The 72,089-nt window shown below is 33.4% G+C and overlaps 1 protein-coding gene across 1 annotated transcript; it reads right to left on the reverse strand.

Annotated features, from left to right (window-relative positions):
- Positions 1-34,493: 34,493 nt before the first annotated feature.
- On the reverse strand, positions 34,494-39,270 carry SLC25A27 (solute carrier family 25 member 27). Its single transcript, XM_031941914.1, has one exon. The coding sequence runs from the start codon at positions 38,906-38,908 to the stop codon at positions 37,940-37,942; it is 969 nt and encodes a 322-aa protein (XP_031797774.1). The 5' UTR covers positions 38,909-39,270; the 3' UTR covers positions 34,494-37,939.
- Positions 39,271-72,089: the final 32,819 nt, after the last annotated feature.

The following is a 72,089-nucleotide window of genomic DNA, read 5'->3' on the forward strand; positions in this document are numbered from 1 at the left end:
TAAGTCTTTCCAGGTTTTTCTGAAACCAGTCTGCTCATCATTTCTTATAGAACAATAATATTTTATTATATTCATGTACCACAACTTGTTTGGCCATTCTCCAACTGGTGGATAAACACTCTAGTTCCAATTGTTTGCCACCATGAAAAGGGCTGCTACAAATGTTTTGGTATATGTGGATCCTTTTCCCTTTTTTATGATCTCTTGGATCAAAGAGTATGCATAGTTTGATAGTCCCTTGGGTATAATTCCTAATTGTTCTCCAGAATGGTTGGATCAGTGTTGGAATTTTTAGTTGCTTCTTTAGGATTTTCTAAGGATGCCACCTCCAAAGAGTGATAGTTTTGTTTCCTCACTGCCTATTCTAATTCTTTTGATATCTTTTTCTTCTCTTATTGCTATAGCTAACATTTCTAGTACTCTGTTGAATAATAGTGGACATCCTTGTTTCACACTTAATCTTACTGGGAAGGCTTCTAGCAACCCTTGTTGATGGTTTTAGATAGAGACTACTTATAATATTTTAAGGAAAGCTCAATTTATTCCTATATTCTCTAATGTTTTTAATAGGAATGGGTGCTATATTTGTCAAAAGTTTTTCTGCATCTATGGAGATAATCATATAATTTCTATTGGTTTTGTTACATAATATGGTCAATTATGTTAATAGTTTTCCTACTATTGAATTAACTCTACATTCCTGCTACAAATCTCAATTAGTCATAGAGTGATATCCTGGTGATAAATTGCTGTAATCTCTTGATTAATATTTTATTTAAAATTTTTGCTTCAATATTCATTAGAGAAATTGGTCTATAATTTTTGTTTTTAAGTTTTGGTTCTTTCTGATTTGGACATCAGTACCATATTTGGTATTGTTGTGAAAAAAATTTCTTAAGGTCTTTTCTTTGCCTATTTTTCCAAATAATTCAAATGGTATTGGGAATGATTGTTTTTTTAATGTTTGATAGGATTCACTTGTAAATTCTGGCCTTGGAAAATTTTTCTTAAGAGAGTTCATTGATGACTTGTTCAGTTTCTTTTTCTAAAATGAGATTAATTAAATATTTTATTTTCTCTTCTTTTAATCTGGACAATTTATATTTTTGTGCTTATTCATTTCACTTTGATTTTCAAATTTGTTTATGAGTATTTGGGTAAAATAATTCCTAATTATTGTTTTAATTTCTCTTCATTGGTGATGAATTCAATCTTTTAATTTTTGATTTTGGCAATTTGTTTTGAATATATATATATATATATATATAACAAATTAACCAAATATTTTTCTATTTTATTGTTTTTCCTTTTAAAACCAGCTCTTAGCTTTATTTATTAGATCAATAATTTTCTTACTTTCATTTTTATTAATCTCTCTTTTGATTTTAGAATTTCCAATTTGGTATTTAATTGGGGTTAAATATAAATATTTTAAAGAAGTAATATAACTTCAATCTAAAGTTGTATTGTGAAAGTATGAATCATTTAACAACAAGACCTCAAACTCCAACCCAGAGGTTTTGTTTGTTTGATAAAGATCACTTACAAAGCCACAAAAAATATAGTTTCCAAGATGAGAAATAGTTAACTTAAAGAGAATTTAATTAAACTTAAATCTGTTGTAGAACTCACTGGAAAAGAGAAAGCTCTTAAAATGATAATAGTAAATTTACCAGGTGAGGTATACATTTTAGGTTTGAGAAAGCTAAGTCAACTCTTGGCCTCTATGGCCCTTCCAGGAATATCTGAAAAACTGAGAGTTCATAAAATTGCCAGACTTATAAATTCCCTAGCAATGGTACTTTTCCCCAAATTTAATAAAATCGAGTAATTTCTAGATTATAAAAAATCTGCAAAATATTATCAAGGGGCTATAGAAGTAAGAACAAATGTATACATTATTAGCTCAAAATTAGGAAAAAGTTCCAAATTCTCAAAGTACTCTAGAAACAGAAATTACCACTGAACTCATTATTTAGGGTTCATATATTTTTTAAAGTTGGAAGAGACCTAAGAGATAATTTACAGATTGGGGATTTATAGATGGGGAAAATGAATTTCATAGTGATTAAGTAATTTTGCCAACATCTCATAGTTGACAAGTAACAGAGCTAGGATTTGAAATCAGGTCTTCTAACGCTGAACATAGTATTTTATTTACTATCAAGCTTTTTCCCTGAGTAATTGCATATAGTAATTTTAAATGATTATGTTCATTTGAAACTTGAAGGATTAGCTAATATGTATAAATACAAAAAAAGGGCCACTGATAATCTTGTTTGCATAATTCATTGCAAAATAACTTATTTTCCTTTCACATGTAGTCACTTTTCTTTGTAATTACTTGATGGGAGATTTGGAAAAGAGCTCTTTTTGAAAAATATTATCTATGGCCTAGACACTAGTATTTGTGGTTTGTTACAAACTGAAACAATTAGGATGAATTCATTTTCTTTTCATGCCTTTCTTTTAAACAATGATTTATTGCATCCACAAGGTGACTTAAGTAAAAATGTGTGTACAGCCATATTATATTATGCTAGTATTTGTTGTAGAAACCCATGGGACTGACACAAAAAGGAATTATTGAAGTGTGTGTTTAATATATAGGTACATAAGACTTACATTGAAAATTCAAATCATATCCCTTAACTAATTAACTTCAAATATATACACATGGTCATTATTCTTTGTATTCTTTAATGTTGTCAGCTGCGTATTGTTGGAACTCACAAATAGTTTTAGTTTATTTAAATCACAGACTTTTTATTTTTTAAAATTGGCAACTTTTCCAGTTCCCCTCACAATTGACATATTATGTTTGACATTTCAAAGATAAACTTTATTTATTATTTTAAGTGAACAATGTAGTATTTTATTAAAATGGGAAACATTTTTCTGAATCCAAAAGAGACTGAGTTTTTTTCCATCCACATTCTAAAAGTAGTTACCTTTGAGTAAAACATAAAAGTGAATTCTTAGGACTCAACATTTCTGAGAGTTACAAGCATCTGAAAATTGGAATTATATGGAAGCTATTTTATAACCTTGATTCTCATGTTTCAATAGCTGAAACATTTGAGTATTTTTTAATTCTCATATAGTGAAATATGAACTTTCTGTCCGTGGCAAACAGAATTTTTTTGGTTCCCCATCTGTAAAATGATGGGGTTGGAAATAAGGGGGTTGGCCTAGATGATCTCTAAGGAACCTTTCCAGTGTTCTAAGACTTATTTAAAATGTGAAGGAATGAGGGCAGGAATCCTCTTAACTTCTATAATCTTATGATTCTGTAAGAGGCAATCCAATGTCATTCCATATTATAGTCACACACCAAATTTGCATTTAAAGGACAATCAAGGTATCTTCCTTTCAGCCACCAATGTGGTTTTCTTGAAGTGACCATGTCACTATCCCTAATCAGTAAATTCCAGTAGCTCCCTATTGTCTCCAGAATCGCATGCAAAATCCTGTTTGGCTGTCAGAGCCCTTTTAAATCTAGTCCCCTTTCACCTTTCCAGTCTTCTTACACCTTATTTTATTCCTCCTACTCTTGCTTATTAGCTGTTCTAAGTACAAGGTATTTCATATCTCAGCTCCAGGCATTTTCTCTGATTGTCTCCCATGTCTGAAATGCTCTTCTTTCTTGTATCCATCTACTGGTTTCTTTTAAGTCCATTCTAAAACCCTACCTTTTTTTTTTTTTTTTTTTAAGAAACTTTCCCCAACTTCTCTTAATCCTAATTCCATTCTGCTCTCATTTCTTATATATTTTGTATGTAGCTTGTTTGAACCTATTTGTTTGCTTGCTCTTTCTACCATTAGATTGTTAGATTGTTAGCTCTTTGAGATCAGAAAATACATTTGACCTCTTTTTATGTTTGGCATTTTTTTTATTATAGCTTTTTATTGACAAAACATATGCATGGGTAATTTTTCAGCATTGACCCTTGCAAAAACTTCTGTTCCAACTTTTCTCCTCCTTTCCTCCATCCACTCCCTAGATGGCAGGTAGTCCCATACATGTTAAACATGTTAAAGTATATGCTAAATATAATATGTGTATACATATTTATACAGTTGTCTTGCTACACAAGAAAAATCGATTTAGAAAGAAGGTAAAAATAACCTAGGAAGAAAAACAAAAATGCAAGCAAACAACAACAGAAAGAGTGTAAATGCTATGTTGTGGTTCACACTCATTTCTTAATGTTCTTTTGCTGGGTATAGCTTGTTCTGTTCATTGTTGATCAATCGGAATGGATTTGAATCCTCTCATTGGTGAAGAGAGCCACGTCCATCAGAACTGATCCACCTTGTAGTATTGTTGTTGAAGTGTATAATGATCTCCTGGTCCTGTTCATTTCACTCAGCAGCAGTTCATGTAAGTCTCCCCAGGCCTCTCTGTATTCATTCTGCTGGTCATTTCTTACAAAACAATAATATTCTATGACATTTATATACCATAATTTACCCAGCCATTCTCCAAATGATGGGCATCCATCCAATTTCCAGTTTCTAGCCGTTACAAAAAGGACTGCCACAAACATTTTTGTACATACAGGTCCCTTTTCCTCCTTTAAGATATCTTTGGGATATAAGCCCAGTAGTAGTATAAGCCCAGATCCACTGCTGGATCAAAGAGTATGCACAGTTTGACAACTTTTTGAGCACAGTTCCAAATTGCTCTCCAGAATGGATGGATCTGTTCACAACTCCACCAACAATGTATTAGTGTCCCAATTTCCCCACATCTCCAACATTCATCAGTATCTTTTCCTGATCTGAGAGGTGTGGAGTGGTATCTCAGAATTGTCTTAATTTGCATTTCTCTGATCAATAATGATTTGGAACACCTTTTCATATGGGTAGAAATAGTTTCAATTTCATCATCTGAAAATTATCTGTTCATATCCTTTGACCATTTATCAATTGGAGAATGGCTTGATTTCTTATAAATTTGAGTCATTCTCTGTATGTATTGGAAACGAGGCCTTTTATCAGAACCTTTAATTCTAAAGATGTTTTCCCAATTTATTGCTTCCCTTCTAATCTTGTCTGCATTAATTTTCTTTGTACAAAAGCTTTTTAACTTGATATAGTCAAAATTTTCTATTTTCTAGAACAAAAATTTCTATTCTATCAATAATGATCTCTAGTTTTTCTTTGGTCATAAATTGCTTCCTCTTCCACAGGTCTGAGAGGTAAACTATCCTGTGTTCCTCTAATTTATTTATAATCTCATTCTTTATGCCTAGGTCATGAACCCATTTTGACCTAATCTTGGTATACAGTGTAAAATTAAGTGTGGGTCATTGACTACTTACTGCCATACTAATTTCCAATTTTCCCAGCAGTTTTTGTCAAATAGTGCATTCTTATCCCAAAAGTTGGGGTTTTGGTGTTTGTCAAACACTAGATTACCATAGTTATTGATGATTTTGTCCTGTGAACCTAACTTATTCCACTGATCAACTATTCTATTTTTTAGCCAATATCAAATGGTTTTGGTAACCACTGCTTTATAATATAGTTTTAGATCTGGTACAGCTAGGCCCACCTTCATTTGGTTTTTTTTTTTATTAGTTCCCTTCAAAGTCTTGACCTTTTGTTCTTCCAGATGAATTTTGTTATTTTTTCTAGATCATTAAAATAGTTTTTTGGGAGTCTGATTGGTATAGCACTAAATAAATAGATTAATTTAGGGAGTATTGCCATCTTTATTATATTTGCTTGACCTATCCAAGAGCACTTAATATTTTTCCAATTGTTTACATCTGACTTTATTTTTGTGGAAAGTGTTTTGTAGTTTTGCTAATATAGTTTCTGACTTTTCCTTAGCAGATAGATTCTCAAATATTTTATACTATCGACTAAATGGAATTTCTCTTTGTATCTCTTGCTGTTGGATTTTGTTAGTGATGTATGGAAATGCTGATGATTTATGTGAGTTAATTTTGTATCCTGCAACCTTGCTAAACTTATGGATTATTTTTAATAGCTTTTTAGTAGAATCTCTGGGGTTTTCTAAGTATACCATCATATCATCTACAAAGAGTGATAATTTGGTTTTCTCATTACCTACTCTAATTCCTTTAATATTTTTTTTCATCCCTTATTGCCAAAGCTAGCATTTCTAATACAATATTGAATAATAATGGTGATAGTGAGAAACCTTTTTTCACTTCTGATCTTCCTGGGAATGGTTCCAGTTTATCACCATTATATATGATGCTTACTGATGGTTTTAAATAGATGTTACTGACTATTTTAAGGAAAAGTCCATTTATTCCTATACTTTCTAGTGTTTTTTTTTTTAATAGGAATGGGTGTTGGATTTTATCAAATGCTTTTCCTGCATCTATTGAGATGATCCTACGGTTTTTGCTAATTTGGTTATTGATATAGTTAATTATGTTAAGAGTTTTCCTATTATTGAACCAATCCTGAATTCCTGGTATAAATCCTACTTGATCATGGTGTATTATCCTGGGGATGATTTTCTGTAATCTTTTTGCTAAGATTTTATTTAAGATTTTTGCATCAATATTCATTAGGGAGTTTGGTCTATAATATCCTTTTTCTGTTTTCATCCTACCTGATTTAGGTATCTGTATCATAAAATAAATTTGGTAGGATTCCTTCATTCCCTATTTTTTCAAATAGTTTATATAGCATTGGCATTAATTATTCTTTAAATGTTTGGTAGAATCCACATGTAAATCCATCTGGTCCTGGGATTTTTTCTTAGCGAGTTGATTAATAGCTTGTTCTATTTCTTTTTCTAAAATGGGACTATTTAACCAATTTACTTCTTCCTCTATTAATCTGGGCAACCTATATTTTTGAAAGTATTTCATTTAAATTATTCAATTTATTGTCATAAAGTTGGGCAAAGTAACTCCTAATTATTGCTCTAATTTCCTCTTCATTAGTGGCAAGTTCTTCCTTTTCATTTTTAAGACTAACAACTTGTTTTTCCTCTTTCCCTTTTCTAATCAAATTTACCAAGTGTTTGTCTATTTTGTTGGTTTTTTCATAGAATCAACTCAGTTTTATTTATTGATTGAATAGTTTTTTTTACTTTCAATTTTATTAATCTCTCCTTTCATTTTTAGAATTTCAAGTTTAGTTTTTGATTGGGGGTTTTTAATTTGCTCTTTTTTCTAGCTTTTTTAGTTGCAAGCCTAATTCATTGATTTTTCTCTTTCTCTATTAAGTAAGTCTCTAGAGATAAAATTTCCCCTTATTACCGCTTTGGCTGCATCCCACACATTTTGGCATGTCATCTCATTATTGTCATTCTCTTGGGTGAAATTATTGTGTCTATGATTTGCTCATTCTTTAGGATGAGATTATTTAGTTTCCAGTTACTTTTTAGTCTATTTCCCCTGGCTTTTTATTGAATGTAATTTTTATTGCATTGTGATCTGAAAAAAGACGCATTTACTATTTCTGTTTTTCTGCATTTGAATTTGAGGTCTTTATATTCTAATATATGGTTAATTTTTGTATAGGTTCCATGAACTGCCGAGAAGAAAGTGAACTCCTTTCCATCTCCATTCAGTTTTCTCCAAAGATCTATCGTAGCTAACTTTTCTAGTGTTCTATTTACCTCTTTAACTTTTCTTATTTATTTTGTGGTTTGATTTATCTAGTTCTGAGAGTAAAAGGTTGAGATCTCCCACTATTATAGATTTTGCTGTCTATTTTTTCTTGCAGCTCTCTTAACTTCTCCTTTAGGAATTTAGATGCTATACCACTTGGTGCGTATATGTTTAGTATTGATATTGCTTCATTATCTATGCTGCCCTTTAGCAAGATATAGTGCCCTTCCTTATCTCTTTTAATTAGAACAATTTTTGCTTTTGCTTGATCTGAGATCAGGATGGCTACCCCTGCTTTTTTGACTTCACCTGAAGCATAGTAGATTCTGCTCCAGCCTTTTACCTGTATTCTGAATGTATCACCCTACTTCAAGTGTGTTTCCTGTAAACAACATATTGTAGGATTCTGGCTTTTAATTCAGTCTGCTATCCACCTCTGCTTTATGGGAGAGTTTACCCCATTCACATTTATGGTTAAAATTACTAATTCTGTATTTCCTGCCATCATCTTATTAACCCCAAATTATGCTTTTCTCTTTTCTCTCCCCCTTACTTCCCTCCCCAGTATTAAACTTGTAAGCACCACTTGCCTCACTCAGCCCTCCCTCTTTTGGATCCCTCCCCTTTTCTGAAACCTTTCCCTTTCAATTTCTTCTTTTTATCCTACCCCTTCCCTTTGTGCTTTTCCTCTCCCACTTTTCAATGAGGTGGGTGAAGTTTCTCTGTAAACTGAATATGTCTAATATTTTCTCTTTGAGCCAATTCTGATGAGAATAAGATTCACACTATGATCCTCCCCCTTCCTTCTTTCCCTCAGATATAATAGGTTTTCTTTGCCTCTTTGTGAGCTGTGGTTTCCTTCTTTTTCCCTCCACTTTTTCCCTTTTTCTGGGACAATTTTCTTTCCACCTCTAGGTCCTTTTTTATATTATAACAGTAAACCAAATTATGCATGTATTTTTTATGTATACCCATAACAGAAATATAGTTCTCAAGAGTTCTTTTTATCTTTTTATGCTTCTCTTGAGTCCTATATTTGGAGCTCAAACTTTTTGTTTAGCTCTGATTTTTTCATCAGAAATATATGGAATTCACCTATTTCATTGAATGTTCATCTTCTTCCCTAGAAGAAAATACTCAGTTTAGTAGGGTATGGATGCATACCAAGTTCCTTTGCCTTTCAGAATATCAGATTCCAGGCCCTTTGATCCTTTAATGTAGATGCTGCTAGATCTTGAGTGATCCTTATTGTAACTCCTCAGTATTTGAATTATTTCCTTCTGGCTGCTTGTAGTATTTTTCCCTTGGTCTGATAGTTCTGGAATTTAGCCAAAATATTTCTTGGAGTTTTAATTTTGGTATCTCTTTCTGTGGGTGATTGATGAATTCTTTCCATGTCTATTTTGCCTTCTGTTTCTATGGCATCTGGGCAGTTCTCTTTGATGATTTTCTGAAAAATTGTGTCTAGGCTCTTTTTTTCATCATGTATTTCAGGAAGTCCAATAATCCTTAGATTATCTTTTCTAGATCTATTTTACAGGTCAGTTGTTTTCCCCATTAGGTATTTTACATTTTCTATTTTTTCTTTCTTTTTCTTTTTTTTTTTTTTTTTGTTTTGCTTGACTGATTCTTATTGCCTTATTGAGTTTCCATTTGTTCAATTCTGAATTTTAGTGTGTTATTTTCTTCATTTACTTTTTAAATTTCTTTTTATATTTGTCCAATCGAATTTTTGAATGAGTTTTGTTCTATGGATTTTTTTCCATTTCACAAATTTTGTTTTTTAAGAAGTTATTTTCTTTTTTTTTTTTTTTTTCACAAATTCTGTTTTTCTGGGAGTTGTTTTCTTTTTCCAGTTTATCAAATCTATCTTTTTAATGAGTTATATGCTGTTTCCATTTCACTATATCTATTTTGTGTTGCCTTTTCCAGACTCTTGCAAGACTTTCATTTCCTTTCCCGAGTTTTCCTCTAGATCTCTTTTAAAATCCTTTCTAAGTTTCTCTAGTAGAGCCTTGTGTGATGGGGATGAAGTTATTTCACCCCTTGGAGCTTCATCTGGAGACAATCTGCCTTTATTCTTCTCAGGGTTTGAAATCTGTTCTTCTCTTTCACAATAAAAGCTGTCAATTGTTAGAAGCCTCTTCACTTTTTTACTCATTTTTTTAAGTTAAGATCTGCCTTTAGGATGGAAGAGGTTTTCCAAGCAACTGCAGCTGCCCTGAGTCAATGCTGATTCACTCCTGGTGCTGGCTTTGCCATGTGGAGTTGTTAGCAATGCCCCCGGGCTCTGTGTTGTCTGCCTGGTGTTTGTGGTCTGAGTTTGTATGTCTGGCATTTAGCATATTACCTGTCACATAATACGTATTTAATAAGTATTTGTTGACTGACAGTGTTTTAGAAAGTCTACAAATGTTTTAAAAAATGGAAACTTTCAATAAAAAATTGAAACAATTTAAAAAATTGAATCCTTCTTTCATAAACTCCACTGATTCCTTATTATCTCGAGGAGTAAATATAAACTCCTGTAGATAGCATTTCACAGCCATTCACAAACTGGTTTCAATCCCCCTGTCTAGTGCTGTACATTACTCAAACTTCATAAATCTTGTGATACCTCACACACAACAATATATCTGCTATTGCTGTGCCTTTGTCAGTCTTACCAGTCTAAAATGGATAGTCCTCCCCCTTTATCTTCCCTTCAAGAATTATTTACTTTCCTTTAAGATCCAGCTCAAATGAAACCTTTTACATGACACTTCTATTGATTCTCCTAGTTCCTTTTCCCCTTATGCCCCCTCAAAATTATCTTGTACATATTTTGCACAATGTATACACATACATACACACACACACACATCATTGCATATCTATCTATCTATCTATTATCTCTGAAAAGAACATAACCTCAACATCTTTGAGGTCAGGAACCGTTTCACTTTTTCCTTTGGATTTCAGGTGTACTTGTTTGACACACAGTAGTGTAGTCTCTCACACACACATACACACACACACACACACACACACACACAAACACGTTAAAGCTTGATCTTGATATTTTTGTTTATATGATGCTTCCTCCATTAGAATGTAAGCTCCTTGGGGGCAGGCACTACTTTGGGCTTTTTTTTTTTAAACCAATACTTAGCACAGTTTCTGGCACATAATAGGTGCTGAATAAATGTTTATTTATTGAATGAATAAATTTAATAAATACTTGTCCTTGATTGATTTTAGCTCTTAAAGATGACTTTGGGCCTTTGGAAAGACTTTTTTTTTTATTTAATAGCCTTTTATTTACAGGATATATGCATGGGTAACTTTACATCATTAACAATTGCCAAACCTCTTGTTCCAATTTTTCACCTCTTACCCCCCACCCCCTCCCCCAGATGGCAGGATGACCAGTAGATGTTAAGTACATTAAAATATAAATTAGATACACAATAAGTATACATGACCAAAACGTTATTTTGCTGTACAAAAAGAATCAGACTCTGAAATATTGTACAATTAGCTTGTAAAGGAAATAAAAAATGCAGGTGGGCATAAATATAGGGATTGGGAATTCAATGTAATGGTTTTTAGTCATCTCCCAGAGTTCTTTCTCTGGGCGTAGCTGGTTCAGTTCATTACTGTTCCATTGGAAATGATTTGGTTGATCTCGTTGCTGAGGATGGCCAGGTCCATCAGAACTGGTCATCATATAGTATTGTTGTTGAAGTATATAATGATCTCCTGGTCCTGCTCATTTCACTCAGCATCAGTTCGTGTAAGTCTCTCCAGGCCTTTCTGAAATCATCCTGTTGGTCATTTCTTACAGAACAGTAATATTCCATAATATTCATATACCACAATTTATTCAGCCATTTTCCAACTGATGGACATCCATTCAGTTGGAAAGACATTTTTAAAAGACCAATGTTTCATTGATTTTATTACCTGGAAACTTTGGTCATGCATCTCCTACCAATGCACAGGTAATATGTTATAATGCCTGTAGATCCTTTCCCCTCCTTTATGATCTTTTTAGGATGCAAGTCCAGTAGAGACACTGCTGGATCAAAGGGTACACACAGTTTGATAACCCTTTGAGCATAGTTCCAAATTGCTCTCCAAAATGGTTGAGCCCATGATCCTTTATCTCTACACCCACTGACCATTTGCTCCTTTGGTTCCCTAAAGATTTCAGCTGCAGAAATTGTCCCTTTTGTTCTTCTTCCAGGCCTGACTTTTCATTGAAATACACAATCCTTTAGTTTAAATGTGTTAACTCTCTGATTATGAAAGAAATTGATGTAATTCAAATCAACACTTAAGTATCAGACAATCAATAAAAATTTCTTTCTTTAGGGCCTGCTATGTCAGGCTCTGTGTTAAAGTCTTGGGGTACAAAAAGTGATGAAAGATAGTCCCTGCTCTCAAGGGACGTATGCAAATATATAGAAAACTTTTTTTTTTAATTCAGTCATTTCAGTTATGTCTGAGTCTTCATTATTACATTAGGCTTTTCTCAGTGAAGATACTGTAATGCTTTGCCATTTCCTTCTCCAGTTAATTTTACAAATGAGGAAACTGAGGCAAAAATGGTTAAGTGACTTGCCCAAGGTCACACAGCTATTAAGTATCTAAGGCTTGATTGGTACTCATGAAGATGAGTTTTCCTGACTCCAGTGCCCCTATCCATTGTACCATCTAGTTGCCCTCATAGTGCTATCATGTGTATGTCTACATATACATACACATGTCTGCATATACATACACAATACATACATGTGTATGTTATCTGTCTGTCTGTTTGTGTCTGTCTATCTACCTATTTCAAAGAATAAAGAATTAAGAGAAGGAAGCCAGTAGAATTAATAGAGATTGGGAAAGACTTCCTATTGAATATGAGACTATAGTTGATATTTAAAGGAAGCCAGTAGGTGGACAGGAGGAGAAAGAACATTCCAGGAATGGGTGAATAGCCAGAAAAAAATGCCTAGAGTCAAAAGGAGTGTCTTATTCATGGAACATCCTAGAGGCCAATGCCACCATATTAGAGTTCATGATGGGAAGTAAGGTATAGGAAGACTAGAAAATTTAAAGGCGCTAGATTATTAGAAAAGGCTTTGAATGCTAAGGAAAGGATTTCATGTTTGACCCTAGAGGCAATAGGGAGCCACTGAAGCCACTAATTCTTCTCTAAAAAATAGACAAATAGGAAATGTAATTGTCTATTGGATGCAGTATTGTGTTAGCAAGGGACTTTCTCAGTGACCTTTAAATCATACTAGATGATAACAATAATGATAATATTGATGATGATGATGATGATGATGTGATGATAGCTAAAGTTTATGAAACACTTCACAAATGTTGTCTCATTTGATCCTCTCAACAAGGAAAGTATTTTAATTGTAACAACTTTTTAGTTTATAATTTTATAATTTATAATAAAAATATTTTATAATTTTAATTTATAATTTATTTTTATTTTTATTTTTTTGCTGAGGCATTTGGGGTTAAGTGACTTGCCCAGGGTCACAAAGCCCAGAAGTATTAAGTGTCTCTGAATCCAGATTTGAATCCAGGTCCTCCTGACTTCAGGGCTGGTGTGCTAGCCACTATACCAACTAGCTGCCCACAACTAGTTTATAATTCTGAAGACTAATGCAATTAGAAGTTCATTGATTTGCCATAGAGCACACAGCTGGTAAGTATCTGAGACCTACTGAATTCAGGTCTTCCTGACTTCAGTCTCAGTGCTCTAACCACTGCACCACCCTGCTGCTCATAAAAGAAAACCGCCTCAACTTCTAATCCTTTACTAAACCAGACCATTGGCTTTCTGTGGTTAGAAGAGGAAAAAATTGCATTTCATTCTCATGGTGGCTAACTACTGGGGAGCCAGTAAATATTTTGCTAACTAGCAGGTATAAAATCTGAAATTAATCCAGTCTTCTTGAAATAGATATTAAAACTAGCAATGCCAGAAATAATATATGGCCCCTGAAGGAATATTTTATTGTTTCCATTCACATCTGCTAAACTTTTGAATATTCTTGAGTAACCAGAAATGCTATTGTTTAAAATACTGAAAGCAATGATTTCTTGTATGGGAGGCATTCCAGAGCCGCAAGAGCCAAGGTGGACTGATGTGAAAGAGTTTTGGAGACAGGTATTTGAATTCAAACCTTATTTCTGGTATTTGCTTCCTGATATGATTTTGGGTAAGTCACATTGTCTTTTTATGAAGCATGGTGCAAACCCTTCCAGCTCCAAATCTGTGGGAATGAGATAAATACTTCATAGGGAGTATAATTTCATTGTTCCTGAGAAAAAAATCATTAGTTGTTTTTGTGTGATAATTCCACATGTGCTGGTATGTATATATAAAAGCAATTAAATTCAAACAACCAATTGTGCTCTCCTTATGATACTAAATATGATTATAGATTTCAGTATATGATGTGGTTTTGACTGAGTAAATAGGGGATACATTAGTCTGTGATAAATCCTGAACCATGGGGAAGATACAGGGCTAATATATGCCAGAAATTAGGTAATGATTAATCCTTCAGGTGAAAAGAAGGTTTTGTCCAAATACTTGTCTGAGAGAGTGAACAGAAAGCCTAGTACTGAGTCAAGTTTGCATACCCAGTGTACTTAAACCCAGGGTTAGGCAGGCTGCAGTCGGAATTCTCAGAATTGGAAAGAACCTCGGAGATTGTGTAGACTTATTTGGGCAGGAATCTCCAAAACCTGGTCATCTAGTTTTCAATTGGGGAACTCCATTGGTGGGTAATTCAAATTCATAGCAAGTCTAAAATTAGGGAAATCAGTATAGACTAAGAAAAAATGAACTATAACTCTAAACTCTTTTAAGTTTAGGTAGGGGGATGTTAACTCAGGCAGGACACATGGTTTTCTATTACCTTCTTAACTTTCTACAAAGATAAGAGATACCACAATATCTTTGATGATGATGATGAGGAGGAGGAGGAGGAGCAGCAGAGTACATTTTTTATGGCCAGGTGAAATCTCTGGACAAATATTTAATCTAGGTCAATTTTCTCGACTTTTTGTAGACAGAGATCAACTAGTCAGAATTGTTTTCTATACCTTAAAATAAGTTTTATTCTTGATAACCAAAACTTGACAGGATACTTTAATAAAAATCTGACTCATGAAAAAATTCTGATTTTATTTCCTGATTCCATGGAAGAATGAACCTAGATGAGAATGCTGATATGATGTGTAACTGAAGAACATATGCATAATACATGCAGATGTGTGTATATATATACATGCATGTGTATATATACATATGTCCATATATACATATACTCACTATATATACACCCACATCATACATGCACATCATATATACACATACATACATACATGTGTGTACGTATATAAGCCCACTAGAATCAGAGATTAAAACTTGAAGAATTATCTGGGATGTTTCTTACCAGTTCTGCCTCATTACTCTCCCATTATAGTCTTACAAACAAAAACATTAAGAATATCCTCAGGTCTTGTTACTTTGGAATTTCTTGGTTTGAAACTACTGACAGGAGAGCAGTTTCTTTCCAAAGGGGGCTCAGTCTTGTCACCAGTGACTTGGCAATGTAGACTGGTCCTTTGCTCCAATGAAACCACAAGCATTTATTAAGTAACCACAAGCATTTATTCAGTAAACACTATGTGTCAGGAATATATTATATTTTATTATATTTTACACATTCTATTTTTATAAAATTATTTGTTACACATATTTTATAAAATAAATAAATGTTTATTTTTGAGGAGAGGGCACTAGCAGCTGGAAAAAATTAGTAAAGCCATAATAAAGAAGATGGCTTCTTGAGATGATTTTTACAAGGCAATTAATTCCAAGAGCTAGAGGTAAGGAGATAGTATTTGTTTCAGGTATGGGAGACAGTTTATATAAAGACAAAGAAAAAAACCAGATAGACTTACATTTAACCCTAAAGGCATTAAAATGTTTACTGGAGTTTTTAAAATGGGAAACTGGTATGGTCAGATCTGTGCTTTAGGAAATATGACCCCTTGGAAGTTGTGAGGAGGACATCCTCATTCTGAGAATTAACTTGACACTGATATAGATATTGAATAAGCAGAATAGTCTAATGTAAAAAAATAAAAGTAATGAACTAGGAGCTAAAGAGATTAGAGCCACTGTTGCATTAACCTGCATGTTATGCTTCCATTATTATGTGCATTTCTGCTGTAACTTTTTATGAACTATACCTCGGAAGTCAAGCTAAATGTAGGTAAGAGCTACTAAAAATTTTTTTAAATGTTCTTCATTTTAAAATATTTTAAGAACTGAGTAGGGGACTGAGGATTTTCTTTCCCAATTCATTTCCCTTTTTTTGAGAGAAAACCAGCTCTATTCATGGTACCCCACTAGCAGCCACAGATATATGGGAAAGTCAGCTCTTAGCACATTCCCTGACTTCCATTATCTCGAACCCTGCTAAGAGTCAACTTCCCTGGTAAGATGATTTTCTTCTTGATTGAATTGAGGTTCTGAGATCCAAGTCAAAGAGTTTATTTTCTCAAGTACATTGTATTATCTATATAATCTAATCAATTTGTTTGAAAGAGAGAGAGACAGAGACAAAGATAGACACATACACACACACAAAGACACACACACACACGCACACAGAGAGAGAGAGAGAGAGAGAGAGAGAGAGAGAGAGAGAGAGAAAGTGCAAGCACTTTGCGTTTTGATTAAGAGGTTGTGTTCTATTTCTTGACTAAAATATTTAAATTCATTATTGTCTTCATTTATGCTGATATCAGCATTTGTTTTTCTAAATAAGAAAATGGTGAGCTAATTTTAATATATTTTTTGTCACTAACACATTTACTTTTCAGACTTTAACTAGTTGACAGGCATAGTTAGTATTATATTCTAATGAAATAAGATAGTGATAATTCAAACTTGTATATAGGGAGAAGAATTGAATTCAAAGTTTCATTATCATAGGCAACACACAGATGCAATTACCTTCTCTATAATTTATAGTCTTAGAAAGTTGTCTAGAGAAGAGTTGTCAAACAGTTGGTCAGTGTCAACTGCACCCACTAACATACAATGTTCTTGAGGGTGGCAAAGTCAGATTAAAAGGTAACTACTAAACATTTAATAAAATAAATATTCAACAAAACAGATAATACACTTTTAATATACAATATACAGGGATTGTCAATATGCAATAATCTACAGGGATTCTTATGTTTTGATTAGTGACCTCCATTTTTGAGTTTGATAAGACTAGGATAGGGCTCTGAGAAATTAAGTGAAGCCATATGCCAAGGGATGTACTTGAATTTGGGTATTTTTGCTTTGGAAGCCAGGTCTCTATCCAAGAAGCTATACTATTCCTCTTCAACATAGAAAATAAACTATTTTAAAATTACTTTTCAGCTTAATTCTTATTAACCATTCTACTATATGTGAGGCACTATGTTAAGTACTAGAGATGCAAAATCAAAAAAAAATAATCTTCATTCCCCAGGGATTTCATTCTATTGGGTCAGGAAAAGATGAAGCAAAATGTACTCTGATAAATGAATATGTACAAATAAGTAGAAAATAATGTTGAGAAGGAAGTATGAATGACTGTGGGGATTAGGAAAGCCATCTTTTAGGAGAAAGCACTTCAATTAAGCTTTGATGGGAGATAGGGCTTCCAAATATAACCATTAAATTGGTCAAATACTTATTCTAACCAGAATACTAACCCAAATTCTATTCTGGCAATCACAGTTATTATGCAAAGATCCAGAGGAAGGCTTCCACAATGGTGTTTGATTCCACTGTGAAAGATATTCAGAAAGATGTGGTCAAGAAATGCTCAGAAAAGGGTTTAGAGGGATAGCAGTCTGTAACAACAAAAGGAATAATGATATTGAAAAAAATCACAAATCCATTGTGTGGAAATAATTATCTGGAAAGCCTTTTTTGTTAGGTTTTAAGATATCTTATTGAAATAAAGATAACAATGACAAGGATGAGAAATTTCTAAAATTAAGTGTTCAGAAGATCCCACCTTTTTAAAGTTTTCTACTGTGCAAAAGGATGGTTTAGTATAGAATGATGTTTGAAAATAGATCTTCATTAATTAACATTAATCAATGGCTTCCATTTAAAAAAGTTAAAATTTTTATAAAGATGAAAAAATCTTCTGTATATAATTTTCCATTCAATTTAAATTTGTTTTATGTTTTGCTCTGTGGAACTCCGTTTAAGGATTTCTTGGCAAAGATTATGGAGTAGTTTGTTATTCCCTTCTGTAGCTCATTTTGGAAACAGGAATAAGGAAATAGGAAACAGAGGTAAACAGGGTTAAGTGCCTATGCTCTGGGTCACACAACTAGTCAATACTTGAGGCCAAATTTGAACTCAGAAAACTTTCCTGACTCCAGACCTGGCATTCTATCTACTGTGTCAAGTAGAAGCCCTTTAGTTCAAAAACATAAATATAAATTAATATCAGATTCTAAATATAGAAGCAAAAGAGGGAAATGAGCATTATTCATTTCAAGAACCATTATTGTAATGCTGTTAACCATTTTCCCTATAGGTGGGTTGAGAAGGTACCAAGAATTTCATTCCTTTTTCTTTTATCCTCTTCTATTTCCCCTCCTTCTTCCTTTCCCCCTCATCCAATCTCAAACCTCTTACCATTCAAAAATCATGAGATCAAAGAAGAGATGTGCTGGTAAATGTCTAACAACAGACTATGGGGCAAAGGGAGGGTGAGACTTATACTGAACACACTTTTAGATTTAACTTTCATTATTAATATTTTCTCCATCATTTTCTTAATGTGAGATTATATAACAACAAATCATCCTGATTTGTAATATTTGCCAGTTTTCAAAGTGTACATACTAATACTGAAAATTTAATAACTATCTCAAAGAAACTGGATTGCTCTGGCTCTAACATATTTGAGGATCAGGATTCATTTTCAGCCTTGGAAATCAGTGCATTGGAATCAGAGGACCTGGATTCAAATCATATCTCTGATACTATGTGTGTGACCTTGAGCAAGTTACTCTGAGAGCTTTAGATCCTTCTTCTGTAAAAGTAAAAGGACAAGGGAGAAATAATTGCTGTCTAAGTTCTATTCTGGTTTAAAAACTATGAAGCTTAGGGTATTTGAAGAATAACTTTTATCTTATCACTCTCTGTGGAACTGACTTTGTGAATTGGTTTCTAATGCAGAAGGTATGGAAATGCAGTACTTTTCCTATATCTTTCATTTCACAAATGACACTTTGCAAAGGCTCAACACGATAAAGCAAGTCATGTGCAAATTACAAACATATTGTTCTCGCTGAGAAATAGCAAGATGTTTGCTTTCAATTGCCTCATTTAGCAGTAACTTGATGGTCTATTCTCTTGAGATATTGCAATACTAAGCTATCAAGAATTTCCCTTCACCATGTGTAAGCTTCCTAATAGGGAGCCATTTGCCCATTGTCACCCCATTCTGCATCTCATTCTCCTCACTGAGTGTCAATCACAGCTCATGGCCAGATGTCAAACTGAGGAGAGTAGCTTTGCAGGAGAAGATGCTGGGAAAGGGCCACATTCCTCTGAGAGATTTTTTTTGGTTCTTACATCTTTAGAAATATTTAGAAATAGTTGCAATAGAAAATATGCTTTTCTTTGGAGTTAGTTGCTTTGGATTTGCAATGTCTTGTAACTTGCACCCATACCCAGGACACAGCATCCTCCAGTAGTTTTTCTTATATGTTGTATTGAAAGAGAAGCTGAACACTTTATTTCTGTGGCTTCAGATAATTACTCTGCTTGCTCTTCAGTCTCCAAGCAGAGGCCAATGATTCAGCCCCTTGTAGAATAATTAGAAATCATAAACAACTCCTGTTAGTATGCTTGCTAACCTTCAGAGTTCTCAGAAATGATAATAATTCACTTCACAAAATATTTTTAGATTTAGGAAATGCTGCCTTCAGAGAAATTCTAAGGTAGAGACATTGCAAGAATAACTATCACGATTTTATAGATGAAGAAATCATCACAAGATTATGTGATGTTGCCAGAGGACTGATGAAGTTTAATTGCCTATCTCCTGATAGAGAAGTGATGGATTCAAGATACAGAATGAAATGTGCATTTTAGCATGTGGTCATTGGGGGAATTTGTTTTGTTTAACTATGAATATTTGTTACAAGGGTTCTGTTTTATTTTTTAGTGGAGGAAGAATCACAGGAGGTTTGAGGAGAGGTGAAAGATGGAAGAAAAAACTGCCTCATTTTGAGCTACATTGGCAACTACTTTGGTGGCATGGTATCAATGGAGAGCTCACTGAGACTTAAGGAGCCCTAGAGTCAGCTCTTTCTCTGATGTTAATTAACTATGTGACTCTGGACAGGTCACCTAACCTGCCTCTGCTATTTTTCTTTATGTGTTGTAGATAATATACTCTGTGACCTCCAGCATTAACTCTACCACTTCCAGGCCATGTTGATACCTCAGATAACTCCAGTGATATAATTCTAATGTTTATCATGTTGTAAAACCCTTGTTTTCCTTTCTGGGGGCTCTTTTATTTTAAAAAAATTTTTTCAATTATATGTTAAAAACAATTTAGGATTTTATTTTTAATCAATCAATTTTAAATTTAACATTGATATTTAAAAATTTCTAGATACCAAATTTTCTCCTTCCCTTCCTTCATTTCTCCTTCATTGAAAAGACATATTTCATGGTGGTGAATGAAAACACAGACAAAAACAGAAAAAAGGAAGTAAAAAATAATATGCTTCGATCTGCAATTATACTCCACAGTTCTCTGGATGTGAACTGCATTTTTCTTCATAAGTTATTTGGAATTGTCTTGGATCTTTGAATTATTGAGAATAGCTAAGTTATTCACAGAAGATCATCATACAGTGTTATTATGTATAGTATTTTACTGGTTCTACTCATTTACTTTGCATCAGTTCATGTAAGTCTTTTCAATTTTTTTTCTGAAAGTATTATACTCATCATTTCTTATAGCACAGTATTCCAATACAATCATATACTATAATTTATTCAGTTATTCCCCAATTGATAGACATCCCTTCAATTTCCTATTATTTGCCACCACAAAAAGAGCTGCCATAAATATTTCTGTATGCACATATGAATGTATGTATATAAATACATGTGTGTATGTATTTTATTTCTTTTGGTATTGCTGAGTCAAAGGTTATGCCCAAAGAGTTTTTTATAACTCTTTGGGCATAGTTCCATATTATTCTCCAAATAGCCGAATCAGTTCACAACTCCACAAATAGGGCAATATTGTTCCAATTTTTTTTACATCCCCTGCAGCATATATCATTTTTTTCTGCCAATGTGATATATGTGAGTTGAGAATTATTTTATTTTGCATTTCACTAATCTATTGTGTTTTAGATAATTTTTATATAAATATAGATGGCTTTTGATTTCTTCACCTGAAAACTACCTATTCATATTCTTTGACTATTTAGAGAACATATATATATATATATATATATATATATATATATATGTTCTTATAAATTTGACTCAGTTCTTTATGTATTTGGAAAATGACACCTTTATTAGAGAAATTTGTTGTAAAAATTTTTCTCCAGTTTCCTATTTCCTTCTACTCTTGGCTGCATTGGTTTTGTTTGTGTAAACCTTTTAAAATTTAATGTAATCAAAATTATCTATTTTATATCTCATAATTGCTTTTTTCTTTTGCGTGGCCATAATCATTCCTTATTCATACAACTGACAAGTATTCCTTGCTTTCCTAATTTATCATCCTTTATGTCTAAATCATATACCTATTTTGACCTTATCTTGGTATATAGTGAGAGATGTTGGTCTATAACTATTTTCTGCCCAACTACTTTCTAGTTTTTTCAGAAGTTTTTGTCAAATAGGAGTTCTTGTCACCAAAACTAGATTTTTTGCATTTATCAAATAAATCATATACCTATTTTGACCCTATCTTGGTATATAGGGTGAGATATTGGTCTATAACTATTTTCTGCCAAACTACTTTCTAGTTTTTACAGGAAGTTTTTGTCAAATAGGAGTTCTTGTCACCAAAACTAGATTTTTTTTGCATTTCTTACTGTGTATTGTGTGTCTAATCTATTCCATTGTTGCCCCACTTTACTTCTTAGTCAATACCAGATTGTTTTCATGACTTCCACTTTGTAATGGTTTGAGATCTGGTACACCTTCCTTCATCCCCCCCCTCTACATCACCCCCCTCTCATTAGTTCTCTTGATATTCTTGATATTTTGATTCATCTTCCAGATTAATTTTATTATTTTTCTAGTTCTATAAAATATTTTTGGTAGTTTGGTATGGCTTTTTGATTTTTTTAAAAAAAAAGACAAATTTTACTATTGGACACTTTGGTGTCCAAAATATCCATAGGTATTGTCAACATTATGTAAAGAAGCTGACACCTAATGCATACAAACATGGTAGAATTACTGTTTTTGTAAAAAAAAAAAATAGAATGTGCAAATATTAAGTTGGAGAAATCAATGAAATGAAAACCTTCTGATAATATGCCCATCAAAATCAAATCCAAATTACCATAAAATGTTTATATTAATATGATAAAAAAGTAGAAATTGACCAAATGTTCTTTGTTCTTGGACATTATTTCAGTGTTTGTGAAAGGCAAGAGGTTATTTGAAAAGTGACAGTTGTCTTTTGTTCTTTTCCCTTATCCTCATTCCAAAGACTGCTCCCTGACTCAGCTTTCTAACCCAAGATCTGCAAATTTTTCCATTGTTTTGTTTTTAATTTAATAACATCTAATAATATCTGCTATTATTTAGATATGATTTGCAAAATGCTTTACAAATGTTATCTTATTTTATCCTTACAACAATAGGAAGTAAGTATTACTTATTATTGCCTCTGTTGCACACAGATGAAGAAACCAAGGTTGGTGGTTGGTTGGTGCATTACACAACTGGTAAATATCTGAGATGGTATTTGAACTTACAAAATTTTTAAATTTAAATTTAATATTTTTATAGTTTGCAGGTTAGAGGAATCATTAATGTTTATCCTAGAGAATACATGGGCAAAGGAACATCAAAACTGACCTCAAAAATGACAAAATGCCACCTACTTGATATGGTATTTCAAAATAATTGGGTTCCTTTGTTATCCTATTTATTTTATTTTACATATTGAATTACATTATTGGTACTGAAGAACATTATATATTGAAAACCCATAGATTTCACCTGACTATCAAAGAGGATATGAAAATAATCAAGAAACAGTGGCATAAATTAAATCCTTCATGATCCTTTTCTGGAAAGAGCAAAGTGAAGAACAGTGATGGGTGAACTCTCATGAGGACAACACAAATAAACAAGAAATTGAGAACAGGAGGGCCATTAACTAGCTTCTGAGGTTCTTTCCAGCTCATGGACTTAATTTCCAGTTTAGAGAATCTGTGAGGTGGAATGTCCAAGAGGAACATCAATATAGAAACAAGATAATTTTCAATGTAATCTTTGAAGCAAAACAGCAAGAAGAAGAAAGCTGATTCTCAGATCCCAGAAGAGCCAGCCAGATTTATTTTAAGATTAATATAAGGTAACTCCATGGCAATTCGTGTCCAGGATTGGCTTGAGAAACCAGTCCAGACAGAAGTGAAATATTTGTTGATAAAAATAAAAACATATTTCTGTAGAACAGAGGCCAGTAAAAGAACATAAGAGTAAAGGAAATCTTGTGACTGCATTATTAGACCATATTACGGAGACCCATACTGTGATCAGCAAAGAGATAAATTAGACCTTCACCATCTGTTCTCTGAAGGTGCATTCTCAGTGGGACATTACTACAGAATGTGAGAGCAATGGGAGTATTAATCTGTATATTTTATTTATCTTTCTACCAAAAGAACAACAATCCTTAAATACGTTTGTTCTCAGAAAATGGTGGCCTCACATTTCTTAGTCATATATTTGTGCATCCTGACATTTCATTAAGGGGGAGGGGAAGAATACTTTAAAAGCGATCCCAAACAAAAGATGAGTATTAATATTAATGAATTTTACTAATTTAAAAATCTTGCTCATCTACTGTCTCTTCCAATTTATAGCTATCTGCCAATATTTATTAACACTTTAATTAATTAACACTTTAAAGTGTTTAGATTAAAGGAATTAACTTCTTTTTAAAGAATATATGGGCAAGGGAACATCAAACTGTCCTCAATCTGTAAAGGATTTTCAGATAGATGAGAAATTACATATATGAAGTAGGAAAATTTAGAAAGGAATGGCAGTATTAAAAAAAAAATAAAGGCTATCTAGATAGGCTGTTATCCTATAAGTATTCAAAGAGATTCCTATTTAAGTATATATTGCAATAGATGACCTCTTGATTTTATTTCTAATTGTGATTTTATGAACTTCAGCTGTAATTTTATGAATTTCAATTTGCCTAATTATTAATGCATGACAAACATTTGTTAAGCTTTCCCTTATGTGGAAAGCACTAAATTATGAGATAGAGAAGATACAAAATATTAGATACCATTCCTGCCTTCAAGGAATTTATAATAATCTAGAAGGCATGAAAAGATATGAAGATAAATGTTATAAATTAGAATACTCCCACAAATTTAATTAAAATATAATGAAATTGAGTTTGATATCTGTGATATATGCATCTATATATACATATAAATGTATGTGAATGGGCAGGTATATATATGTATTTACATATATACACTTTTTCATCTGTAAGAAGAGCTAAAGTGGTTTGATATCAATTGGTTTAGAAAATCTTTTTATAAAGAGGGTTCTGGGGTAGATAGGTGGCACAGTGAATAGCATAGGTCATAAAGTCAGGAAGACAAGTTCAAATCTGGCCTCAGACACTAGTTGTATGACCCTGGGCAAGTCATTTAACCCAATTGCCTCCAAAAGTTTAAAAAAAAAAAGGGGGGGGGGAATGCTGTATAACCGACATATGTGTTTGGTGTCCTATAGACTAGAGGGGAAATAGTCAAGAGCAGAAATGGTTGCAGCACTTGAAGCTATTTCTAAGTCTCCACTACACACCTGTCAAGATTGGTTAAGATGACAGGAAAAGATAATGATGAATGTTGGAGGGGATGTGGGAAAACTGGGACACTGATAAATTGTTGGTGAAATTTTGAATGGATCCAACCATTCCAGAGAGCAATTTGGAACTATGCTCAAAAAGTTATCAAACTGTTCATACCATTTGCTTTTTGACCCAGCAGTTTCTACTATGCTTATATTCCAAAGAGATCTTAAATGAGGGAAAGAGACCCACATGTGCAAAAATGTTTTTGGCAGCCCTCTTTGTAGTGGCCAGAAACTGGAAACTGAGTGGATGCTCATCAATTGGAGAATGGTTGGGTAAATTGTGGTATATGAATGTTATGAAATATTATTGCTGTGTAAGAAATGATCAGTAGGATGATTTCAGAGAAACTTGGAGAGACCTACATGAACTGAAGCTAAGTGAAGTGAGCAGAACCAGGAGATCTTTATACACGGCAACAAAAAGACTATATGATGATCAACTCTGGTGGACATAGCTCTCTTCAGTATTGAACTGATTCAAACTAGTTTCACTTGTGCAGTGATGAAGAGAGTCATCTACATCTAGAGAGAGACCATGGGAATGAATCATGAATCAACATCAGTACTGGTGGTTTCCAGAACTCTCAGCCCAGAGATATCAAAGAGGATTTGGAAGGTCAGTAGAAAAGTTCTGTGGAAACAGAATGGGAAACCAGCATGCAATCCCAGCAGAGGCTGCACTAGTGTAGCCCTGGCCTCAGCCCTAACCTCAATTCCAGCACCAGTAAAGTAATTCTCTCTTGCTTTAGCACACTAGATTTTACAATTACACTGGGGTGGGGATACTTCTAACAGTTCCAGGGCAGAAAAGAGTGCTTCTGGTCGGGTCCATAGTAGGATCTCTGAAAACTGCTCACAAAATCCTTGAAACTTGGGACAATGCACCCTCCACACTGGAAACAGAGCCCTACTTTAACAAAGAACTAAAAACCAAGTAATAATCTTGGAAAATGAGCAGACGGCAATAAAAAGGTTCTGCCCATACAAAATTACTGTAGTATCAAAGAAAATCAAAACACATTTAGAAGAAGATAACAAAATCAAAGCTCCTACATTCAAAACCTCCAAGAAAAATAAGAATTGGGCTTAACTGATGGAAGAGCTCAAAAAGGATTTGAAAATCAAATAAGAATGATAGAAGAAAATTTGAGAAAAGGATTGAGAATGGTACAAAAGTATACACAAAAAGCTAATGAAGAGGAGAATGCCTTAGAAAAGCAAAATTGGCTAATTAGGAAAGGAAAATTGAGCAAATAGAAATTAGTAACTTTGTGAGAAAGCAAGTTACAATAAATTAGCAAAACCAAAAAAAAGGAAAAAAGTGAAATATCTCATTAGAAAAACAATTTTTAAAATTATTAGGCAATCTGAAAGTCATAGACATCATCTTTCAAGAAATTATCAAAGAGGGAGGATTCTGGGAATTTGGTAAATTTCAAACTCTACTAATTTCACCCTGCAGGAACCACGGATACTTTCACCTCCCAGATTCTTTGAGGAGTCGGGGTTTGAGTCCCAAAGATTGAGTGAATCTCAATGGATTGGGAATGCTGGGCCCAGCTTTGAAGCTGAGACATGATCCTGGGAGGGAAGGAACCAGGACTTGATGAGTGCAGAAGCAATGGGGCAGGGGCAATGTTAGTAAAGCTCTTGGGTTGAGATTCTTAGTCAGAGGGAAAAACTGAAGGGAAGTTTGAGGCACCATCCCCACAACCTACAATTAGAGGTGCTTACACTAATACCTTCCATTAAAAAAAAAATGTACCAACAAAGAAGAAAGAACTCCACTATTGAAACATATTACGGGAACAGGGAAGACCAGGGTTGATCTTCAGAGGAAGACAGTTTAATTTAAAAAAAAGAGTAACATGAAATGGCTTCCCACCCCGAGAAAATTTATAAGAGAACTGTTGCAATATGGGGACCACCTGCAGTGGCTGATGGAGGTCTAACTCAGGCCTATAGAATGGATTTCTTCATGTGAGAGGATGATGATGATACAAGAAGACTGAGAACTCAAAAAATAATTTAAAAATCAAATGAGAGACATTGAGGACAAACTAAAAATTAAAAATAAAAACTGTCCAAGAAAACAAGAAGATTATGAAAAAAGAGTTGACTAACCAGAAAAGGAGTTACAGAATCTCAAAGATGAAAATAATTCTTTGAAAATTAGAATTGGGTAAGGGTAGCTGGGTGTCACAGTGGGTAGAGCACCAGCCCTGAATTCAGGAAGACCTGAGTTTAAATCTGGCCTCAGACACTTAACACTTCCTAGCTATGTGACCCTGAGCAAGTCACTTAATCCCAATTGCCTTAGGAAAAAAAATTAGAATTGGGCAGGGTAAAGTCAGTGAAGCTATGAGAGACCAAGAAATAACAAAACAGATTACAAAGAATAAGAAAATAGAGTAGAATGTGAAACATAAGAAAAAATGGCAGATCTGGAGAACAAATTAAGAAGAAAAAATTTAAGAATAGTTGGACTGCTGGAAAGTTATGACCAAAAAGAGAACTTTGACACAATAATGCAGGAAATAATCTAAGAAAAATGTCCAGGAGGGACAGAATATGAGGAAAAAGTAAAAATAGAAAAAAATCCACTGATCATGATCTCAAAGAGGAAAACACAGAGGAATATTATTGCCAAATTTTGAAACTCCAAGATTGAAGAGAAAATTTTGCAAAAAACAAGAAAAAACAATTCAAATATGGTGGAGCTACAATTTAAAATTGTACAAGACCTACCAGCAGCTACAATAAAAGACCTCAGGTCCTAGAATCATATCTACTGACAATCAAAAGAACTAGGCCTATGGCCAAAAATATATCCAGCAAAATTATCTGCAATTTTGAATGATAAAAAAATGGATTTTCAATGAACTGGGAGATTTTTAAGACTTTCTATCAACCAAATGTGAACTTAATAGAACATTTAACATATAAAAGTCAATATCAAAGATCAATTTTAAGAAAGTCAGTATAGACAAACTGTTTAAATATGGACAAATTGTTTATGTCTTTTTAACATGGGAAATGTATATTATATGTTTGATTCACACTAAAAACAGGGCAGCTCAAAAGAAAGATTGGCAGAGATAGGATAAAAAAATAGTAATCATGTAATATAAATGAAGTGCAGAGGAAGAAGAGACACAGAGGCATTAGAGGGAGAAAGAGGGCATGTAATTCTGAAAATCTACTTACATTGAGAATGGGTTCAATAGATAACACTACATATATTACCATGGGGTAATCTTCTAAAATCTATAAAGAAAGAAGGGGAGAGAGATGGGTAGATGGGAAAGCAAAGGGTGAGGGACAAGACAAGGGAGGGATCCTTGGGTGGGTGGAAGTTAAGTAATAGCAAGGCAGGTTATGAAGCAGAATTTAATTAAAAAATCAGCAGATATAGGAAAGAAGTGTCTGTATGTGGTATGTGTGTGTATCTACATTTGTAAGGAAAAAAGAAATTATCAAGGAAAACTGTCCTGATATTTTAGAACCAGGGGGTAAAATAGAAATTGAAAGAATCCACTAATCACCTTTTGAAAAAGACCCCAAAATGAAAATTCCCAGGAATATTATAGACAAATTCTGGAATTCCCAAATCAAGATGAAAATATTACACGCATGCAGAAAGAAACAATTCAAGTATAGTGGAGCCATAGTTAAGATAACACAAAATTTAGCAGCTTCTATTTTAAAAGGCTAGAAAAGCTTGGAATATAATATTCCAGAGAACAAGGGAGCTAGGATTGCAACCAAGAATCACCCAGCAAAACTGAGTATAATCCTCCAGGGGAAAAAGGTGGAAATTCAATGAAATAGAGAGGGTTTTCGAGCATTTGGGATGAAAAGATTAGAGCTGAATAGAAAATATGATTTTCAAATACAGGACTCAGGAGAAGTATAAGGAGGTAATCAGGAAAATGATATCGTATTTCTACTGGTAATAAAATACTTGTAGTTCATTAGAACTTTCCCATTTTTATAGCAGTTTGAAGGAGTGTATATAGAGGGTACAGAGGTGTGAGTTGAATATGAAGGGATAATTTTTTTTTTAAATGATGAAATTAAGAGGTGAGAAAAGAATGCACAGAGAGAAAGGGAAAGGGAGAAGTGAAATGGTGTAAATTAACTGCCATAAAATAAGAGGCATGAAAAAACTTTTATAGTGGAAGAAAAGGGGAATGGGTGAACCTTACTCTCATCAGAATTGGCTCAAAAAGGAAATAACAGAAACTCAAGATGTATGTAGAAATCTATCTTACCTTGCAGGGAAATGGGAGAGGAATGGGATACAGGAAGAGGGGAGGATAATAAAAGAGAGGGTATATTGGAGGGGGGAGTGGTAAGTAGCAAATCTCTTTTGAGAATAGGCAGAGTGAAAGGAGAAAGAGAATAGAATAAATGGAGGAGGGGGATAATACAGTCAGTAATAGTTAACTGTAAAAAGAATTTTGAAACAATATTAGATGAAACTGAATCAAATTTGTAAAAAAAAATCCATGCCCCAATTTATAAATGATCAAAAATATGATCTATGCCCATATAACTTTATATCCAAAGGGATATCCTTTGATCTAACAATTATCACTACTAGGCATGATAGCAAAAGAGATTTTTTTTTTTAAAGGAAAAGGCTTATATGTATAAAAATATTTATAGCAGCTCTCTTCTCAGGGTAAAAAATGGAAATTGAGGGGATGTTCATCCATTGGGAAATGGCTGAATAAATTATGATATGTAATTGTCATGGAATATTATTGAATATTATTGTTCAAGGGAAATGATGAGCAGGATGCTCTCAGAAAAAAAAAAAACCTGGATAGTCCTCCCTGAAATTAAGCAAAATGAAATATATTGTTAACAAAGAAATAGCAATATTCTGATATGACTTTGTTATTTTCAGAAGTACAATGATCCATGAATACTCTGAAGAACTTACAAAAAATTCTATCCATATCCAATAAAGAAATTGATTGAGGCTGCATATTGGAGCATCTGCTCTCACTCTCTCTCTCTCTCTCTCTCTCTCTCTTTCTCTCTCATATACACACACACACTTTGTTTTTCTTGAGGGTATTTTCCTCATTAGGATGGGAGTTCTATTAACATGACTTTTATGGAAATGTTTTGCATAACTTCACATATGGTTTCTAAATCAGGATAGGGCTGTGATAAGGGAGAGAATCTGGAATTCAAAAGTTTTAAAAACAAATGAAGAAAACCAAACATTGATTCTCTAAAAAGACTGAAAAAATTGATAAATTTTTCAGCTTACCTGATTGAAAATAAGGGACCATAATATCAAATCAACAAAATGAGAAATGATAGAAAGAATTATTAGAATGCACTATGTACAATTATATTAAGAAAACTGAGAACACACACAGACACACTCACACACACATTTACAAACCCATGATGGAATGTTTTAATAAATTTAATCAGACTAACAGATAATCAAAGTATTTAAAAGCTACTCCAATATCAGAAGAAGGAGTAGAATTAGCAGAAAGAAATTACAAGGTAGGGGGCAGAGGGAAAGAAAGAAGGAAACACTTGGTCCTGATGAATTAGCTGGAGAATTCTAGCATACTTTTGAAGAATGATGTGTACTGATACAACACAAATTATTCTAAAAAAAATGAGAAAAAATGCTTTAAGAATCCGTTTTATGAAACAAATATAATCTTGATACCAAAACCAGGGAAGGACAAAGCAATTAAGGAAAACTATAGACCAATGTCATTAATGGATATTGATTCAAAATATTTCAATACAACTGGTCAAGCAGATTATCTTCATCAATTTGCCTAATAAATCATTCATTATGACCAAGTTATATTTTTTTCAGGAATAGAAACATGGTTCAACCCTAGAAAACAATATCATTAGTCTTTTAAAAAAAAGAAAATGCCCCAAAGCAAATGATTCTTTGGATTCAGAAAAACAGAAAAAACAATTTGGCAAAGTGCTCATTTGTAATTAAAACTATACATAATTAATAACTTTTAAAATATCACAGTAGAGCAATGTTGACCTATTTTATTTTATTTATTTTTAATGTAATATGACTGGATTATTAAATTATAAGATTGGGAATAAGATGCCATGAGATATTATAGACAAGTTTTGAAATGGCCTTGGTCATGATTGGAATAAAGATTTTTATTAAGAAGGGTTAGGGAGGACTACTTTGGTACAATGTGGATGTAGTTGAAATAAAAAAACAACTAAAGGAATTTGTAGTGGCTTTATGACTTTTTCTAGATTAATTAATTAACAGATAAATGAAAGCAAAGGAGATAGATAGTGAGAGGAATCTAAGCTTAGTTTCTGTCAAAGTTAAAGGGTTAGAAACTTAAACATAGTGTATACTATTCAGTTGGTTCACAATGGAGTTGATAGCAGTGTTAAAGGTTGTAAGATATAGGAAAAGGTGGATGCTAAAAGATTATGATTAGAAAGAGCAATTTTAGTATTCATAGACATGGAAATTGAGTAATTATAAGTAATAAATCAAAGAAATGACTATATATATATATATATAGATGTGGTAAAGAAGTAGGTCATAGAAATAGAATAAATTAAGAAACTTGGAAGTTAGGATAGGTGAGGAATCATCAGTATGTATATTAAGAGTCTCCTAGTTTGAGAGAAAGGGTTGGGGTTAAGAAAAAAAATTCAAAATTACTAATGAATGATTAAGGAAGGATAGAAAGTTACCTGAGAATTAATAGATAATAGCAAACAGATTTGGATTGCATGATTAATTTAGAAAGTGTGAACTCAAATAGTCATTTAGATGCCATAGTGCAGGGCTTCTTAAACTTTTTCTACTTATAGCCCTTTTTTGCTTGAGAAATTTTTTATGTGACCTTCAGTATATAAATATTTAAAATATTCATACATATCAAACACTAATGTTAAATCATAATTTCATAACCCCCACATTCATTTATAAGACCCCATATGGGTTTTTGATCTAAAATTTAAAAAGCTGGGGTTGTAGATAAAACACTGGACTTGAAATCCTGAAGACTGAATTCAAATACAGCCTGACACTTCCTACATGTGACTCATCCTTGGTTTCAGTTTCTTCAACTATAAAATGGGGATAATAATGATACTATATCCAGGTATTTTGTGGGGATCAAATGATTTAATATTTGTAGAACTTAACATAGTCCCTGGAATATAGTAGGCACTTAATATATGCAAATTCTCTTTCTCTGCCCTTCCCTTCAAAGGAGAAAATGTTACTTTACTGATGGTGAAAGAGGGGCAATCTGCAGGAATGATGTGGAACAAGTTTGGGATATTCTGATATTTTTGATTTTCTTATGAAAGTCATTTAGCCAGTTATAGGAAAAAGTTGGCAAAGAACTTATGTCATAAGAAGGAAACATATTCTCAATGAGTAACAGAAGATGGAAATTTAAAATGAAATTGGTTAATTATAAAGCAGAAGACTTCAAGAGGTGTAAACCTATTTGATGTGAGACACTTTGAGGAGATAGGGTTGATCTTTATGGGAATGAAGGGGAAAGCATCTTAGGTTGGTGAAAAGAGATTTTCATGGGTAATTAAGACCAGAATCATTGGGATGGAGAGAAAATAAGGGAGTAATAGTATACCTAGCATAGTTGTTACCCAGAGAAGATAATTTTTTAACATTTCTCTCTTCTATATAACAAAATTCAGTTTAATCTCAGCTTAACTCAGGTAAAGTCTAATCAGTGATTAAGGCTAGGTAAGAAATGAGGCTGAGAATAACCTCTTTACCTAGTTTAAAAAAAAAGACAAAAAAATCAATCTGTGAGGGAAAATACTTAGGGTTTTAGGCCAAAAGAGAAGAAATTGCTATTTACTTTCAATTTAGGCCAATCAAGGCCTAAACAATGACCAAGTGGAGCTTGACCTGGGACCTATAGTTGGTCAAAAGAACAAACAAGAAAAAAATTATTTTTAATAACAACCATGAAATTCAATGATAATGTCTAAAAAAGAACTGAAATGAAGTGAAAGTGTCAACAAAAATAAATAATGGAGTCTTTCAAATTATATTAATATAATGCCCAAGAGTTGTTTCTCCCAACAAAGAAACTTCTCTTAAACTGGTGAGCTATACATGATCTGGCCTGGGAAACTCTCACAGCTGCATTTGAGAAAGTGTCTTCTTGAGAGAAGCTGCCATCTCCCTCCTCCTAGTTTTCTGCTGCTTTCACTAGAACATGGTAGGAAGATAATTCTCTTGTCCAGAATTCTCTGCCTTCCTTGAGGAAGCTATGTGACCCCCACTCTTTCCATTACCTCTATCTAGGGAGTACCTTCTCCTCTCACTCTTCCCTTGACTAATCCTTTAAAGTTAGTTTCTGAATTAATTATGTTCAGAATTCTGAGAGATTTACATTTGTGAAAGCAGTTGCTCCTGAACTCAAAGTTCTGAGACAGTTATTGCTGAGTTTTTAAAGTGACAAACTATTAAAGACTCTAGTAAATGTTAGAATTCACTAGGCCTCAATGATGAGGTGGGTTAATAACTGGGAAAATATGGAAATGAGAACTGTTGTATGGTTAAGTGATAAATATAATGTATCTATTTGTAGTTTGATCCTAGAAAGATAAAAGAGAGAAGTATTATCAGCTAATCAACTAATTTGTTTGAGACATCTGCCTAGCAAGGTATTAGTCAAGAACAACTGAATTAGTTCAGCTTAACAATGGAAATGTATTCAGTTATTCAGAAGCCACATATATTTAGGATTTTTTGTAGATAGCTCCAAAGTTTATTATTCCAGATTAGTAAATTATTCTGAACACATGACTTCTCTCACTCATATGTCTACTTGGTAGGTTTCTTTAAAACATATGTCCATTCTTCTTAGATACTCAGTGCTTTGTGGGTTACTATGACTCAGCTTTATGCATGAATTATATTGTAATTATTTATGAATTTGTTTAATTTATAAACACCTATGACATTATTACTAATTCTTTTCCCTTATTTTAAGTAAATGTTTATGTTTAATATAAAAAAGTCATAATCGTGAGTCTGGTTGTATAAATAGAAGTACATCATTAGGGGCTCAAGAAATAGAATGGCAAGAAGGGAGAATAGAATGTACTTGTCTTAAACAGAATTCCCTAGATGATTTTGAGAACATTTGGAGTGTAACTGCCTTGTGGTATTCCTTCTCTGTTAATCTATGTAAGGGCAGTTATACATAAGTCAACCCAGAAATATCCACACACTCAAGTGAGAATGAGTTCGATTTTTTTCTAGAGGCAGAACCAGGACAAGGTATGATCTTGGGCATTTGTGAGCCCAGTTAAGAAATAGAAGTTGCTACTGTGAACTTTGTATGGCTTTGTGGCTGATTCAGGCTGGGGGGGGGGGGCAATGGAAACCATAAATCAACATAAATTTGTAGTTAATGTAAGTCAGTATATTTACAGATTTTTTTTTTTCCATCTCTATAGTGCAACACAGGAATAGGAGTGGAGAAAAAACAGATGGTGAGAGTAGCCCAAAATTGGGTTTGATAAAGTCTGAGCAGTGATAGGACAAGGAAACAAGGATAAAGGAAAGTTTAACCTTATGTTCCCTTGAATGCCCTTATTTCTGTGTGTGTGTGTGTGTGTGTGTGTGTGTGTGTGTGTGTGTGTGTTTAAGAAATAAAGAAGAAGGGAGGACAGAAAAAGAAATTAAAAATTTTAAGTATTTTTCTTTAAGGTGTAAACATTGACTTCTAAGTCATGAGACCAACAAGAATGGAGGATGACACATTTTCCATAATCCTCATGACCCTTCAGTCTTATTGAAAATGCAAATTATGCTAAATTCTAGGGTGCCAATAATTCAAGCAACTTAAAAAACCTGATAGCAGAGAAGGATAATACCAAACTTTAATGTGATTACTTAACATCTCTTCTATAATTGCTCAGGGTTACACAAGCAGATCCAGAGGCCTTATATACTCTGTCTCCTCTCAGGGCTACAGAAAACAAAAAGACAGAAGCTTACTTGAAATGGCACAGCAGTATGGCAATGTTCTTTGCTATAACAAAAAGCATCAAGAGGACTAAGTATCCTAAGGGATCCATGGAAGAATTTTATCAAACTTTTAAAAGACAATAAAAGTTCTAACACTAGACAAATTGTTCCTTTTTTGGCATTATAATTTAGTTTTATTTGAAACAAGCAGAAAAATAAAGTATAAACCTTACAGCATGGTTATATTAACTGTTAACCCTGATGCCCAGTTAAAATGATACACTGGGATAAAAATGTGATTAAAACCATTATATTTAAAGAGAGAAAATGAAACAAACACATGAGAAAAACATTTTGCATTCTAATTTTGCACAAAAGGCACATTAACCAGTTGAAATATTCGACCTGCATCTGAAAAAAATATAATCAGCTGATCACTTTCCCCATATCACAAAATGAATAAGAACTAACTTTAAATCCTAGGAAAGGAAAATATAAACAAGAAATCCACCAAATTTCTAATTATTATTTCACTATTAAGTGTCTTTCAGTTGTAATAAGCCAAGTTTCTTAAGGGAATATAAAAGACTGAAAATTCAGTTTTCTAGTATTTACCTAGAACTTTACAGATTTAGGGCAAATAATGTCAAGAATTAGAATTTATGAAAAAATTTTTATTAAGCCACATTTTTCAAAAGTTTTTTTTTGTTGTTTTTTAGATCTCAGATTCATAAAACAATTGGGTAAGTGGTTCTAGAAGAATTCCTGGGGGCGATGGATAAATCCTGAAGGTCTTTGAAAAGCTTTTTTTTCAGTTGTTTAATCATTCCCTTCACATCTTATTTTGTATTTGGTCAGCTAACCCCATTATCCCATAAGTTCAACCCCATTTGGCTGCTCTGTATTTTAGCCCACCCTGAAAGAATTATCACAAATTCTTGAATCAGGGAACACCAAATAAATGAATTTTGACAAACTAAGCACCAATATCTGCTGGACATTTCCAGCTATAGAGTTATTTTGTAAAGTATAATGAGGATAAGGTAGAGATATTAAACAAAAAACCAACCTGAAAGGACCAGTTCCCACCCTTAAGGGCTTACATTTAAATGGAGAGAGAGAGAGAATACAAGCTTATCAAATACCTGAAGAAGGTAAAAACATTTTTTTTTTTTATCAACAAGAAGATTTTTTTAAAAGTTCATTTATTTGACTATTGGAGCAACAGAAGTGAATTCATGTTAAAAAGAGAAAGAGAACTGTATTTAAGGAAAGATTAATTACAATTTACCAAGTTGGAGAAGAAATTAGAATAGATTAAATATAAAAATTGAAGGATGATATGCTGAACAGTTGCTATTACTTAACATGGTAGTAAAAAAGATGAGATTGTGAGGGATAAAGAAGCCTGAACTTGGTTATGTCTAAATAAAGATGGGCCAGAAAATAAGTGTGGTCATTTTGATTTACAATGAATTATTTATATGTTATATAGACACTAAACATCACAGTTAATTATTGATAATGACCAAAGAATAAAGCTGATTAAATGTTTTGCTCTTCATTCAGTAAGCCTGGGATTAAACAAACTAGACAAATCTTTATGGTTTTGACCTGACGTCCCAAATCACAGGCCCCAACAATTCAGGTTCAGACACTCAAGAATTATGACAAAAAACATGTAAATTTAGGCCCTTTTAAGGTCTGAAGAAAGAAAAGTGTCCATTTCACAAATGGCCAACTAAACTAATGAAAAGAGTAATTTTGACTGTATACCACTAGAAAACCCCAAGAGGCATAAATTTGGAGACCAGAGACAATAAGTAGGACTTCTGTAAAAAGGCACTGATTACGCATAAATGCTATTGTTACAATATTGGTAAATATTTCAGTGTTTAGCTGATCTTTTGATCCCAAATATGATCAAATTTCATTCAAGCTTATCATTCTGGATGGTTAGCTCAATTGTTTGCAGAGCCAACATAACAAGGCCAGGGTTGAGACACTGATCCTATTTTATGTTTTGTTTTATTCCATGGTTATGATATTCAGGGGCAATGGATGAAAGAATATAGGTCAGTAAAAATCTACTGAAAAAGAGAGTATGCTGTTGTGAGTTGTTAGCTATCGACAAAGACCAGTGTACTATTTTACAAAAGTAAAAGACCTTGTCAAATTTATATTATGAGACCCTAGCTAGGGATAGCTGACTTTTTAGTAATCTGTGGTGTCTCTGAGCATAAGTCAACAGAATGAAGCATGCCAACTTTGACATATTTCCAATAGCAGCATCACTTTATAAATAATACCAAAAGAGAAAAAGATGAACTTATACAGACACATTTTAGTTAACATGTAAAAATTAAATAATTATCTATAGATGAATATGTCACAGAGCTGTGGAATAGTTAAAAAATTTTAAAGAAGATATATACCAAAGTGACCCTTTATCTGTTTTCCCCAAGACTGCTTTTATGGTTTGCTCCTTCTCCAGGTACTACAATTTGTCAACTTTTGTCATAGAATTCTGACGAATTGTGGCAGTTCTGTTTGCTGTTGAAGCAACAGTAGACTCAGTTTTCACCCTTCTCTTTCTTCTGGAAGAAAGAGATTCATGAACTCCAACCTACATTTAAGAAACTACATTTCTATTTATTCATCATCTTTTTCATTCATCTCATTTGGGGGGAGTGCATTTTCAAACTTTACTTGCTAAGAAGACTGACTTCTCTAGCTATATATACATTTCAGGAGAGGCAGGTGCTTGCTTTTATGTTCTATTATGCATTTCAGGACTCAGCAGCAGCTTCATCACTGGGACTCCTTGAAGTTATCTGATAGCATCCAAATGAATGTCCATGTGGGGTGGTAAGGATCCAGGATCAGATTCCTCTTTAGAAAGTGCTGTGTTGGAGATCTTTAGATATCTGAATGTTCTGATACACAATTCAGCCTTTCCTGGAGCAAGAAAAGGGGTCAAGGACACTTGGATCTGGAGAATGAAAATTTAGGGCTGCCACCCTACAAAGCATATTCTTGATGAGATATTGTCTTCCAGAGGAGGAAGAAACAGGAGGAGGTATATACTTTGTGAATGACCACATTTTAATAAGATTGAATATATCTGTTTTTAAAGTCTTAAAATGGATCCACTCCACTCAAAAGTCTTATTTTCTCATAAGTAAGCCAGAATACCATTGACCAAGGCATCATTCTCAGCCAACCTGGTAAAAAGCCTTTATATAAACTCATAAATCCTTCCCCTTTTACACTCTGAATCAAGCAGTCAGTTGAAGATTTGTACAGCAGTCCTCTTCCTTTTTTATCTGTCGGTTGATTCATCACTCTGCTTTTGATGACATCAGCTGGTGTTCCCAGAAAACAAGCTACCAATCCAGAACATATACTTGCCAGGCTATGAGTCAGAATATTGTCTTCAAGTGATGTATTCAATAATACCAAGCGCTTCACTGAATCATAAGTGGCTAAATCTCCCATGTTCACCAAGGCAGCTCTCTGGACGTTGGGCACCCAGCCTACCCAAAGGCCACGCAACCCTCCTTCTCTCAAGATTTTGAGAAACGCATGATGCACACCCTGAAATCGTAAAGGCTTTCCTTGGAGTTTCCTTATTCCTTCCATCTGCATTTGAACCTTCACTAGATCAGCGGGGGTACAAACAAACTGAGCAAACGCACCCGACACCATTCCACCTATGACTGATTGCCAAAGAGGATATTCGTTATTTGCCGATTTCCCAAAAACAGAGTCACGAAGATATTCGTAGATGACCATGCGGAACCCAGTATATACTACTTGCCTATAAACTGCCGATACTCCTCCTTGCCAAAGCTTCAGAAAGCCTTCCTCCCGTATGATGCCGATGGTGGTTTTTATCATGCCCCGGTAGGGGGTACAATGTTTTAAAAAACGGTAACGGTTAAGGGCAGCTTCTCCTTGCATCTGGAGTCGAGTTTTGGTGAGTTCAAGAGGAAAGGTCGATAACTCTGCCACAATAGACGCGGAGGAGGACAGTAAGAATGTGCTTGTTTTGGGCCATCTCTGAACCAGCGTCAAACTTCTCTCTTCCTTCACCTGGCCGGACATCCAGCAACCGGACAAGTTTAAACCACGCCCCCGCCCCCTTCCTTCCCTGCCGGCTTCCTCCCAGCCGGGGCAGCCCTAGCTCAAACGACGAGCTGCCGAGTCAGAACCATCTCCCGTGGAGCTCAGCCTAACGATCCCTCAGGAGTCCGCCCAACGATTCCCCCAAGGCGAGCCTGCTTGCCACCTGACTGTCCTCTCTCTCCAGCCTCTTCGGCCTGCCTGGACCCGACGGCCAGTCTGTAAAAACTGAGGGAAAAAAATCACTCTTTTTGATTTTGGGGTGTTTTTTTTTTTAAATGATAAAAATAGAATAATACCTTAACCAAGGGAGGATAATGTAAAGAACTATAGACTCAAGATCATTAATAAATAAAAATTCTGAAACATTTTTATACAATTCTGGGATTCATCAAAGAAATCATTCACCGTGGCAAAATGGGATTGATAACAGATATATAAGAATCATTCATTAAGTAAACAATATAATCATAGTTTAAAAAATAAAAACCTGACAATTATTTCAATAGATGCCCAAAAAACCCTCTTTTGACAAAACACCATACCCATTTCTGTTAAAAACCCTACAAAATATAGACAGGGAACTTTTTTTTATTATCACAAAACTATCTAAAGCACACACATACTATATATATATATATACATATATATATATACATATATGTATAAAAACTGACATGGTTTTAAAAATTCTGGCAATAATAAGACAAAAGAAAGAACATAGATATAAAGATAAGTAAAAAGGAAAAAACACATCTTCTATTGATTATTTACTGATGATGTGATAGTTTACTTAGAAAATTCTAGAAAATAAACAATGATGCTAATTAAAACAATACTTTTTTTTCATTGTGTTCATTATCTTTTTTTTTAGTTAAAGGTTTTTATTTTCAAAACATGCATGGATAATTTTTCAACACTGAACCTTGCAAAACTTTGTGTTCCAAATTCCCTCTCTTCCCTCCAACCCTCCCCCCAATGGCAATATATATGTTAAACATATATATACATACACACACACACACACATATATATATATATATGTGACAATATGACAATAACTTATGTGGAGCACAAAAAATACTTTCAAAAATTAATAGCATTTATGTATAATGATAATAAAATTCAAGGTAACAATATAAAAGGAAATCTCATTCTAAATAACTAAAACATTCATAAAATATCAGGAAATCAGTTTACCAAAGCTATAGAATTCCTGTAAAGATTTAAAAGCATTTCTTAATAAAGAATAATTATTAATAAAATACCATGACTCTGCCTTGTCAATAAAATAAAATGAAAACACTATGAAAGCTAATTTACAGTGCTATATCAATCAAATTAACAAAAGGATAATTTAGAGAACTTTAAAAATATCAAAATTCATTTGGAAAATAAAATAATGAAAAAAGAAATGAAGGGAATGGCACTTCCTTACCTCTATATTATAAAATAGTAATCTTGTATTTGTTAAAAATAGACAGGTAAATTGCATTAACATCATCCTATAATCAAGATGACAGAGTAGAGGAAGCATTTAGTCAAACTCTCATAATATTTCCCTCCAAATAACTTTAAAATAATTCTTTAAATTGCATTCTAGAGTGGTAGGGCCAATGGAGATATTCTCTCAGCCCAAGACAAGTTAGGAAATTTTCTGACATGGGTTGGGGGTGGAGATTGTCCAGAAGTCCATGTGGATAAAACACCAAGGCAGGACACTGGGAAACAGAAAAAAAATATCTTTCTGAATAAAAACAAAATTCAACTCAGTTCCAAAGAAAACAAAACACATATCTGGGCATACCCTATACATCTTGATGATGCTGAACTCCTGTAGATCATTATCCTAATCCCATTCCCCATTCCCCACCACCTGGTCCCTTACTTTCATACTCTTCAACCCATCCACATTAAATTCCAAACCAAATGCTACCCACCCCCTTCCACTATATCCTCTGGAATGTTTGATCAATAAAATCAAAACTTGCTTTTATTTAAAATATTTTCCTCTTTCTTTCCATCTTCTGGTAAATAATTATGACCTGGATTCATCCTGTTGATACAAATTTCTTTACCACCTTTTCCAGTGCTGACTGTACTTTGGTTGAGATAAGGTAGTTGAAATACTCCTTGATCCCCACTGTTTTTCGTTTCTCCCTCTACCACCATCACTCTTTATTTTTTTTTCAGTAATATAATTTTTTTATTATTATTATAGTAACTTTTTATTGACATAATCCATGCCAGGGTAATTTTTTTTACAACATTATCCCTTGCACTCATTTCTGTTCCGATTTTTCCCTCCCACCCTTCACCCCCTCCCCTAGATGGCAAACAGTCCTATATATATGTTGAATATGTCCTAGTATATCCTAGATACAATGTCACCATCACTCTTTAAACTCTCCTTCTTTGACATCCAAATAATCTACATCATGTACCCAATTGGAATATTGGTAGCTGTTATATATAGACCTTCAAAACTCTCTCTTTTTTTCAATAAGCTCTGTCCCTGATTCACAATATTTGTCTTCTACCAAACTCCTGTGTTCATGCTATAGGGCTTCAAAATGCATATTGACATCTTTTAAAATATCCTAACCTCTCATCTTCAGTCTACTCACTCCCCAATTCCTATTCCTCCATCCCACCTCATGTATACACAAAGATCATCATAGCCTTGACTTTGCCATCACTCAAAAATGCACCACCTCTATGTTCAAGATCTCTGAAATTCTCTCATCTGATTATAATCTGTTGGCTTTCTATCACTCCCTCTGTCTTCCCCTACCAAACCCTACTCTTCAACTACACTAAGACCTCCATTCCTTTGGCCTATAAGTTCTCACATAGATTCTCACCTCACTTGTCATTTTTCCTTCTTTCATCTTGACCCCCAAGTTAATTAATTTAATTCTACATTGTCTTTTTCTCTCGAGTCCAAGGCCTTCTTATTATATTGGTGATTTTTTCCCTGTCAAGTTTCTGTCTCAGATAACTCTCATCTCTCACTGACTTTGCTGCTACATGTGTGCTGCTAAATGGGGGCGGAGTAAATCATGCAACTGTTCTAATTGGGTCTACTATAAATTTATGTTAAACCTTCAACTAGGTCCTTACTGCTATTTGGCAATCCTTCTATATTTCCTTTATCATCTCCATATCTCACTTATTACAGTTCTTCCAAATTTTTTTATCGCTCCTCAAATTTCCCATGGCTTGTCCTCCCTCCACAGTCCTTGTTGAGAACTTGTTTCATGTTTTACTGAAAAAATTAAGGCTATTCACCAAGAGCTTTCTCTCATTCTCCTATCTGCCCCATCTCATGTCACTTAGATGCCTTTTCTTACTCTCTCCCCTTTCACTCCTGTCTCATTCAAAGAACTAGTCCTACTCCTTGCCAAGGCAAACCTCTCTTCATAAACAAACAATTCCGTCCCATCTCATCTCCTCTGGCAGCTCACCTTCTCTAGAAATCTCATTCTCTCACTTATCTTCAATCTCTGCATATTGGCTCCTTTCCTGCTGCCTGCCCCTGCAAAAAAGCCCTTTCTCAACCATCTCCACTATCGTCCTATATCTCCTCTGCCTTTTGTGGCTGAAATCCTTCAGAATACCTTTTTCAAAGGGAATCTCCATTTTGTTTCCTTTCACTCTTATTTTTAACTCCTTATACATGGCTTCCTGTTTCCTCTTTCAACCCCAGACAGCTCTCTCCAGTTATGATGATTTCCTAATTGTCCGATCCAATGGCCTTTTCTTCATATAGAGGTCTTCTTGACTCTACAGTTTTTGACACTATTGAGTATCCTCTCTTTGATATTCTCTTCTCTAGGTTTTCAAGACTTTCCAGGACCTCCAATTCATTTGATGTTTCTAAATATCCTTTGCTATATCTTCATCTAGCTCATACCCACTAACTTTAAGTATGCTTTGTCCCCAGTCCTTTTTCCTCTATTAGTGATTTCCTAGGGTTTTAATTATTATCTCTATCTCAATCATTTTCCAATCTACATATCCAGTCCAAATTTCTTTGGTAATCTCCCATCTTGGAGAAAGGCATCTTCAACTGCCTTTCAAACATCTTGACCTGGATGTCAGATAGATATCTCAAACTCAATATGTACAAAACTGAATCCATTATCTTCCTCCCTAAATTCCATGAACTGCTCTCTTTTCCACAACCTTCATATCTAATCAATTGCCAAGACCTACATTTACAGTTTCTCTCACATTCATCACTTTCTCTCTGCTCTCGTGACCAGGCTTTTATCACTGTAACTCTAGTTTAAGCTTTCATTGCCTCTCACCTATACTATTGCAACAGCTTTCTAACTGGCTTCCCTATCTCTAATATTTCCCTCTCTCCAAGCCTATATGCTTTGTTAAGACATAAATTTGATCATAACACCCTTCTCTTCCAAAATCTTTAATAGTTCTTAAAGACTCTAGGATAAAATACAAATTCCTTAGCTTTTATTTTTGCTTAATACCAAATTGATCTCTGTTCCAATATTGCAAACAGGGCTATTAACTTTGCTTAGATATTTTCTTAAACCATTTGCTGCCTCCATGCATTTACTATGTTTTTGGTAGCATTATGGATAGACTATAGGATTGGGACTAGAATAACGGAAGAAAAAAACATTTATTAAATGCCTATTCTGTTTCAGGCCTTCTACTAATAAACACTTTACAAATATGTTATTTGATCTTCACAACAACCCTGGTTGTTATTAACCTCATTTTGCAGTTGAAGAAATTTAGACAAATAGAAATTAATCCCAGGTTTATATCAGTAAGTGGCTGGATTTGAATGAAGGTATTTCTGATTCTAGGCATAATCCTTTATCCACTGCAACTAGAAGTCTCAGCCAATCTTCTTGTGAAGGATTCCTTTGCTATTGACTACTTAAACAATCTCAGGAAAGGCATTTCATTTCTTTCTTCTTCTTACCATATCTATGAAAAGAGGAAATTAAACCAGATTATTTCTAAAACCCTTTCTAGTTTGAAATTTACTGATTCTAAGTAATGGCAGTAAGATGGTACAATGGATCGAGTGCTGATCTGAAATCAAAAAGACTCATCCTCCTAAATATAATCTGGTTTTAGGTACTTACTAGTTGTGTTTCCCTCAGTTCCTCATCCGTAAAAATGAGTTGGAAAAAGGAAATGACAAAATATTCCAGTATCTGCCAAGAAAACATCAAACGGGTTCATAAAGTGTAGGACAGAACTGAAACAATTCAACAACAATTAAAAACAAAACATTCTCTAGAAGAATCAATCTATACAGTAACTTCATGAAATTAGGTAGGTTTTTTGGTAGTATGTGTGTATGTGTGTGTGGTTTATTTTTTGACGGATACCAGATTGATTATTTTATTTTTCCCAACTTTTTTCTTCATAACTGTGAATGTGAACTGCTTTGGGTACATCTCATAGGTTTTGGTATTTGTCCCATTATTGTAATTCTCTTAGATGAAAGTATTGATTGTTTCTATGGTTTGTTGTTTAATTCACTCATTCTTTAGAATTAGATTATTTAATTTCCAATTGGTTTTTAGTCTACCTTTACCTTGTCCTTTATTGAGAGTAATTTTTATTTCATTGTGATCTGAAAAGGAACATTTCATTTACTATTTCTGCCTTTCTACATTTGATTGCAAAGTTTTTATGTTTTAATATATGGTCAGGTTTGGTGTAGGTGCCATGTGCTGCTGAGAAAAAGATATATTCCTTTCTGTCCCTATTCAATTTTATACAGAGGTCTATAATATATTTTTTTAAAGATTCTATTAATCTCTCTAGTTTCTTTCTTACTTATTTTGTGATTAGATTTATTTAACTCTGAGAGGAGGAGGTTGAAGTCCCCCACTAATATAGTTTTGCTATCTATTTCTTTTTGTAACTGGCTTAGCTTCTCTAAGAATTTGGATGCTGTACCACTTGGTGCATATACATTTAGTATTGAAACCTCTTCATTGTCTATGGTACTCTTTAACAAAATGTAATTTCCCTCCTTATCTCTTTTAATTAGATTTATTTTTGTTTGCATAATTTCTGCTACAGCCTTTTACTCTTATTCTGATTGTATCTCTCTGTTTCAAATGTGTTTCTTATAAACAACATATAAGATTTTGGTTTTCAATTAACTTCCATTTCATGGGAGAGTTCATTCCTTCTATTTTCTTCCCTGTATATACTTCTGTTCTCTCTTTTCATCCTGTCCTTCCTTAGTAATGTTTTATTTCTTACTCACTCTTCCTCAATGGGCTTTCCCTTCTATCACTCCCCCTTATCCCTTTATCCTAATGTTTTGTCTTCTTTTCCATTCTAGTCCCTCTCTTTTCTTTCTCCTCTTCTTTATAGGGTAAGATAAATTTCTACATCCAACTGAGTGAATATGTGATTCCCTCTCCAGCCAAAACTTTTGAGATTAAACTTCAGATAATGCTCATCTTTCTCCCTTTTTTCTCTTTCTGAAGGTAATATTTGGATTCTTCTTTCAATGAATATTTTGCCCTTTAGTTAGTTCAAGTATACTGATAATCTCTTGGAAGAATGCCATCCAGGTTCTTTTTTTTTTTTTTTTTTTTTTTTTTTTGGCTGTGACCTTCAAGTAGATCAATATTTTTTAAATTGTCTCTGCTGGATCCATTTTCAAGGTCAGCTATTTTTCCAATGAGATATTTTACATTTTCTTCTGTTTTCATTTTTTGTTTTAGTTTGTTTGACTAATTCTTGATGTCTCATAGTTATTAGCTTCCATTTGCCCAGTTCTACTTTTTAATGTGTGATTTTCTTCAGTTAATTTTTGTATCTCTTTTTCCAGTTGATTAATTCTACTTTTCAAGGTGTGGTTTTCTTCAGTGGAATTTCCTTTTTTTTTTTTTTTTTTGCATTTGGCTAATGTATTTTTTAACAATTTGTTTTCTTCAGTCAATTTTTCCCCTTCTTTTTCAAAGCTGTTGATTCTCTCTTGTATATGTCTCATTTCTTTTCCCAATTTTTCTTCTACTTCTCTTATTTGCCTTTTAAAATCCTTTATAATCACTTCCAAAAAGCCTCTTTGGGCTTAAAACCAATTCATATCACTCTTTGAAATTTCCGCTGTAGGCATTTTGTCTTCTTCTGAGTTGGTGTTTTGTTCATTTCTGTCCCCATAGTAGTTTTCTATGGTTAAGGTTCTTTTCTGATCTTGCTCATTTTCTTTTTTCTTCTCCTCCTCCTATTTTGTGTTTTTTAAAGGTAGAATTCTGCCCCAGGACACAGGGGGGTCCCATCCCAAGTTTCTTGTCTTGCTCTGAGTCTTGACTTTGGACACAGGGGCCCCTTATGTTTGGTGTCTTGTTGACAGCAGGGGGCTGGCAATTTGTCTTCTGTTGGGACTGAAAGTTGCCCCACTGGTCTGCTCCACTACTAAACCAGGATCAAGGGTCTCAGTTGCTAATCTGCTATGATTAAGACCTTCTCACTGGCTTTCCTAGACTCTGCTTAATGTGGGCTAAACAACCTCTTTCACCCTAATGAGACTGACCTTTCTTGAAGTCCTTCCAATCTATCTTGAGCTTAGTTTCATTCCATCAGACTCTTTTAGTGGCTTGGTTTTATGTGGTTTTCAAGGGAAACTAGAAAAGCTTGATCCTGGCTTCATTCTGCCATTTTTAAATCTTCTGCCCAATTTAAAATCTTAAAAACTGGTACCCTAAGGGTCATTAAGAAGCCAACTGACTTGGTGAAAATTATGAAGCTAATATATGTAGGAGCTAAAACTTAAACTGAAGTATGAATCTTCTATCCACTATGTCATTGCTCCCTTTCGCAGAAATTGAAATGATTTTCAATAGTTGTGGTATTTCCTAGCATTTGAGGAAAGTGGTTCTGCTCATTCTGGGATAATAATCCAGCATCATTTTACCAGAGAAACATGGCCCATGAGAGTTTTGGGGAGGAGTTCATTTGGAAGTGAATTAGTCCTTTAATAAATCAAATCCATAAAGTGAATTCTTTATGGATTGGATTTATGTTGATCAACTTACTGGTGTTTCTTGTAAATTTTGACTGATGTCTCAAATATTATATTTAAAGTCTTTTTGCCATACAGATGTTTAAGGGTGCATTTTAAATTATAACCTTGCATCTAATTTAATTGTCCTGTCTCGAATCAATCTGATTTTCCATCTTTCTTCAGTTTAGAATCGCTTGTGGAATCCTGGATTCCTTCCCAAATTTCACTCCAGCCTTCCATTTCTGACTGCTTTTCCAAGGTGCTCGCCAAAGTGTCTGGATATGCTTGTGGCATGGCGTGACTTCTACATGAGCCTGAACTAAGTCTCTAAGTGGTGGCCTAGCTTTCCCTGCTACTCATACTATGGGGACAATGAATGATTTGAATAATAACAATTTGGCTTCCAGTTTGCAAATCCAGGGAAATCCAAATTCTAACTCCCTAGGCTAAAATCATAAATAAAACTAACGTGAACTGTCATACCAATGATTTGTGACAATTTATTTGTTTTACTGAAGAAAACCTCCAATTGTAAATGACCACTGAGAGAAGCCTTTGTTAATGGTCCTTAAATGCAATTCTATGAAAAGCTTGGAAAATTACATTCATGTATGTATGTTAGTACATCCAATATAAATATATATTTCTCCTAGGTGAATGCAATGTTCAATTTGGAAAAATTAGTCCACTGACAAGCATAGGTAGAGTATCTTCTATGTGCCAGGCACATAATGGGAATATTAAGAAAGGCAAAATATCTTTCTTTCAAGACGCTTACAATCTAATAGGAGAGAAAGCATGCAAATAGATATGTACAATGTTAAAATAGTCTAATTATCCATATTATCTGACAATTAAGTTAAGGAGGTATATAAAATTATACATCTTATTATAAAAGGTATAACTCTGATACTTTTTACAATTCCTAGTTTAGCATTTGACTTTCTTGTTTTTAATCAGATTAGATAAAAGTTTATCAATTTCATTAGACTTTAAAGAACTAGCTTCTAATTTTATTTATAATTTCCATGGGGTTTTTGTTTCCAATTTATCCATTTTTCTTCTGATTTTTAATATCTCCTCATTTATTCTTAAATTAGTTTGTTTCTTGGATTTCCTGTCATATGGAAAATTATTTTCCTTTATATACTCCAGCCAAATTGGCTCTGTTAAACTGGACAGTCCATATCTCATCTTTTTGTCTTTGTACAGACTTTATGACCCTAATGTACTCTCTTCTTCCTTCCTTCTGCCTCAAGGCTGAGCTCAGGTGCTGCCTCTTACACAAACGTTTTCCTGATCCCATCCAACTGTTATTCACATACACAGACACATGAAAGAAATGATTTGTTTATGTTTTATATTTGTCCATACAAATTTCTATATGTAAATACTATTTAGCCTGATAAATTGTGAGTTCTTTGAAAACAGGGGCTATTTAATTGTTACCTCTGTGTCATAAATGAGAATTTACTGATTAATATGTAAAGCATTGCAAGATGTTAATCCTTCTAAAATTTTCCAATATTGCAAACATGTTCATGTTTATTTTTCTCAAAGATTTTTTTCCTGTTAAATTTTAAAATTTAATGCTTAAAATGCCTGTTAAATTTTTAAAATTTAAAATAAGTAGTCCTTTAGGAGAAAAATTTTTATTTTATTATTGTTTTCATATGTGATGCAATTGGGGTTAAGTAACCTGCCCAGCTAGGAAATGTTAAGGTCTTCCTGACTTTAGGGCCACTGCTTTCTCTACTGTGCATCAAGCTATTCCAGGAGGAAATTTAAAAAAAAACAAAACATGTTACCACTCTTTAAAAAAAATTTAATAACAAAAAATTTAGTAATAGCTTTTCAAATTTCAAAATATGTACAAAGACAGTTTTCAGCATTCACCCTTGGAAAACTTTGTGTTCCAATTTTTTCTCCCTCTCTTCTCCCTCATTCCCTCCTCTAGACATCAAGTAATCTAATATAGGTTACAAATGTGTAATTCTTCTAAACATATCTCCACATTTATCATGTTACACAAAGAAAATCAGACCAAAAAGGAGAAAAAGAGAGAAAGCAAGCAAACAACCACAGAAAAGGTGAAAAATACTATACTTCCTTTAGCATCAGTTTATGTAGATCTCTCCAGGCCTTTCTGAAATCATCTTACTGATTGTGTCTTACAGAAACATCTTGTTTCTATAAGTAGAACAATAACAAGAAAAATCTTGTTCTTTTAGAACAATAATGCTACGTTCATTACATTCATATACCAAAACTTATTCAGCCATTTCCCAACTGATGGGCATCCACTCAAAATCTTCACTACTCTTACATTAGTTTTCTTTCTTTTTTTTTTTATTATATCTAAATTTTTATTTTATTTTTTTATTATAACTTTTTATTGACAGAGCCCATGCCTGGGTAATTTTTTTTACTACATTATCCCTTGCACTCACTTCTGTTCCCACTTTTCCCCCTCCCTCCTTTCACCCCCTCCCCCAGATGGCAAGCAGTCCTATACAAATTAAATATTACATTAGTTTTCAAGTTAGATCAACAAGCATTTAGTAAACACCTATTATGTGCCTGGCATTGTCCTGAGCCCTGGAGTTTACAAAAAAAAAAGAAAAAAAAAAACAAAAACAAACAAACAAACAAAAAATCAGACAGCTATTCAGGAATTCACAACCTCTTGGGGGAGAAGCCATTCATACAATTATGTAGCAACATATGATACATATGTGATAAAGTAGGGAAAAGCACTATCCTGAAAGGGGATTATAAAAGACTTTTTATAGAAGATAGGATTTTAGTTGGGACTTGAAGGAAGCCAAGAAAACCAGGAGATGGAGTTGAAGAAGGAGAGAATTCAAAGCTTGGAAGACTATTTTCTCTAGCAGTAACTAACCTTAATCCTGTTGGAGTTGAATGCCAGGCAAACTTGCTCAAAGCAAGTTTGATTTATTTTGAAAAGGCTATCTGGTGTCTCAGCCCTTTGAACTGTTTTCTGGGCAATAAGATGGCTCACAGGACAGTGCTGGACTTAAAGAACAGCTGAGTTTGAATAATATCTCAGAGACTCTGTGACCCAAAGCAAATTATTTAACCTCTGCCGCAGTTTCCTTATCTGGAAAATGAGGATAATGAAACTTTTTTTTCAGAGTTGTTGTAAGGATCAAATGAGATGATATTTTAAAGCATTTTGCAAACTTTAAATTGCCCTAAAATGTTAGCTCTTATTATTACTGTAAATATCATCTTCCAATGTGGGACACCTCCAAATCCTCCCAGGAGACTTTAGGGCCTCTTGAAGCTCAATAGTGATCTGGAAAGCCTTCCCCTTTACCCCCACTTGAGTTTTTCTTGATGTCTCTGACTTCTATATTCTCCATCCCTTTCTTTCTGTCTTTGTTTGATCTAAACAGCTTCCTTAACTGGCTGTGGTCGGATTAACCTCTAGGTCAAGTTTGGTCCCTGTTTTGTCTTAGAACTTAGTCCTAGTTCTTCCACTAGGTCTCTTTGACTCCTGTTGACCAAATGACTCCAAGATAAACCCATGTCCCTGAGCCTATCTTCCTTTGCTCACTGTAAATGGGGACTACTGTCTAAGGCCTTCTTCCTCTTACAAAGTCTAAGCTTTCTTCTGGATTTTCAATTAAGGTTCATAGGATTAGAGATTTAGAGCTTCAAGAGACCATATGTGCCATCAAATACAGTCCATTCGTTTTTCAGATTAGGAAGCCAAGGCTTCTGGCACCTGCCTTATCCCCTCCTTTAATATACTCAGTAAATTAGCTCCCATCCCCCAAAACTATAGATTAAAAAAACTCATTCAAATTCATTTATAAACTAAATATCTAAGATGACATTTGAACTCAGATCTTCCTGAATCCAAGCTCTGCGCTATCCCAGACAACTAAATGATATAATAGATGGAGTGATAGACAATTTAAATCCTGCCTCAATCACTCACTAACTGGATACTGAATCCAAATTGACAAGTAGCATCTCTCAAGCTCAGTTTATTCATCTGTAAAATGGGCATAATAATAACTATCTCATAGAGTCATTTTGAAGATCAAATTAGATAATATGCACAAAGCACTTTGCAAACTTTAAAGTACTAAAGACTATTATTATTATTATTATTCACTGTGCTGTCCAACCATTTGCGAGTCCACTCATAAAGTTATCTTATTTGTTGAGTTCAGTTGAAAAACATTTTTTGGATTCACGAATTTTTTCAGATACTCCTTAGTGATTCATTCTTTAATGGGACCTACCAATTGTTCCCACTCCCAGAAGAATCATTCTTTCTAGAATACATTTGAAAGAAAACATACTCCACAATACACAAATATTTAGTCAGTTCAGTTCCTACAGAGTATGGGCAAGTTGGTCAGTCCAATTTCCCTGACAGTGAGGATAATGTGTTCTGGTTTCTAATGTACAAGCCAGTTATATAAATAAAATAAGGGAAGACTGAAGTAGGTAAATTTTTTTAGTTGGATTCCATGATGGGTATAGGAACTCAATAAAGTGTTACAGATCCAGACATGGTGATGAATTTGAAAGTTGAATGATACTCTTGTTTTGTTTTGTTTTTTCTTTTTAATATTGAAAACTTGGACCATTTTTCATGAGTCGATGTTTTTCTGGCCAAAAAGACCAAAATTTAAAAGTTATTGATTCCAGGTGATTTTCCCCTTAACCTCTTTCAAATTAAGGTGTCACTGCTGCTGACTACCAGATGCAATAAGCAGACAGACAGTGTGTGTGTGTGTGTGTGTGTGTGTGTGTGTGTGTGTAAGCCTCCTTTGCTTACTATAGTATCGAAGAAAGCATAAAGAAGGCTTTAAGAACAGGCTTCCATGTCAAGATTTGGGAGCAAATCATTCCCCATTTCTCTAAACTAATACTTAAGGACATTAAATATTATAAAACAAAAGGTCAGAAAAATTGCAAAGGCGCAAATAGAAGAAACCCTGAGGAAAAGCAAAATCTGTGAAACCACAGTTATCAAACCACCCTGAATAATAATCAGCCATATACTAAACATGTCAACATGTCTAGATGTCTAACAACCTGCTCTGTCCAGAGACTGTGTAGTCTTTAAACCAGTCAGCTAGATGGCATCCAGGGAACTGTCATCACTTTGTGGCTCCATGCAAAGTATGGGATGTACATAATAGTTCATTTCAGTATTCAGACCTCAGCTGTAAGCCATTTTCCAACTATAACACATGGTGAATTAACTAAGCTTCCCAGGTCATCTGAGAGGTTATTGCTTTATCAGTTCAGTTCTCATAATTATTTACACCTTCATATAAGAAAATACTGAGTTTAAGCCTTTCAATTTCTAGGGGATTGTACCTTTGGGCACATCTGTCCTTTTCTTTCCCATTTTCCAAACACCTAATGTCTTCTTTTTTGCTTCTATAAGTCACACAACACCCCATTCTCATCTTGAGCTAATACTATGGGGGATAAAAAAAAAAAAACAGATCAAAAGACTTGAGTTCAAATTTTATCTCAATCTACTTGGACAAGCTCTGGGCCTCTGGCCTGGGCCTCAGTTTTCTCATTTCTGAAATGAGATTGTTTGATCATATGGCCTCTAAGGTTTCCAGCTCCAAATCGATGTCCCTTTGATTACTGGTAGCAGTACCAGTCCTTTTACAATGAAACTCACTTTAAATTTAAAGAAGGAATCCATTTGTTAATGCCAGAATAACTTTGCTGTCATAGAACATAACCATTTCATTCTGCCTGAGAATAGGTTTATCTACAAAGTCACTAGAAAATTCCTGTTATTAAGCCAAAATTAACTGGTGTTTGGTACATAGCAAGTACCTGATAAGAGTTTGTTGATTGATTGGTTATCTCTTTCAGTTCTAAATCTATTATATAATTTGAAATCCTGTTTAAAGCTGCAGGTATAAGGATAATCACTACTGATTCTTTATCCTTAACAAACATCAAATCACTAACTTGTATTTTGGGGAGTAAGTTTGAAATGAGAGAATTGCTTGTAGCTTTCCAAGTTGTTTACATATTTTTCTACTAATATTTCTTCCTTCACTTTACTTGGGAAGGAAGTTAGACAGGTTAATAGTGGTTTCCAGGATTTCCCTGTTCTTCTTTGTTTAAAGGATGCCTGTATTTATTTTTCTTTATGCTTCTGGCACCTGCCTTATCCTCTCCTATAAGATAGGCAGTAAATTAGCTTCCATCCCCAAAGCTATAGATTATAAAGTGGCTAGGTTTTATGGTTTGCCTACAATCCCCCTCACATTTATTATCCATTTCCCCCCATGTTTCAAAATAGACTAACAAGCATTTTTATCTTTAATTTGGAGTTGCTTTTATATTTTATTTTTTCAACTTCATATCTCTGGAATACCTCGTAATTGCAATTTACAAGGATGGTTTCTTCAATGCTATTTCTCTTTCTTGGCTATGTTTTAATTTCTTACTCAATTGTGTTCTATAAGCCATCACTTGAAATACTCTTCACTTCTAAGTGAGAAGATTTCTCCCAGTTTATCTCGGTCTCGCTGAGATACATGTAAACAATTTTTCTCATTCCTTTTAACCTCAGGGGCTGACAGAGCCCTCTTTCTTTTTCTGGGCTGCTCTTTCTCTTTTCCTCCCTCAAGCTTGATTGTACTCTAGCCTCTGCTTAGTTCATTCCCAATACCCTTTCTATTTCTGAGTTCCTTTTTCACTTTTCAATATGAAATATTATTAAACAACATGTCAGTAATAAAGGTAATGCTTAAAGTGGACCAGGGCCCTCTTTAATAGGTGTTTAATTAGGGGAGAAAGGTAACACCCACATTGGGCGGAAACTTGGAAGTTTTGTATTCTCCGAGGAAAGAGAGGGCAGGAAAATGCACTTATATAAATGTTATATTTTAGAGCTGGCTGATTCTAGCTACAACAAATAACAGCAAGCAGATCACTGTTAACCCGATCTACCTGGAAAATCAATGTTGGACTTCACTGAAATGACTCAGTGTTCACGTCTTCCTTGTTGCGTGGTAAAGGGTGGGAATGGAGTAAAAGGAGGGGAAGCGAGCTGACTCTGTTGGTTTTCCCTTTGGCCAAGCTTGATGTGAAATTCCACTTGGCAAAGTCGCTAAAATTTGGATTGAGCAGCATACACAATGATACATGGTGTATACAGGAAGCAACATTCAACAGAATACCTTTGGCTACCACCCATGCTTAAACACAAAAAAGGAAATGGGCTATTATCCCGCTCTCTACTCGCTGAACTTTGGCTACCACTACTGTGAGGACAATATTTATCCTCCCTCCCCCATCCCTTCATTCAACTACTGTATTGTTTTCGAGTTGAAGCTAGAAGCAACAGGAACAAAACCCAATCAAAACAAAAACCTTACCTACCACAGTTAGTTCATGAGCTGAGAACAAGACAAAGTTGCTTCTCTGATTCTGTGAATTTATAATAGGAGTGATAAGAGAGCAAGATAAGAAACCAAACTCCCAATGTTTAATATTTTGGGGGCACTGCTGCAAGTAAAATCAAGGAATTATGAAGCTAGAAGGAACCACAGAGACTGTCTGGTTCAAGTTAATAAAAGTTTATTAAGCATCTACTATGGGCCAGGTACCACATTAAGCATTAGGGATATAAGGAGAGGCAAAAAACACAAACAAAAACCAGGCTTCAGGAGGCTCATAATCTAATGGGAAAGACAACATACAAAGAATTGTACAAACGAGTTATATACAGGATAAATAGGAGGTCATCTCGGAGGGCAATCCGCATTAACAGGGACAAGGAAAGGCTTCTTACAGAATGTGAGAGTTTAGCTGAGACTTTAAAAAAAAAAAAAAAAAAAACAAACCAGGGAACACGGAGGCACAGATAAAGAGAGAGAGCTTCCCAGATATTAGGGGATGGCTAATGAAAATGCAAAGTTGGGAGAGGGAGGATTTTATAAAAGGAACTTCAAGAAGGCTGGATTATGGCCCTGGATTATGGAATAAGTGAAAGGCTGCAAATTTTAAGATTTTCTGAAACTAAAATATAATTCCAGAAGCAGTAAATATACTTTTCTCTCGGTTATATTGCTTTATATGTATTGGACTACAATAGATAAAAGCTTATGATTTGAATCAGATGTGTGTTCAAGTCCTGGGTTCCTTCTTTAAAAGCTATTTGATTCTAGGCAATTCACTCTCTCTCCCTGAGCCTGTTTCTCCATCTTTAAAATACGGATAATAATGTTTACATTATTGTCATTTATTGACATAAAATTGTCATTATGGGGTTTCAATTAGATAATAAGGACAAAATGTTTGCGAATTATAAAACACTACATAAACTGAAATTATTTATTAATAATTTCATATTGTTGTTTGTCCTTTGTTCTTGAAGAGGACCATGACATCAGGGAGGGGATGCCATGACATGCAAGTGAATTAGATTGAAATGAGGAGAACTGTGCAAGGTCACCTGCCTCACTTTCTCCTCCAGAGTCATCTGAGTTCGGTGTCCAGATATGGTTGAGGACCACTGGAGACGGCTGTGGATGAAATGAGAAACCTTGGCCTTTTTAAGCTAAAATCTCCGACTGAGGCTGCACCGATTAAGGCTAAGTAAAGATGTCTATAAACAGAGTTTTAAAAAAAACTCTTTTCAGCTTTAATAATGCACTTTTTCCTTTTGGGATTATTCATGCCTCTCATTTTCTCTTATCCCATTAGCAAAAATAAAAATTTGATTATATGTATATATTTGTGCCTCTAATCTATTATTATAATTTATGTGTATATTTATATATTTGCAGTTGTAGTTCTACAAAAATAAAAACCTTATAGTAGCACCAGAATTGCCACAGGTAGGGACTTTTAATTTTTTTAACATATAATAATAGCTAACATTTATATAATATTTTCAGAGTTGTAATACATGTTACACATAATAATTCACTGGATCCTCACAAATCCTCACCTTTGAGGAAGATGTTGTCATGATCCTCATATTACTGATGGAGAGATAGAAACACATAATAGTTAGGTCACTTGCCCAGGGTCATATAGATAGGATAGTCTTTGAGGTGGGATTCAAATTCAGATTCCTGACTCTAAGACCATCTCTGCATTCATGACCTCCAAGCTGCTTCTCAAAAGTCAGTTTACTAAGGAGAGTAAAAAACAAAAACAAAAACCCAAACCAAAAAAATCCTAAAAATATCCTAATAGATTAGGCTACAGATGATAGCATTGAGGGGAACCTGGACACATGACAGTCTACTCTCTGAATCCTTAATGAAATAACTGCTAGTTTCCTATTTGAAGCACAAATTCTCTGAAGGTAAGAATTATCTAAAAATGTAGAAATACCTAATGACATTTCAAGCCTAATTATAAATTTAGTACTATTTTAATGATAGCATTCTTTATCACTAATTTGGTATCAATACAATTATTATTTAATTTACAAAAAGAAATACTAGTCCAATGAGGTAGAACCACTTTCTAACTTTCTATATGTCAAATAGAAAAAAATCAGTAACACGATCTACACATATCTATATCTAGTCAAATCACTTTTTAAGAATAGAACAGGATCAAAGGGGATGCTTTGCACAACTATGGCTGGGAGGAAATTCATAGCTAAATAAGGAATAGAGAAGATCATTTGATAAAATGGACAATTACATTGACATAAAATTGAATATTTCTCACATGGCCAAAATCTATAGAGTTTTAATTAGAAGCAAAACAGTTAATTGAGAAACATCTTTTGCATACATCTCTGATAAAATTCTAATAGTATATATATGTATATATATATATATATATATATCCACACACACAAGAAAATTGATAAAAATGTATAAGAATGAGAATCATTTGCCAATAAGTAAGTACTTAAGAAGATATGAACACTATTTTTAATCGAAGCTTTTTATTTTCAAAACATATGCAAGGTAATTTTTCAACATTGACCCTTGCAAAACCTTGTGAACATTATTTTTACAAACAAAACATGCAAGTTCTCAATAACTATATCAAAGAACACTCCATTTCACTAATATTGAAGGGTTTGCAAAGCAAACAACTGAAATTCACCTCATGCCAAATGTATTGGCAAATGTGATAAAAAGGGTAAATGTTAAACGGGCAGCTAGAAGATAGGTACCCTAATGAACTCTTGGTGAAACTCGAAATTAGTTCATCCATTTTGGAAGACAATTTGAAATCTTACTCCAAAAGTTACTATACTCTATATATTTTTTTAACCAAATAATACATCTATTAACCACAAACAAATTACTTAAATTACCTAAAGGGTAATTCACAACTAAAAAAAATTCTTTATATACAAAATATTTTATATTATTAAATTATTATTTATTATATATTATTATAATAATATTAAATTATTATTATTATATATTCTATATTGTATATATTATAATAGCAAAACACTAGACCCAAAATAAAAAAAATTAGGGATTTATTTAGAATCTTCTATGTGTCAGGCACTATAATAAATGCTTTTTATAAATGTTTCATCTGATTCTAACAAGAAACCTCTGAAGTAAGTGCTGTAATTACTACTAGTTATCAATTGAACCAAACAGAAGTGACTTGTTCGGTGACACAACTAATGAATGTTTGAGGCTGGATTTGAACTCATGTATTCCTGATTCCAGCTCTCTGCATGACTTTAAAAAAAATCACTGTGCTATCAACAACTTCGGAAGTAAACTGCCTCATATTGGGGAATGACTCAATAAACTGTGCTAAGTGAATATTTGCATATTATTGTAATGAAAAATTATAAATATGAATTTTTCTAAAACATGGAAATAAGTCTATAACTTGATGCAGAACTGAGTAAGCAGAATGAGAACAATTTATACCACAAAAACATGTAAAGGAAAACAACATATAAAGCCTTTAGATGAATACAGGAACTTATGAAACTGGAGGTTGGCTGATCATGATGAAGTATGCATTCTGTGTCTTAGCAGATAAGTATTATAAATGATTGAATTGAATGAGGAATACATTTTAAGATGTGATCAATGTAATAATTTGCTTTGTTTCACTAAATTTACTTTTTAAAAGGGAGTTTCCCATTAATTAATAGGAGTCAGTGGGAAGTAAAAGACATTAAAAAGAAAAATGTATCAATGAGACATTAACAAAATTCAATCCAGACTCAGTTTGAGGGCTCAGAATTCAGTCACAGAAATATTTCATCCTCCATTGTCATGTACCCTGCTCGAAACTGAGCTAAATAATAGCTATATGGAACATGTGTATTTACCCAATGAAGTTAGGGCCAGTAATATGGATGAATCAGGACAAAACTGGTAAAAAAATATATATATACATATATTACACATGTATGTGTGTATGTAATTTTTGTCCCAAGAACAAATCTGTATAGCCAAAGGAAAATGGAAAACTGGCAATAATCTGTTGAGCTGATGTGTAAATTGCCAAATGCTTTTCCCTCCAGAACCCAGTGTGAATTTGTTTACTCCCAAGTTATATAGTATACTCAGTTCACTGGATTATTGCTAATCTTCCATATCACTTTGGCCTGATTTAATCTTTCCTTAAATATACAGATTGTTTCTCTGTATAATCCTGAAAACGATGGCTAATGATTCAACATTCTGTGTCCATCTGATGCATGGGTGTGGTTGAGGACCCCAAGTTTATCTAAGAAGCTAAAGGAGGTAGCTAAAATAAATATATTTTCAAGAGAGAGAGTATATGATCTCACTAATGCCCTGTCTGACTTTCCTTTCTAAATAAAACAAGTTATAAATATACAAATCTGTGTGGGGCTATTGCTCACTCAATGCTTAGTAGAAATCGTGAGTATGAAATTCTAAAAATAGAACAAGATTCTATTTATGTAGATTCAATTTAAAATGGACGGTTAGAAAAAAAATTGACTTCTGAAAATAACCTTTAGACACCCTTATTTTTGCCTAAGATTTGCAGATGAGAAAAACTTATTTCTTAATGATATGTCGGCTATGTGTAAATTAAATGAGTCATCTATAGGTTGACACATAAGGCCACTTGCCTTTTATTTTTCTGAATAATTTTTCTTCAGAGAAATATGGTTTACTCACAGGCAGAAATTATTTTGGCTGTCTCAAGCAGGTTTTCTGCTAAACCCAGTGTTAGATTTTAGTTTCCATAAAATGCTATATCATTATGTTTTACCACTTTGAATGACTATCTAGGTCACAGAATGTGAACCACATTCTTCATAGCCATATGGTAGGTAGTGATTGATATTTTATTGACAGTCTTGTTGAGGATTCTGGTTAGTTTTAAGGCTACAAAAAAATAAAGAAAAAAAAAACCTAAATCATAAATTTACATATGTGGAGAGCATCAGGGTAGCTTCATTGGCAATATCCACATACATATATATGACATTTGGTGAATTTTTATTAATTGACTCTAATAAACATTGGTGCTATACTTTTCCTTTAAACTTTGACTTTTAGTAGATGAAATGATTCTTTGGAAACATTATGCTAAAGGTTATCATAGATCAGTACATGACTTTAAAAAATAAACATATTTAGGAATATAGGAAAATCTATAAAAATGGAATTGAATGGGCAGAAAAGGATTGTAACTATATATATATATATATATACACACATACACACACACACACACACACACACATATACACATACACACATATATATTATATGTTAAGTGGAATAGGAAGAAGAGACCATAAACTTGCAGTATACATTGTAATCATTCTTAATGTTTCCATTTAGATGCACTCATGTGGGGTATGTACATGTACTTTTCACATGTCATATAGTACCTATTTCATTAGGATACAGATATGGCTCAAGAGCAAACATCTTTCTCCTTTACATTGAATACATTCACCAAAAAAGCTAAAAAGGATCTAAGGACAGTTTCTTTCATTAGAACAATATTGTCACACTACCTCATTCAATCAATCAGTAAATTGTCTATTTTGTGAATTGAGGGAGTCCAAAAAAAGGAAAAAGCTGGTCCCTTCCCTAAAGGGACTTAGATTCTAATGGAGGAGGCAACATGCAAACAAATACATACAAAACAAGCTATATATTATAGGAAATAATTAAAAGAGGAAAAGAACTGGAATTAAGAGGAGTTAGGGAAGGTTTCCTGTAAAAAGTGGCGTTTTAATTGGGACTCAAAAGAAAGCCAAGGAGGTCAACTGTCAGAGTGGAGGAGGAAAAATATTCCAGATATTGGGGCAGCCAGAGAGAATGTCTGGGGGTAAGAAAGAATGAGGGTTTTTTATTTATAGAATGGCCAGGAGGTCAATGGCACTGGATCAAAGATTTTGTTTGGGGCAGTAACATGGAAGAAGACTGGAAAGGTCAGAGAAGAGTAGGTTATAAAGAGCTTTGGTGACCAAATTATATATATAAAATATAAGTATATATAGTGAATTTGCTATTAGAGGCAATAGGGAGCTGCTGGAGCTTATTGAGTAAAAGAATGACATGAGGGGCAGCTTGGTAGCGCAGTGGATAGAGCAGCAGTCCTGAAGTCAAGAGGACCTGAATTCAAATCTGGTCTCAGACACTGAACACTTCCTAGCTGTGTGACCCAGGGCAAGTCACTTAACCCCAATTGCCTCAGCAAAAAAAAAAAAACAAAAAAGAGGGTGACATGATCAGATCTGTGTATTAGGAAAAGTCACTCAAGTGGCTGAATGATGGATGAAATGAATTGGAGTGGGAAGAGACTTGAGGCAGATCCATCAGGAGATTATTTTAATAATAGAGGTATGATATAAAAAGGGCCTCATGAGGGTAGTGACAGAATTTATGTTTAGCCCATGCTACCATCTCTTTTGAAGTATTCTTTGCCCTTTCAGAGTATACATATCTCTGGATATTATCTACAGGGAATAAAAAGTATAACTTAAACTCCCCAAGATCCTATAATTTACATCTTAGTCTAGGGAAAATCCTGTATCCCAGAATAGATGCATTAAACAAGAGATTCTAAGAAATTGATATCCTTCTTTCATAGTTAAACTTTTTTTTAAACTTCTTTTCACAGAATTCTTTTACTTAGCCTTGAACACACCCTAACTAAAAATGTTCTTAATTAAGACACATTGCCTTTTGGCATCCATTCTGTGGTATGCCTCTCTTAAACATTTTCTTGTCTTCCATTTTGATTGTCAACTGATTTCCATGAGTTGCAAAGTGGTATAAATAGAAAAGTTTATTTGAATTATATATATATATATATATATATATATATATATATATATATATAAACGGAAAAACAAAACTTTTTTTGGTAAGCATGTATTCTTGGTTAGTGATTAAGCATATGACTTCTCATTAAGAATTATATAACATTTTCTTATTTTCAGATTTCCTGCATTTTCCCTTTTTAATATGAAATATATCATTATACATTTCCTGAGATGTGTATGGTCCTAAGAATAAAACTGTGGCTTTTTTAAGTCTAATTAATGGGGTTCACTTTTAGGCCAAGTCTTTAATGGGAGCCTGGAATTGTTTCAAGCCAAGTTTTGAAGGTTTGTTGCATACCAGGTTGCCTGTCTGTGCACATTTCAAACTGAGTCTCTTTCTGCATCCCCTTTCTGCTCTCAGTAATCTAGTAAAAAAAAAAAAAAAAGACATTCTCCTTGTTCTGCATACATGATATTTCATTTCCTGTCTCTGTGCTTTTGCGCTGTCCATAGCACACATGTGAAATTCACTGCTTTCTTACCTCTGACTTATAGAATTTCACTCAAGCACCATCTTTTCATGAATCTTTTGCTGATCTCTTTCAGTTGTTAATGCCTTCCCTCCAGAATGACCATGTATTTCACTAATTTGCATATATTTATATGTATTTATGTTTATGTATGTATACATAAATTATATATATAAATGTAGGTATACATAAATATATTTATTTTCTCCCACATTAGAATGTAATCTCTTTGCAAGTAGGGATTATTTCATTCTTTATTCTTATATTTATAGCATATAGTCAGTGGAAAATAAATATTTGCTGATTGATTTCATCTTTTGAAATATATGTTTGGGAGTTGCTCTCTTTACTGTAGAGGAATATTTCTATTGATTTCTAATTAGACATGAAAACTTGCTCAGTTTTACCTGGACCTTCATAACTAATCATAAAGCATACATGATAAATTTCAGGGCACCAATTTTAACAGTTACTCAGATGCTTCTTCTGGATAATTTTTAACTGCAGGATTAATTTGGCAACTGCTTCAAATGATCAATATGAGCTTTGCCTGTGATTAAATTCACTGAATTTTTATCTTGCTAATAAAAAATCTAATAATTTAATCTGCTTTTAGTTATAATTATAAGGATCACTACAACCTGTCAAAGGGATCTGAAGATGTTTCTTTATTGTTTGAGGTAGTTCACAGTAACTAGGGCATTTCCTTTCTGTGTCTGAAATAAAGGTATGGCCATAGAATATCTCCAAAAGTCTCCTTTCTTGGAACATATCCAATGGAGATAGAATCATACACCACTTTATTTAGTCAAGGCAAAATGAACTACTTCATAGTGCCAAACAAAAGGACTACCTTTGTTATTGCCAAAATTGTTTAAAAACTTTGATAGAGTCGTTTCCTTTGTGTGACACAACAAAAGTATAATGAATGAATGAAAAAATTTATGAATAGTGTAATATGCAGAATCAAGAAAAAGTTTATTTCAAATTATTTAAAAATATTTTTCCTTTCCCCACTTTAAAATAATTATTGTATCTTCAAGTATCTCAATTTAATATGAGAATTCAGCATTGTGGAGTTTTGCTTCTAAAATTATTGACTGGGATTCAAAGACAGTCTATGCGGAAGGGAAGGTGGAATAGATTATACTGGATTATAGAGCTGGACTCCTATCTGTTATGGGCACTATCCAAGGGATCTTGACATCTCCCAAAGCTTTCAAACACATTGTGAATTAGAAAGGAGTGGTGTTTCCAAATGGAGTGGTACAGAAAGCTGTTGTCAAGATTTCAATGCTGATTTTGCTTGAAATTTTGGAAGGCAAATTCAATATTTCAGTAGTGTAAGAAAATTTTGAACATTTATATAATAGTATGACTTTAATTCTTTCTACTTCTGAATAACTACTGGTATATTTCAGAGTCATTTTACATATTTCATAAATTGTAAATCCTTTGAGGGCAAGGATTATCTCACATTTGTATTTTTATTCTTCACATTTAGTACAGTGCTTGTAATATGCTAAATGCATAATTAAAGATAGAAATAGAATTGTTAATAATCTTTTCCTAAATGGGTTAAAGTCTATATGATGGTCTATACTCCTCTTTTCCCCTCCCTTTGTGAACTTTCCTTTTAACCAGTGGACAAAAGATAACTCCAGAAATGACAGATCTGGGGTTTGAGGTACCTGGCATACCAATATGATGTGATATCCTTTATTAAAAATGTTTGAATTTATTCTGTTTTATAAATGTATTACATTTGGAAAAGATAATAGTTTGTGGACAATCTGTCCTTAGTTTTGGGGATTTAGAGTTGTTAAAGATTGTAGAAAGAATCTCAAATTTGTTGAGATTTCTGGGCAAAAGCATTTTTCCAATAATTTACCTCTCTTGTTTTCTTGTTCATCAATCTCCCACAGTACTTTTATAATAAGAATGAAGAAAAGTTATGATGCTGCATTTGATTTTAAGTCTCCTGAAAATTCAGGAGGTTCTTAACCTGATATATTTTTTTCCATGAAATTTAAGTGAGGAAATATATTTGCTACCACATCATTGTTTAATGCAATGCTTCTGTGGATGGGCTTAAATTCTGTGGGTGGGCTTAAATTCTGTATGTGACTATTTCTATTGAACCAAAGATCTGAAATGTTCAATTAGCAGTGATAGAATTTGGGACTGTGCACCAAAATATAAAGGGGAAATAAAACTGAATATGTTATAAATAAAAATTCATTTTGATATTTTGGACTATGAAAGTTTTATCTAAAAGAAAAAAAAAGACTGTTATAGATTGATATAACATACTTTTTTTTGGTACTATTGGAAAAAGTTTGCTACAGATAAAAGAATTAGATAACCAAGAGATATCCTGATATAACTTTAACCATGGAATAAGACAAAATGGACTTCGTTCTCTGATCTCAAGTGGACTACAAGACTTTGAACATCAATAACAGCTCACTATTATCTCATAATATAATAATAATATAATAATTTCATAATATATTAAAGAATTGGCATTTTGTTTTTATTCTTTTGACATTTTAAAATAAATATTATGATTAATCAAAAATCTTTTATTTTGGAGGTCACAAGGGAAACGTTCCATCCTCACTTCTTAACCTCTAATAAAAATATAGAAAATGAATGGTGAACTACAAAAGATATTTATTTCTGTGGTATTAAGTCAATCTTAAAGCCTCTAAATATATTTGGTAAATTTTAGTTTGAGCAGGGAGATCCTTCTGAATTATTTATTGAATAGCACTTTGTACTAAAAAGATTGACATAATTTGAAAGATAATAGATTCTTAAGTTTGACAAAATCCCAGTCTTTCCTTATTTATCCTCTTTCAGATCCTTCATTTATTTCATTTTCATAAGTTACCTTTGTCTTAACATTTTAAAGCTGCTCACTCTTTTCAATAGCCAATTAATTGTGTTTCAGGGCTTGATCAACCAAATTGATACATTTTAGGCTTCCCTTCCTATGGTAGTTTACATTAATCATTTTTTTTAATGGTGCTGTTATTGTGGTGGTTAAGGTACAATTTTTTGGTGACTCCATTGAGATTTTCTTGGCAAAGATAGTGGAGTAGTTTGCCATTTCCCTCTCTAGCTTATTTAATAGATGAGGAAACTGAGGTAAAAAAAAGAGTTAAATGACTTGCCTAAAGTTACACAGTAAGTATCTGAGGTCAGATTTGAACTCAGGAAAATGAGTCTTCCTCACTTCAAGCCTGGCACTCTATCTTCCGTGCCACCTAAGACCCAGTTTCATGGTGTTAATGCAACATATTTTTAAGTATTTATTTATTTTGCTACTCCTTTGCTCCATCCAACCAAATTGTAGCCATTAGATCCAATGACAAAAATATCTATCCAAAAATTCAAAGGAACAACCTTTTTCTGGATGAAATTGAAGTTTGCAGAATCAAGTGCTAGCTTTTTTCTAATTCTCACATTGCCTTTTGCAACTATACAAGAGCAGAGCAATCATGCAAATGTGACCACTGTTCATGGGAGGAGAAAGTACTTTTTTAGATTCCACAGTCTATTTCCCCTATATGGGGGAAGTCAGAGCTGTTAATTCTTAAATTTCTTTTGAATTGCATGGGTATATTTGAGAACAAAATAAGCGAGTAATACACTTAAAATTTCTCTTTCCACAGTACCCCCAAATTAAATGTTTTTTTAAAATGATTTGGAAGACTGGAGCCTGAAGATCATACATTAGGAAAATATCACCATAGATCAATATTTATTGAGTGCCCACAGGGTGCAAAGTACTGTTATAAATGATGCTATTCAAGACCATGGCTACTTAAGCAGGACCCACTTAAAAGTTCAATAAACAAAATAGTTCACTAAACCAACTCCTAACTTGTAGAGATGAAACAACCAGAAGACTTCTCTGCCAAAAGAAATTGAATTAATTCTAAACTGTAAACCTTACATTTTAATCACAAATCTGAATTCTTTTGATAACAATCCATGAAGACTTTTTTTTTTATTTTTTCATGAGCCTGTAATACATTTATATGTGTGCACACACACATATCTGTATACTTATTAAAACAACAGAATAAAATGTCTTTACCATACCATAATTATGTATATTTTAAAACTGAATTTATCCTCATCATGAATTAGTCATCATTCTTGATGAAGTCAAAAGCTCATGTATTCAAAACTATTATTTTGGGAGCATCTGTTGATATCAGTGTTCCCAACATTTTGTTAGCGGATTTAGGTTCCCAGAGAACAAATATATTACCATAATAATCTATGTAAAATTCTTTCTATAACCATGAAGATGGTATGATATATGACATTTCAGATTCTGATTTAACTACTTCCAGTATTATTATTTTTGTAGCCAGAACCTGACCTTAAGCATAGAGATTAGATGCTGTTTTAAAAGGTTCCAAATTTATATTATTGAAAATATAAAACCTATGAAAAGAAAACCTATATAGTCAACAAAAATTCCAACTCTGTTTTCATCATCTAGGGTATAAAAGTTTTACTTTGTACTTTGGGACTCTTGGTTTTATTGTTTTATTGACTTTTTAAATAAATTTAGCTCAGTTATTAGGGGGAAGAACTATATCCCTCTCCTCCAAATGAAGACAGAACCTGCACATTGAGGCCTCTGAATAAGTACAAAATTCGTAAAAAATTTGATCAAATATGTAGGGTACAGGGAGAATAAAATAGATTGGGAGTATCCTGGACAAAATAGGCAGGATACAAGACTTTCTTCTTCAGCCAGCATATCACTTAAGTGTATCAAAAGTATATCGCTACGGAGATAAATTTAATAATCCTTTGAATAGTGACATCAAGGTATTAAACAGGGACTTAATGTTATCAAAGATGTTCTTTATTTTTATGGAATGTCTTCCATAAAGTATAATTAAAAAAAGAGTTCTTGTTGATAGTGATGTATTCTAAATGCTTCTATTGTCAGATGACATTATATATATTGCATAGGCCCCTGGATACAACAAAGCTTCTGTAGTAAAATTACTATAATAATACAAAAGGAATAAATCTAACCATCTAAACAGGCAAAAACAAAGTGAATGAAAAATGTATTTGCCAGATAAGCAGCCTTTTGAATGGTGTATAAAGCTTGTTATCTTGTGCAAGTGCCAAAATGTAGAATGAGCTGAGCCTGAAATAAATAAAAGGGGCCAAGGTTGGATTGTATTTAGAAAACTGAAGACTATTTTCCCTGTTACAACAACTGTTCAGTGTTGCAAAAGTCCATCTCTTTAACTTCCATATCTCTTAATGATGCCATTTTCTTACAAATCAGAAGCACCTGATTTGTGCATTACTAAGATAACAAATAACCCAACTCCCTTGACAAGCTATATTGTGCAGTATACTATCAATGATGGTTTGTACTGGAGAATCAGTTCAAAAATATGTATGATCAGAAAAGTGGGTAAGTGAGTAGCAGGTATAGAATATGAAACAGTAAATGGATAATCCCCAGAGATACATTCGCATACCCCCCCATCCTACCCTTTGGTATTAAAAGCAGGTATTGGGTAGAAACTTTATGGAGGACTTTGAGAGAAACATATACCAGAATTTCATGGGAAGACAAGGCATTTAGGAAATGTGGGCTAGAGGAAGTTCAAGTATTAAATTGACCTAATAAAGAATCAATAAAAACAAAAAACAAAGAATCATTATGGTTGCCCAGATATTATTTTTCTTATTATTCCATAGGCCACTCAATAAATTTTCTAAGATCTTTATTTTTTGATATAGATAAGCATATTATTTTTACTGTTCAATTCAAGAATTGACAGTAAGTTAGTATTCTTGACTTGCCAAACAACTCTGACTATTTTTATTAACTTTTCCTTCTCATTCACACCAAGAACAAGACACTATGAGGTATAATTACTACTTCTTGAAAGTATCTATGATTGAGATAAATTCTTCTAACATTTTTCAGTCCCAGAAATCAGAAAGTTCTGAACATAATCTATATAAAATATATGAAATATAGTAGTAAACTAATATATTATATTGAGAGGTAATATACTGTAATGAATAGAATTTAGTATTTGGACTTAGAATTTTCAGTTCTAACCCTACTTCAAATATTTGCTAGTTAAATGAACATAGGTAATTAACTTAAATTTAATTCAGAGTCTCTGTTTCTCTCTAAAATAGAATAATATTTCCCCCTTTCCTTATAAGTTTTCAAAAAAGGACTTTGGAAATATGAATTGTTATTAGAGTTTCTGATTTAAATAGTTGCCTCTATGTTCTTATCATCTAAGAAGTCAGGTATACGGGGCAAAGAACTGACAAATTATCTTAACTGGACAGTTGAAGACTTACATTCCTTGCTTTTATATAGGTTAGTCAGATGGCTCATACATGTGAATGTCCCATGTATCAGTCTTGTTCATTCTAAGTTCTCATTTCTGAGCAAACTTTTCAATTTCTCAACTACAACAAAATTTATCTCTTCAACATGAGTGTCCACATTCATTTTTTCATTTCTGAATTTCTTATTCTTTATTCCTAGAAAAAGAAAATAACAAATGGCATTTTTGTTTGATTCATATAGGATGTCTAAAGGAAAGACCATAAAAAGACTTTTCTAGGATTATAAAATTAAGAAAAGACTTGGGGATTAAAGGATTGGACCACTTTGTTGATTCAGACAATTAAATAATTCTAAGTATTTAGTCAAAGCTTTCCAAATATAGGAAACATTATTATTCTGAAAAAGCCAAAAAAAGGTGTAAATCATCTAACAGGTCTCTGTGCAAATGATTGGTGCATATAATATCATATTAATTTAGCTCTACCAGAAATACCAAGGATAATTTTCTGACTTTTTCTAAATATCTGTTGTGTTATTCTAAAATCTTAGGTCTTTGAGTTAGGTTGTTTTTAGCCATCAATTATCCCTTTTAAAAAATTATTTTTTACATTTATTTAAAAATGTTTTTTGAGTTCCAAATTCTCTCTCTCCCACTCCTCCTTCACCCATTGAAAAGAGAAGAAATGTTATATCAAATATACATGTGAAATCATCCAAAACATATTTCCATATTTGCCTTGTTGCAAAAAACCAAACAAACGAGAAAAAAGAAAGTGAAAAAGAAAGCTTCAATCTACATTTAGACTCCATCAGTTCGTTTTTTGGAGATGAATAGCATTTTTTATCATATGTTTTAGATCATCATATTGATCAAAATGGTTAATTCATTCACAGTTGATTGCCATTACAATTTTTTCCTGAAATTATCCTGCTTATCATTTCTTTATAGTACAATAGTATGCTATCATAATCAAATTTTCATTGATAATTTATTGAAATATTATGTCTTACATTCTTTTTAAATTGTCATAGCCTTCAAGTAATCCAGTAATTCTTAAATTATTTCTTTTTGATCAATTTTCTAGCTCAGTTGTTTTTCTGATGAGGTATTTCACATTTTCTTCTATTTTTTCTTCTAAAAATTTCTTTTATTATAAAATATTATAAAAATATTATTTTTCTTCTTGTGTTTCATGATGTCTCATGAAGTCCTTAGTTTCCTCTTGCCCAATTCTAAATGTTAGAGAATTATTTTCTTAATACTATGCATAACCAGATAAAGATCTAATGGACTCTGACAATAGGTCAAAGCATATTTTTTTTCATTTACTTTCCTGTGGTATTTTTCCACTTGATGTTTCTTGTTTCATAACTGTGACTAATATAAAAATGTTTTATATGCTAGATAAGTATAAACTAAATGAAACTGCCTAACTTCTTCTTCAGAGGTAAGAGGAGGGAAGAAGAAAGAGAAAACAATTTAGAACTAAAATATTTTTAAAATGAAAACTAAAAATGATAAAGTAATTTTTAAAGGTTTTTTAAGGTGCTATTTTCTTCAGTATTTTTGTGGACTTTACCAAGATTTTGACTCTTTTTTATAATATTCTTCCATCATTCTCATTTTCCCCCATTTTCCATCTGTCTTTCATATTTGATTTTTAATAGTCTTTTTAGGCTCTTTTTGGGAATTTTTGGGGGTGTCCCATTTACATTTTTCTTTGAAGCTTTGCCTGTAGCTGTTTTGACATTGTCTTTTTCTGAATTTGTGTCTTGATGTTCCTGATACCATAGTAAATTTTTATGATCAGGTTCTTTTTTTTTTTTGTTAGTTGCCTATTTTTCCAATTTTTATTTTTTGACTTTTATTGACTTTATATTATCAAGTTGGACTCTGCTCCTGAGTTGGATTTTTCATGCTTCTATTTTCACATCTTGTTCTAGGCTGTCTAAAAGTGTTTGATGCTTCCTAGATAGTATGATACAAGATGAGGTGATCACTGCTTTCCTGGCCTGTGCTCTGGTCCTTTCCCAGGAAGTAACCTTGCTCCTCTCTGGCCACAAGGCAGAGTGCTTTTTTCTTTCTTGTGAGCAATCACAAGCCCTCTTCTCTGCTTTGGGACTGACCATGACCCCAGCTCCCCTGAAATTGTAAAAGCTGTTGTTCCCTTTGGTACTGGAACTGTGACTAGGTTTCCTGTTCTCCTGGGGCTATGAATACCAAGTGCTCTTCTTAGCTCTGGAACTGTGACCTATAACTGCCTATAGGCAATGCAATAGGATCCTGTACTCAGTGCCAGCAAAAGGTCCCTGCAGTCTCTTACTGATATGTTGTGTGACACTTTCCATATCTCTGCTGAGAGTTCCCAATGCTACTGTGACTGCTGTTAGACTGCCTCCAAGAGCAGCTATCGGAATTTCCTCAGCATGAATTATATTTTATGCTGATCCCTGACAGTGTCACAGACCTTTCTGGGTTGGAGAAATATCTCACCCTAAACTTTTGTTGATGCTCCAGAATTCCATTTGAAGTGTTATTTTAGAGTTGTTTAGAGGGGAATGTCAGGTAAATTGCTGCCTGCTCTCTGCCATCTTGGCTCTACCCACCTCCCTCCAAAGTCAATCAATATTTCCAATGTTACCTAATTACCTAATAGATTGTGATCTTGTCTTGAAATCAAGAATACCTGTTTTCTTACACATAGTTACATGAACTTAGAAAAATAACTTACTATCTCGGTGCCTCCAAGCTACTCTTTAATTCTCAGAGAAAGTCTGAGAGTGTATTGATAAAAAGAATTTCCTTACAGGGGAGTGAAATTGCAAGTCATCCTTATTCCATTTTGTCTCTGGCATATGATAATATTATGCTTTGATTAAAGTTGATACATTCCTCTTTAAATAACATTAATTGAAATAAATTTGATATTTTCAACTTTTGTAATTGAGTTCTGAGAGATCACATTGTTCTCTGACTGTCTATATCATCACCTATTATATTAAAATGATGCCAAAAAATGAAAGCTGCCTTTTAAAAATGAATTTGCATGAATGCCATGAAGAAATGAACATGAACCTTTTTTTACCCTTACCCACTGCCAAGAATACTCCTGTGGGTTATAAGTAAAATATCACTTAAACTGTTTTTATTTCCTCTTTGACATGATTTCATTTCCCCTAATATTTCCTTTCCTCCATTCCTTTAAACAAAGTCCCCCTTTGGGGCTTCAGTGGTGGCCATCTTAGGTAAGAATGATTTCAGGGGTATGAATGTGGTTTAAATTGTTTACTAAAAGTGAAAATAGTCTTAGAGAGTCAAGTTCTAGTCACTTACTAATTCCTTCTTTACTTTCAGCACCCCTTGGTTCAAGAAATACTCCTGCTTCCATTAACTATGAGGGAAATTATTCTCCTGGATGTTTTCTCTGCCAAATTCTACACCCAGAAACTGAGGCATGTCACTGACAGCAGTACTGGTAACCACAAACATTTTATCCCTTCATTTTCTAGATAAAAATGATGGCAATAAATATGGTTATGAAAATATTTTGTATGTCAAGTTTTAGACTCTCTAAAACAGTGTTGAATTCATTTAGGTTTTCAGATCTTGATCTCATAACATTTAAAATATTACAACATGTAAAGATATCCTGACAGAAAGGTAAACAGGCTATTTTCCTTGTGTTATTTGGCAACTCCAGTGTATAGCAACTATCTTCAATTTTCAAATGATTTTTTAACTCAAAACTCCCTTAGATGTTCTTTTATGATATGTAAAGATGGGAAAAGGAGACTACTTTGTTGTGGTAATGAAAGAAAGAAACAGCTCCTCACATAGTTGGGGAAAGAATTAATCTCTTCATTAAAATCTTTTAAAAGACTAAGCAGAATATAGGTGTGTCTCCCACCCAGAGTCATGATGTGGTTCCCCAGAAGTACTAATTTAGTTGAAACAACATTGAAAGGAGGTAATCAGTGATACTCTCTCTTGCTGTGAAGTCAGA

This window comes from Sarcophilus harrisii, chromosome 6, assembly GCF_902635505.1.
Source record: "Sarcophilus harrisii chromosome 6, mSarHar1.11, whole genome shotgun sequence".
NCBI lineage: Eukaryota > Metazoa > Chordata > Mammalia > Dasyuromorphia > Dasyuridae > Sarcophilus > Sarcophilus harrisii.

Bases quoted from the DNA above. Each gene is read 5' to 3' on its own strand.
- SLC25A27 (XM_031941914.1), bottom strand. From the start codon at position 38,908: ATGTCCGGCCAGGTGAAGGAAGAGAGAAGTTTGACGCTGGTTCAGAGA.